The sequence below is a fragment of the Watersipora subatra genome, chromosome 9 (assembly GCF_963576615.1).
Source record: "Watersipora subatra chromosome 9, tzWatSuba1.1, whole genome shotgun sequence".
NCBI lineage: Eukaryota > Metazoa > Bryozoa > Gymnolaemata > Cheilostomatida > Watersiporidae > Watersipora > Watersipora subatra.
In genome coordinates, this window is record NC_088716.1 from 6,017,598 (window position 1) to 6,089,686 (window position 72,089).

Genomic DNA, 72,089 nt, shown 5'->3' on the forward strand with positions numbered 1-72,089 from the left:
AACCAATCAGATTTAGTGGTGATGGACAAGTAGAACAAGACGGCTACTATAATATGTATAACAGTACCCAATGACTACAATATAGCCAGCAAAAAAAGAAAAGGTAAAGAAATTTCTCCCTTTTGGGAGAGAGATTGAAAAATGCTGGGATGAATGAACAACTGTCATCCCATTAGTCATTGGGGCACTGGGCGCAATAAGATCGGCACATAAAATGTGGCTTGCCCAGATACCCACACAATCGACTCAAGTGAGTTGCTGGAAAGTGCGTTATTGGGAACAGCAAAGACTTGAGGCGAGTGCTCGAACTCCCAGCTCTCTGGTAGGAGACACGAGTTGTGGCCGGGGTGAGAAAACTATTTTTATATATATATATATTTATCATATAAATGTATATTTATATATAGACATATAGATTTATTTTCTCTCATTTCATTTATAAACTTAGTATAACTTTTGAAGTTTATAATATAAGATTTTAAAGTTTGTTACAAGTTCGTTGTTATTTCCACTTGCATTTTAAAACATAATTGGGGTATAATGTTGTGTTTGAAGTCTAAACATTAATCATTTTTCTATCACTGTTAATATTACTTAGTTTTTTTTCCAATCTTTGTTATTAATATTAGATTTTCATCAACCAGTTTTGGCAGATTTTGTTCTAATAAGATTTAGTTAACTACAAAATACTACCATATTCTGTCATATTTTTCTATTAATCTGTTGAATTGTATTCCTAGAAGTTACACATTGTGTAATTCCTCTTAAGAAAAGAACCTATTTTCTGCAAAAATTTTTGCTCTTGATATAAAGGTTGAAAGTTGCAGTTGTTTGACAAAATATGAAAACCTTTACAGTTGTTTTTATTTTCTCTAATAATTTATTTAAACTGAACAACACACTTCTCTCATGATTTGTAGTTTGAAAGTATGAATAGCAAATATTGTTATATATGTTTAATACAAATCAATTTTTCATCCAAAGATTTTTTATTTCTGGGCAATGCCGGGTAGCACAGCTAGCTATTTAATATATTGAACTGAGCTTTGTAAATGATTCACCCAACTATCTCATACAGCTCTGCTTAAAACCATCATTTTGTTTGAGTTTGAAGAATATATTTATAGGCAAATACTTGTAATACAGTCAAGAGTGGGTATATACAATCAGCCAATTACAGAGAATTGTTTTCGCTTAGCCTTCTTGGTGCCAGATAGCTTCATCATACATGTATTTGGAAAAAGCCCCAGCCTGTTTCTCCGAGCTGAATAGTATTTTCAGTGCTGACCCAGTAGTCAGGTAGTTCTCTCAGTGCTGGCTGTTGGCTAACCAGTCATGTTCTTGGCCAATCCATTCTTTCTTTTGCTACACCAGATAAGGGTAGGACATGTTTTCTCTACTTGGCTGCATCAAACTGTTTTCCTGCAAGCTGATGGGTGTTTAGCAGCTTATTGACCGAGTTATCAATCGCTTTGGTTTCTGGTAAGCTGTTGCCTACTCCTACACCATTAAACCACAAACATGCTCCATTATGTACTTTGGAGGTGCTATCTGCCGACTCGAAAGGCGGTGTTGACAAGCCACATGATTTATGTTTCCAGTCCCAGTTTTCATCCAATCATATCTCCCAGTTATGGAGGCTTAGTGTCGAGCTCAATGCCGGCTGTGATTTGGCTGCATCTGTGTTAAGGAACAGTCTGTCAAGAGCTGGTCAGCCCTTTTTTGTTGCAGGTTTTGAGGAATGTGTTTGGCTGGTCACCATCTAAATACTCTAACAAAGTGGTCGATGGTCGGATCGTTTGGTTTTTTACATGAGTGATCTGAATTATTTTGCAATAGAGCTACAGCATTTTGAGGTCCATGTTTGTCTTCCATTCTATTGTGTTTGTGTGAGTAACTTCTTTTTTGGGCAAAACCGACATCAGCGCAAACTTGGCTGATACAGCAGGCATGTATTTCTTTTTGCATTTCCCTTTCTGGTCAAGGTTGGGTGGCTTGTACAAGTCTAGGTACAATCCTTGCTTGCTGATTTTGAGCAAAGCCACTGGTACAACTTTTTGTGTCCAGTCACTATCATTACACATTTTGAGTGGCGTGAAGTCGACCTGCAAGGGTTGACCACCCCTGCTGGTAGTTTTTTCTTTTAAGGGCAGCCAATTGTAAAGTACGATGGCGGCTAACTAATTCTTAGAATCAGGGTGCCAGCTAGAGATGGTCTAACATAAGTACTTCTTACTTCATAGGCAGGCTGAATGTTGCTCTAAGAACCAGCCTGGTCTGAACAATCCACTTCTCTGATCGCCCTGTCTTTTGGTGAGGACTACACCACTTTTTCTGAGATAGCTGCAGCCATGCATGATACATAGCTACTGACTCCTCGTCCAAGTGTAGGTGGCCCTCCAAGTGCTAGGTCTGAAGCCCAACTGCTTATGCATCTCTTTTAAAGAATCTTTGAGCTTTCCTTGTTGCTAGGTGTCTATATCAATGTCATAGGAAGTCTGTAGTGGGCAAACCGGTTGGTTGCAAGTTGTAGAGTTTGTTTAGGGTTATGGTGTATGTTAAACCACAATGGCTCCATTGTGCTGAGGAGTTCAGGTTGTTGAGATTTTTCTCTTCAAAGTTTCTTTCATTGCCAAAACTAGTTTCTCCCGATGTACCTCCAGTCTTGCGGCCAGCCCCCAAGGGTTTTTGACAAATATATTATTTATTAATGCATGCCGATCAACTCTCATGGCCATAACTCTAGATTTCTCTGTGCTGGCCTAGCCGCTTTTCTGCTGGGGAGTTCCTTCTTTTTTCAATTGTAGTTGGCAGTGGTCCTGACTGGCCTTCACTTTGTATTTAAGAGTTTCATTTTCATTCTATCAGATACATGTAGTTAGTTCAAGCTCTCATGACTTGGCCAACCCTATGACTCTGGCTTGAATCTATTGGCTATGAATATTGTTCGTCTTTATTCCCTATTTACACATATTCTCCAGGGGCATAGATTATTGACGCCTAATGGTTATTTTGCCAAATCATGGTATTCTCCTGACGGATTGTACTAATGGTTTTCTATAGCCTTTACTTTGTGTCTAGCACAAATTTATTCATTTGGCCCAACTCCATGAAAGCGGCAGGTATGCCAGCTAGTCCGGCAGGCGAAGCTTTCATTTGAGCATAAACATGGTTGTTGTCTCCACTTTGGCTGAGTGTGATGCATCCTAGTTTTAATTCATTACCTGTGGACACAACACGTTTCATTGTGTGTTGGCCGAGATACAAGTTAAAAGAGTCGCAAGCTGACTCGTTTCAGGTCAACTCAAGCCAAACCAGCCGACTTCTGAGAATAAAATTTGACTAACAGGAAAAAAGCAGAGCCAAAAAGTGTAAGATGATACCTGCAAGTAAGAAAGAGAAAAAGAAAGACAAAGCCTCTTTGAGCTTTGCTATTTAGGTGTGACCGCAATATATATTTTATACAAAAACGCATATCTGTCATATATACAAGTATACACAGAACACAAGCATCTTGTTCATCAATGTTTGCACTATCACCTTGTGAAGTGGTTTTTGTCCAGTTTTAATTACTGCTTGTAAGAGCTGTAGAATATGTTATTGATTCTTGACTCAACGCCAAGGACTTGTTCAAGATTAAATTTAAAACACTGCCTTTAAAGCGGCACTAGCGGACACCACCAAAAAAACTAAAAAGCTTTGCAGGAAAAGAGGCAGGCACATATCTTTAGATGACAGAGATTCCCCTTAAAAGTGACGGCTAGATATCTTAGTGATTCTTATATGCAGTATGCCAGTATAAGTTAAAAGGTATGATACTGGTTACCTTAAAAGTGGCTGCTCGACGACCCAAAGAGTTTCGCCAAAAATCTAATCGATCAAGCAAGCTCTTCTTCCGGGAGCACAGGAAAAACCGTTCGTGTTCAAATAAGCAGCTTTGCAGTTTGAAAAGCGTGGGCATAGGTAAATGGCCAACATATGTGTCAGGAACGTCAACCCGTACATCGACTGGTTGGTTGAAGCACTCAAATAAGTTATACTGAATTCCTGTTCATGAATGTCGGCACACCTATTCAAGGTTGTCTAGTACACTAAGATTGGCAATGTCGAAGGACTTGTCACCCGGTTTTATGAGTTAGCAAATGCCGGTCAATAGCTAATGAAAGCTGTCATGCTAAGCCTGAAAGAAGCACTAAAAAGAGGCAAAGAACTGTGGTTAAGCTGCAGTTGTAATTTTTGGTGCGCTACAAGACAGGCTCAGCTTATCTTTAAAAAAACCAGCCTAATACAATCTTAGCTCACTGAAATGGATCGACAAAGTTTTTTAGAAGCTTGCCATGGATGTGAAAAACCTAGTCCACATTGTTTACTGAGACATGCCCAAACCCTTCAAAGTCAACCATCTTGGAAATGTTTTCAACTTTCTCAGTATTTATACCTGCCGCGTCATTCATTGATGGTACTCTTCCTTTTGCTAGCAGAGGCTGTATTAGATCGCAATAAATACCTACATGTAATGGTGGTTGAACAGCAGAACTTTGACACCTATTTCAAGGCCGTCAACTAAGAAACAGCATATCCACAAACTGCTGCTGGGACAAAGACCTAAGCCAACCTACACAACATATTAACAACTGGCTCAGCAAGTTGAGAGGGTCTTAGAGCACGTCAGTCAGGCCAAAGAAGGAAGCCAGCCATTGTCCTCCCCCTGATGCATTTGCAATGGAAATGTGCGCAATCGATGTTGGGAATCCATGCAAGTAAATGACAGTGGGCATAAAACTAATGGTAGCTACTAGTTGTACCCACAACTCAAATATCCAGTAAAATCATTGAAGTATTCCAAAGTTGACACAAAACTAAGAGATCTATGCTTTGCATTTAGCCTTCTCAGCCACATACACCTTGTCGCTAGAGCAAATCAGATTTCTGATGTTAAAACCTTCACCTCTGACGCAAAGTTGCTAATCATCAAGTTGGCCAAAATGTTGCTCCAATAATGTTAAAGCTAATCAGAGCTAGTCAACCAAAATGCAAAAACCCAAGCACAGTTTACCTTGAAAAAGCAGTCTGAAGCTTTTTCAAAAGTGGCCATTCTCAACTCAGTCTGAAATAATGCACTAGTAGGGTCAATGGGGATTGTTATTTACATGAGTTTCCGAGCTGAATTATTGTTCTCCTTCACATTAAAGATATATTTTAGTTAACTAAGGGGGCAGGACCTTAGGAAATTTTATTCCATGAGCTGGCCTGTGCAGTTTTTGTTAGAGACCCTTTGCATGACAATGAAACTGCTGTGAGAGACTCACTCACTTGGGCAAACAAGCGCTTGATAGATTGCTAAGGGATGTGTGGATCACCTGCAGTAAACTAGCAGCTATAAATTTGTACAGACTACAGGTAAAGCTAAATTGGAACAAACTAGCTTTATATTGGATACTGCAGCTTTTAATCTGGTTATGAGACATAAAACTGGAGTTAGTTTTTTGTGGACAACATGTGAAGACAACGTCTTTTCTTCTGGTTCAACATTGTTTTCTGAAATCCGAGCAGCCAATGATTTATATCAATTTGAAGCAAATGATTTGGATAAACAGACATTGTTACCGGTCGCAAAGCAAAATAAAATGGTGAAATCATTTTTAATATTTATTAAACAGATCTGGCTATTTGCTGCCAGGCAACCACTCAGACTTAGTGTCTATTGAAAATAGTAAGCAGCTGCAAGGAAGGCCAGTAAGGTGATTGTGTGGTGCCTCACCTTGACAGGCCAATCCCAGAGCTCTTGTAGAGAGCCAGTCAGCGCATGACAAAATGCCTATACAACAAGCAGCCATGAAGAAATCTGTGGTTCAAGGAATAGTGCCTGCACACCTGGAGGTATGGAGCGATGGAGTATCAATCAACTCAGCTGAAGTAGAAGTGGTAAGGGAGTGGTTGGTGGCTAGGCAATAAAGAGCTACATCGATTCTTAGGCACCTTTAGGGTAACACCTAAAGCATTAAAACTCTTCAAGCTCTACACGCACAGATATATTGTAAATCTGGATCATGCTATAGCTAATAACAAATAGTCATGATTTCCACTACAGCAGGAGGAGCCATCACTTAGATTTTCAATTGCCATAACTTTTTGCCAGTTGCATACACTTACCAAATGTTACGACGAACTGAGTGGCAGGAATATTATGCCGGAGAGCTGTAAGAATTCAAATGAGCAGAGGGCCCTGCTAACAAGCAAGTTAACACATGCTGGGTGTTCATCATAAATATGGATTCAGCTCGGAAGAGTGTAGGACTTCTTTGATCAAGTTTGGCTTTAGCTGTAAAGGCACTGAGGCTAGTGGTGACCAGGATATCGACCCGTTTTACTGTCAGGAATAAACAAAATTGAGGGTCATCAGGACAACCCGACTTTTCTTAGCTTTTTGGCCATAGAAGATAGCTGCTAGTCAGATGACACAGGAGATTATTGTGGTACCTGTCTTTTTACCACACCAAAAAAACAAAGGAGGTAAGCACCAGGCCTTGCAATTTTTTCTTGTTTTTCTGTTTATGTGGCTAACAGACAACTTCTCGAAATTAGAGACAAAGCATCAGAGCAAGCATTAGGCTGATGAGTATGAGCTGGCAGTTTAATAAGTAGATGGACCAGAGTGAAGGGAGTTTTTCACTGAGTAGGGTTGGTATCGCTAGACAGATGTGCATCCATAAAGGCGTACCCAGACAAATAATAACCAACTAATACATGACCAGAATAGGGAGCCTGAGCCATTTCAGGTCAAACAAAAAAAGGGACTGATTGACCCAAACCCTATTTGACTCGTCAATGAGACGTACATATTTAACACTGGAGCTCGCCGGTCTGATCAAAACATACCTAAAGCGCTCAAAAGCCAAGTCCTTCTGCACTAAAAGATGACTTCCAAAACAACTCAAAAGCTCGGAGGCTTGCTGAATTTTTAGAGGCGTTTCAGCTGGCGAGTCAATAATGAAGCAACATGGATTATAATGGTTTCTCTTTCAGCAAGAAATAAAAAACTTGGCAGCCGTTATGGATACCATCAACTAGGAAAAAGTCATTCATCTTGTGCTTCAAAGACTTGCCTAGGATTTCCTTGATGCCATCAAAAAAAGTTGAGTACAACAGCATGTGTGCTGCCTTGAGTAGCAGGGCTGACAGTACTTAGCCACTGCCCTGCTGGTGCTCCCACCAAATTTTTTTTTGGAGAACAATGCTCCTGATAGTGGTGTGTGCTGAGAGCAAGTCAGTCCCGCATTTAAGTCGACTTTGGGCTCCAGCTGGCTGAGTTCATGCTGAACAGCTAGACTTTTTTGAAGACGACCAAAGAGCTTGAAAAAAGGCTCAACTAAGTATATAAAAAGTCTCAGAAAAGGGAAAAATGCTGATCATTTTTGCACTTTGCTATATATGAGTAAAAAAATACATATTTATATGTTAAATGTACATATATTTATGAAACACAAGCTTGTCAATGACCGAGATTATTTATTTCGTCAGGAAATTATACCGAGCATGTAGAAAATTTGTTTAAAAAAAAATTTGTTCTTACCATTTGGCTACAGTTATAGTTACAATGATGTAGTATTTTTCCTGTGAAATTGAATTGTATTTTTGAACCGGACATTGTTTGATGGCTAATTACAAACTATTCTTCAAACTATATTTATATCTCCATACTTTGCGATGACTACTCTTTATCTACTTTGTTTATGTTTACTTTACTTACTCTTCTCAAGGATATTATTTATTTCAGCTTCACATCAACAAATGTATGCATGCATATACATGTATGTATGATCATGTTTATGTAGATTCATAGCTGCTTGTATATATATATATATATATATATATAAGTACAAAAATGGAAAAAGTTTTTAGCAACGGTTTGCGACTAAAAGTTTCATACTGCATGCAGTAATCATCAGATGCTAATGTCTGCTAATGTCTGCTAATGTCTGCTAATGTCACATTAGCATTTGATGATTACTGCACGCAGTATGAAACTTTTAGTCATAAACTGTTGCTAAAAACTTTTTCCATCTTTGTACTTATACAGGCTCGGTGGACAACTTTGAGCACTATATCAGTGAAGTCTCAACCATTATCTGTATATAAATATATATGTATGTATATATATATATATATCTATATATATATAATACACCTCACTCAGGTATACAGCAAGGACATTGGAATGACATTCGGTATTGAGAAATTTGGAAGGCCAATTCTTAAGAAAGACCATTCTATGCTCACAGAGTGCCTAATAATGCTAAATGGTACCATCAAAGATATAGAAGAAGGGTACAAGCACTTGGGGATTATGGAAAGCAACTTCAACCACGAAGCCAATGTACATTCCAAAGCCATTACTGAATACAAGAAACGCCTTCAGCAGGTCCTATGGAGCCAGCTCAATGCCAAGAACCAAGTCATGGCAATAAACACCTACGCACTGCCAGTAAAAAAGTATCCAGCAGACATAATAAAGTGGACTGAAGAAACCATCAAGGAAACAGATATACATGTACAACCTCGTAAACTGCTGACCATGCATGGAGCACTCCAACCAAAATCTGATACTACTAGATTGTATCTCGATAGGAAAGATGGTGGTAGGGAACTCAAAAGTGTACAGCAGACAGTCAAAGATGAAGAGCAAAGCATCAAAGCCTATGCAGCCTCCATTAGCCACTTCAGATAAGTTTCTAGCTGAATTTCAATCAGCTGCTCTTACAATGGACCTTTGCCCCGATGATGTGGAAATTGACTGGCACACAAATCCTCTTCATGTTGCTTACCAACAAAAAGTATCTAAGGTTGGTGCTCATCACCAGACATACATGTATACGTGGCTGAACAAATGAAAGCTAACGGCTATTACAGAGTCGCTAATCATGGCAGCCCAGAAACAAGTGCTCCCAACTAGGCAACCCTAAACAAAAATCTATCACACTAGAGACGATGCTAGCTACACTCTGCGCAAAGAGGCACTTGAGACCATCCAATACATCATCAATGGATGCAAGCAGCTAGCAGGAAACACATACACTCAGCAGCATAATCATGTTGCAGGTGTTGTGTATAGAAGTCTATGTGACGAGTATGGCCTTAATAAGCCAAAACACTGGTGGGAAGCTCCTGGTAAGGTCAATGGATATGACCGCACTAAGATCCTCTGGGACTTCTACATCCGGACTGACAAGCATGTCCTAGCAAACCAACCAGATATAGTGGTGGTAGACCAGGAGAACAAAAGGGCTACTATAATAGATGTAGCAGTAGCCAATGACCACAATATAGCCAGCAAAGAAAAAGAAAAGGTAGAGAACTTTCTCCCTCTTGGAGAAAAGATGGAATAATGATGGGATGTAAGAACAACTGTAATTCCAGTAGTCATTGGGGCACTGGGCGCAATAACATCGGCGCATAAAATGTGGCTTGCCCAGATACCGACAGCAATCAACTTAGGTGAGTTGCAGAAAAGTGCAATATTGGGAACAGCTAAGATCTTGAGGCGCGTGCTCAAACTCCCAGGTCTCTGGTAGGAGACACGAGTTAGAGCAGAAATTACCACCCATACGGGTTCACCGGGGTAAGGAGACAATTTATATATATATATATATATATATATATATATATATATGTATATATATACATATATGTATATATATATATACATATATGTATATATATATGTATATATATATTTATATATATGTATACATATATATGTCTTCTTTGCACATACACTCATACATGCATGTATATATATATGTGCATATACATACTCACCAGTAAATACAAATACAGATCTGTGGTCTAAACAAAGGGGGAAATAAAAGATTTAAAATGGCCAAATTCACCATGTTAATAGGTATATACTGAAGAAAATTGATTATATCCACAATTTCTTTGAAAAGTTGTTTTATCAGATTATTACTCATGTGGTTCAACACTCTATGAATATGCTGTAGCGGAGTGCTGACAAGATATTTTGTGATGTATAAAAGTTAATAATAACTGTAGATACGCTCACTGAAAAATCAGTATGATGAACTGGAGAAAGAAGTCATTATAAACAGGCAACTATTCCCAACTATTACCATCTATCACCATGCATCACCATATATCACTGTCTATTACCATGTATCACCATCTATTACCATCATAGATTGATCCAAAGTTTTCAAGAAAAATGTAAAATACATTTTAGATAATGGTCCAGTAATTTACAATAAGATTAATTTTTAGGATGGTATTGTGGCGGGGTTTAAAGAGCTCAAAAAACAAATGGACAACTTCATTGTAGAAGAGTTGCCTGAATTGGAAGTAGGAGGACAACTCCAACTGAAACAAACAGGTATGAAAGAAACCACGGTTCAAAATGAAATCTATTTTCAGTAGAGGTCCTTATTTTTAATCACTTTCCTTTCACTCATGTTTTTTTTAATCATGTCCTTCATTTTACAAATAATATTTCTATGCATTTTTTTTACTTTATCTCTTGTTGGGAACTTGTTCATATATGGTGTTGCATGTAGCTTATTTGGTGAAACTTGTTACTTTTAACCAAAATACTTGGCTTTAAAAGATCATTGTGTGAAATTACCATTTGTCTTTCTTTGTGCTGCAATGCCTAAAGCGCAGGACTTTTTATCAGGTGATCATAGAAAATGTGGACCATGCTGTTAGTACCTCAGTGTGGTGGAGTTGTTAAAGTGAAACTAAGCAAAACTTCAGCTATCTTTCATTTCAACAATTAAAAGATTACTGTTATGCACAACACTACTCTAAGTAACAGGTTATTTTATAACAGGTCAGCATAATGACTACAGCTATTTTTTCTTTTACTTTTTATCACCTGTCCTTTACAAAGAGTTTAATCCTTTCGAGATCACGCGTGCACGGCCTAGAAATCTACAGCATACCCAGCCGATTACTATAGCAAATCGAGCATTTGACATGACTACATAACAACTGCAGTAACTTACATCAAAATTGTGGTAAATACATAAATTAGCATGCATATGAAGCGGAAGTTTTTCTACAAGCTGATACCTTTTTATGTAGGTAAAAATGATGTATGTAAAATAATTTATAGATAAAATGATAGCTTGCAAATACTTTGCAGTACCAGTTCCAATTTATTGAAGCTATGAATTCTTTATTTTTATATGCCATTTTCCATTAAATTTCTCTAATTTATAAATTTGACAATGTTGCATAAATAATACTTGCACAAATTCATACGTTCACAACTATTTGAAAAAAAATTGGGCGTCAAATTGCATTGAAAGGGAAGTTTTGCGCTCTGATGCATTTTGGATGGGCCCTTTGAAATGCTCAGTGCATGACCGCAATTAGATGCAAACCATGGAGGCCTAAAAATATATCTCAAATTTCACTATAACTTACATAGTGCAAATCGGCATGGCATTATAAATGAATATGCACCAGAAAGCACAGAAATTTCTCTGTAGACCGCCATTTCTCCCTGCAAGTAGCCTGTCAATATTTCAGTCAAAATTCCGACTTGTCAAAGTTTTCTTCTTTCCATCATGAAATATTGGAAGCAAATATATCTTTATAAGCAATAACTCTGAAAAAAATCATTTATGAGAGGCATCCGCATGGACTCATGTTTTTGCGAGAGTTTGCCAAAAACTTTAGTAGTCCAAGTGTATTGAAAGTAGAGCTAAGAGCTCCAGTGCATCGTGGCCACACATCTTTAAAAAGCCAATGACGCCGAATTGATAAGCAGTGCAAAACAAGTATCTAACATGGCTGCTCAAAGTCTGCTATGACTTTTGTTCAAATTGACATGTAGCTGTAAATAAATATTCATCTGAAAGCTGAGAAATTTTTCTACAGACTGATATTTTTTTTCAATGAAACTTTTGAAGATTTTGCAACCTGAGATCTGAATACTTGCAGTTACTATGTTTCGTGTCAGACTTTTTTATGCATTTCTCAAAACTATAGATTTTTGTAACAATTTTGCATACAAATTCATTGCACATATTCATGTTTGCTTCAGAAAAATTGACTGGTTGTGCACAAAAATAATTGAGTTGTGATCCTGTTTTCACACATTGGGTGAAGCAGCAAGGCAGGAAGCAACATTTATTATGAGCAGAAACAACAAATCGTAGACTGCTAGATTGCACAACAAAAAGTGAACTGAACTCTTTGATTAGGTGGGTACCCTGAAAAGAGCAGTGGGCAACAATTACAGCATACCAATGCGCAGCACATAAAACTGATTAGATAATGACATTTCTGCAAATGTATGTACAAAAACTAGCAATACCAATCAATGGAGCCTGTGCAAATACATGTACTAAGTAAAATAAAATTTGAAAATAAATTTATTTACCATGGTAAGGATTAAAACATGTCTCGCACAAAAGCACTCCACATGCTAAGCATTTAAATTTTGAATTTTTTGCGCTGAGGGGTATTGTCATTAGCTCACTTATTGCAGTGCATAGCAGTTCTAAACTTTTCCGGCTTACTTTTCTCTCGACTAATTAGCACTTTTCGATCTGTTGGAAACGTTGAAGCGTGAGGAATAATGTTGATGATACACAATACAATGTAATCAAATGTCTGATAAATTAATTTCTGTCGAAACTCATGATCAGTCATTTTACAGCCGCTATAGATTTTTATAACTTATGACCGCATTGCATACACAAATATCTAACAAATGAAAAAGATAATTTATGTCATTTTAGAGTTTACACTCAGCATTATAATAATGTAAATTTTTATCAGATTTGTCAACTCCCCTCATTTACTTGTTGTAATTCAAAATAACAGCTCGTTTGCAAACTTTATTGGTTTATAATTTGCTTTAGTTGTATCTACGACTTCCAAGTGTTTAGGCATAGTTCAAATTACAGAAATATATTTGTAATTTCTTCTACAGCCAACCATACTTTCATCATTAGAAAAGCTTTTTGCCTCACCTTTTTAATAGCATTTCTGTTACACATTTTCAAGTTTTTAAGGAGACCTTTTCGGTTCTAACACATAAGTCGGCGAACATGAGTGTTATTTTTTTAAGCTCAACTTGTGCACATTGCCAGAAACAGCATCACAATGAGCAAATAACTTTATTCCAAATCTAAATATTTTATATGAAATATACTGCCTGAAGCTCAGCCTTTATTTTCAGGCTAGCAAGCTTTAATCTATAGACACAAATGTACCAGAGAGCAAAACAGAAGATAACAGGTCACATCTTATGTCAAAACGTTTCCTAGCTTGAACAATTTATTGTCAGAAGGGTTTAAGAGTTGTCAGTAAAATGTGAGCTGTTTAAAACCATTAAAAACCTGCTTCTTGAAATTATTTTTCTAAACGTTGGCCTAGGTTATAAATGATGGGTTGACTAGTAAGACAACAGAGTAAACTTCTTGAAAACACCCATAAGCAAATCTAAAATGAAAACTCGTCAAATATCTTTGTCATGGACAGGCTCCCAAGCATTGCAATGTTTTTGAAGGCCAATATATATATTAGTTTCGCTAACTAAAACATTCATGATGGCTGATGTTATAAAAAAGCTTTAAGTTATCAAAAATAATTACCTTTTCAGGAATTCTCCCTTTTACGCCTGCCAAGCTCTCATCAAAATGCAATTATTTGGGTTCTAAGTCAGCTCCTCCTTGAAATTCGTCATTATTCTGCATTTCAATGTTTGCCGTTGCACTCTTACTTTTGCAATCTGAGTCATTCTGTTGCTCTTTTTCGATTTTCAATAGTCTTCTTTACATTCTTCTGACCCACAATCTGTTTTTTAAACTACCAAACCAGTCGACCTCTTCCTATAAACCAACTTTTTTAGCACAGCTCGAACAATTGCATGCGTTCATGTTGAACAGCTTTCCATGAAAGATCAAATCTTTGCTATGTGTACTCTTTGCACAGGCGTGTTAGCCATTATTTTTAGCCTTCAAACTAGTAGTACAAAGTCTATCGTAATTACTCAAAAAAGTAAATTTAATTTTAAATGCAATTTTTTAATAAATAAAATAATTTAAATCAAAGGTCGATCGAAGTCTGAATTCTGTCGAGATTTTCCATATCAGTACCCTGAGACCATGCTCTTATCAGGACGAACATTGGGATAAGGGTTAATATATCAGATGCCTTCTTATTCAGAATGTTCATTAGTGTTGGCTATTAAAATACTTACTGGAAAGTTCGTCTGTTATATTGGAGTTGTATTCTTACATTCCCTTGTAAGGATATTTTCCTACTAATCTCACCCGCTTCAACAATGCATAATTTTTATTGGTCATTGTGTAATTTAAATTACACAATGACCAACAAAAATTATGCATTGCAGGTATTAAACAAAATATGGTAGCACCTCAGGGAATTGTGATCTCTATTCTCTATTTCCATATGGCGATGCTCCATCTAACAGGTAAGTTTACACCTTTTTTTGTACATATCTCATTTTAATTGTTTCAAAGTGTTTATACAAGCCTATACTTACTGATATATGGTCATTATTTAGAAGGAAATGTCGTTGTTAAAGTCTTCAAAGTAATTAATTACTTCGAAATGTTTTTATTCGATTTTTGGGAAGTTTATTATGGTCAGTTCATTATGAATTACATTTAATGTCTTCTACAAAAACTTAATGTATTCAATTTACTAAATTATTAGAGTGTTTAAAAAATGTTTGTGTAGAAAACATCAAAACAAATATAGCAAGGAATAGATAGTGTTTTACAAGGAAAATCGAGTGTAGAACAAATTATGTATTAATCAATTGAAGTCGATTAAGATATAACTTACCTATTCCAATATGTTGTTTGATGATAATGCATTTGAAAATAAAGGGTAATTTACCACTTTCATATTGAGATAAACTCCCAAACATAACAATGTCACATATGACTGGTATAAGTCAGCTTATGAAAAATCAAACATTTTTGCATTTATTTTATACTGCCAAACAGCCTATTTTGTTATTAAATATTATTTAATGTTAGATCAAGTTAACTATCCTAATTTTAGGTGAAAGGCGTGACATTGAGTTGAAGATTGTTTCAGCTGGTAACATAGTAGTTAACAGTAACCAGCACCCTGTGGTTCCTCAACCACAACAACTCCTTTCATTCGGTGCTCCTCCAAAGTCTATAACTTTACTCAAATCCTTAAAACCACCATCCTATCCTGTATCAGTATGTCAGCAAAAAGGAGTTACATATTTAGGAATGTATAATGGGACAGTGAGTAGAATTGATGGCAACTACAAGCTGCATAACCCATTCATCTCTACCCCTCGTACTGTTGAGTCCATCAGCTTCCATGAGAACAAACTATATATATTGTCTCATAGTGAGCCTCGCACAGTAAATGTCTATGATCTGTCAGGGCAATTGATCACAACCTGGCAGCATCCATTTCATGAATGGTTCTCTAGCATGCTGACTGTAACAGCAGGTGATGTAGTGATTGCTGATCCCCATAACAAGAGACTAATTATTTATTCTCTCACTGGAACAACTCTGCATAACGTAAATTGCCACCTCTTGAGTAATGCTCAAGTCTTGTTATGCACTGGACATGGTGATGATGTCATCATAGCTAACAGTGAGACAAATAAAGTCTTCAGATTCAACATCACCACGGAGAATGTCAGGTTGACTTTTACCCATCCTGATCCTACGCAAGGTCTGGTGTGCTATAGAGACTACATACTGGTAGCTGCGAGGAACAGCATTAGCATCTACACACTCAGTTATGCTACAGGTAAGTTGTATGTATGATGTCCTGGTTAGTAAAATTAGTTGAGAGTGTCATGTTAGCTTATAGAGCAATTTGCAAGTTAGTAAAATGACTTTAGCAGCAATCATTAAAAATATTGATTAGAGAAATTTTGCTGAATTGACACTAATAACCGGTTTATGAAATAATATTTAAACGGTGCGATACTTTTGTAGCAAACATCTTTTGGTCTTCACTACCATTTTAGAATCCTATATAAACATAATTTAATCCATTATGATTTCATCTCTGAATTGTGAAATTGGATTGAAATATTTATCATCGTCAAGTTAAGTTGTTCTGACAGGATCAATTATCATTGTAATGATGAGTATACCAAACTGAAGTCGGGTTATTGTATTTAATACTTGTATTAGCAAATTGCCAGATAGAGTCTAGTAGTGACTGGCACGTCATTATAAACCTTAAACCTGACAGGTTATTTTACGTGTAGGGTTGTACAAGTAAATACAGAAATGATACGACATTCTCATATTAACCTTGACAAACATGCAAATGAAAGTGTTGCCAATAGCAAAGGTCTGAAATTATGCCCGCACTACTAATATTTGGTTATTCAGAGCAGCCAGGGACCAGATAATTATCCTATTTATTCTGCTGTAGGCTGATTGCTCAAATAATGCATGCAACCAACGACTTGCTGTTACCTTCATATCAACTTTAGCATATCAAGGAAACTTGACAATAATCAATAAAACCCCATTTCATTTTTAAAATTCTAATACTTTGACCACTTATACAATGTAGCTATTTTACATTTTATACACATTTGTTCCTAAACTTTGTAGGTTACTTAATTTGTAGTGTTATATGAATATGTCTCAGCTGATTGCCGATATTGTTTGAGTAGTTGAACTAATTAATAGGAACACAATAAAGTTCTATGATAATATAAGAGTATAATGACAGCTTCTGTTGCAAAAAAATGGGTGTCGACAAAAAAAGGCAAAGCACGACCACTAGCCAACCTGTCCGAATGTCAATTTTTATAGTCTTGATAGATAGCACCGGCATTTTCATGTAGCATCGTTTCACTTATGCTGTCACCGGCCAATTGTTTGTCTTTTATCCAAAATGTGAGCAGTCTCTTCATCTCGTTGTAAAGATAGCTATGCCGTTTTAGAAACTATGGTTAGTTCTCTTGCAGGCTTAATGCCTTAAATATGATGTTTCGGTTTTCTAATGACAGCTATTGCGGATGTATTTCTGTCACATCCTCAAGCCAGCTCAATCGCGTGTACACCTTTTTCAAAGATTTTAATAATTCCACGTTTAATATCAATCGGTATCATCCGCTTTTTTGCATCATCCTTCATTGTACCGGTTGGCTTTTGGTCTATGCACAGTATCTTTAATTCAGTTAATTCTGCGCTGACAAACGCACAACTAAAAGCGCTTTGTGAAAGTATAAGCAGGGCAGTTGAATAATACAGAGTGATGGTGCTCTCATAAGACACTTCTGACATACTTGGCCTGACTCACATGCTCCTATCTCAAAAGTGGCTCATATCTTAGTCCTAAAACTTGCTTAAAAGCTGGCTCGTATCTCAAGTCTTTTGTATGTTAGGGCTCTGGTAAGTTAAAGCATGACTGTACTTAGAAGAAATGTCCTCTATTTTCTGCTTGAATTGCTAGCCTGAGTGATTGCAGCTGGCTTTAACATATACGTGTATCTGATTATGAGACATAAAGCTATGGCAAAGCGGACCCATTTTTGAACAGAATAATCTTGTTCATTTAAGTTATTTTGAGCTGCCAGTAAAAAAAAATTCAATTAAAAGTGTCGTTAGGTACTCTCTGTGTGGTAATTATCTGTACAAGTATATAATAACGGTAGATATGATGATTGTACAGTAATGTCAATTAGGATGTTCATATATTTTATCACAGGTGAGAAAGTATCAAAGATGATAGATGATGGTATTTCTACCGATAGTTGCTGTAACCGTATCTACAGCTTGAGTGTTACTGGTCAAACCTTGGTTGTACCTCACCAATCAGGTGTCGCGGGCAAGCTGCTCTTCTATAAATTGAGTGAGAAGTAAGGACCGCATTCTTATAAATGATCATATACCGTTATTCATGATCAAGTTTCGTCAAGGCAGACTATCATACAGTGAAGTTATATTAACATATTATTAAAGATTACTATTATTATTGTTGTAAAAGTTTTCTTCACAGTCGTGTGGTGGTAGGTGACTGGTTGTTGTCCATGTTGAGTCCGGGTCTTAACAAAAGGCCAAAGGATCCAACATCTTCCTCAACTCCACTAAGAGAGGACCTTCCTCAAAATGTGAGCTGTTCCTAAGATGGCCGTCTTCTGTATAGTCTCAAAAGACATGTTCACTCCCACCTCCGACAAGTATGCTACATGCCTCATTGATATTATTATTATACTACATGTATATTATTATTATTATTACTATTGTTATTATTGGTTATTAAAGATGAACTTATTCAAAGTGTTTGAGTAGATTTTTCAGAATATATCAATATTTTTTCTATGATTTGGGATGATTTTTGCTGTTTGAGATAATCTGGCAGCTAAGACCATTTCAAGATATAAACCAAGTTTATGGGTATTAGTACGCTAAAAATGTGCAAAATTACATTACTAGTTGTTATCATTACGATAGTTGGTATCAGCTATTGTGTTCAAATTTCGGCATTACGCTTCTCTATTTTATCAGTTCCTTTACATCTATAAATCTATACACCATGCACTTTCACTTGAGCATTTGAACTGCGATCAAGTTTTATTGATTTTAATCTTAAAACAATCTTGCAATCAGGTTACCTGAAACATAAAAACTCTGCAACTGACAAACAATATCGATACCTTGTGATAACATCTACTAAAATTCTGTGTCAATTCTTACTCATTCTGACCGTAAAATCAGTAAAAATCAGTAATTACCTGCTAGGTTAGGTTTTTTAATGTTGTGACTTTTTTTGTTTAATTTATAACTTTTCAAATTTTCTGTTCACACATCTGGTGATTAATAAAATTAGTTGTCTTGTAACAGAAATCGTTCTTTTTGTTAAAAACTTGCCTTTTGTAGTGGAGCTACTAAAAATGGGTCAGTGGCCTACAGAGATGTTTGTAAACTTAAAGAAGGCTCAGCTTTGCTAGCAGGTGAAATCTTAGTGTTTTTAGTTCTAACTGGTAGTTCTTGTTGTTTCTGATGCTGAACTTACTCTGCTGCCTTCCAGACGGGGTCAGGTGGTAATCGAGATTAAACTGCAAGTTTTTTTATACAACATCAGACTACAGTGCATAAGTTTGAGGTAGGATCTAAGAGATTAAGGCAAGTGACACTAGCAGCTCCCGCTCTTAAATTTCTTGCCTATGCTTAGTTTATTACGCCTGCTGATCATTTTGACAGCCATGGCAAGGTCAATCCACTATATAGCCATAATAGTTAGCATTTATGACAAGTTTTCGTGGAAGGTCAGTACTTGCCCACCATTTTTCTGTCCCTTCGAGAAAATAGAGGAAGTAAATGTAAATTTTTTCCGATAGTTAAACTAAGATTACTTATGGTCTTAAAGTATTAATTCTTGTACCAAGAGTTCTTTGATAATACATTGACCATTGTCAAGCCTGATGACAGGAATCAGTCTTTTCTAGACGTATACATATGTATTGGTGCTATTGAAAGTGTTCATGTGAGCAAATGCATGCGTGCGTGCATATGGGTGTGCGTACCGGTGTGTATGCGTGTGCATGTGTGCATGTAAATGTGAATGTGCGTGTGGGGTTGTGTGTACATGTGGGTGTGCATGTGTGCGCATTTGTGTGCGTGTGTGCGTTTGTGCACCTGCGCGTGTGTGTGTGCGTGCGTGCGTGCGTGTGTGTGTGTGTGTGTGTGCGTGAGCATTTGCTTATCTGTTTACATCGCTAAGTGTGCGTTTGTGTTTGTTTTTGGGTTCATGTGTGTGTAGAAGTGTGTATGTGTGGGTCTGTGTGTGTACGTACATGCATGTGTGCTTGTGTTTGCAGCAGTATATGCGTGCACGCATGCATGGTATACAGTAAGGTGCAAAATCTTCAAACTTTTAAGCTCTAACCTAGGATTTCCAATTATCAGTTTATGTGAAACTAAATACTGTAATATTGTGAGAAACAGCTCTACATAGTCTTGATGCCCTAAGGTTGCCTTCTCTCTAAATATATTGTATATAAAACACATACTCCTATGGCTCACCCTCATCACAAACCAATTTATTTCTCTTTCAAAGACTAGAGCTTTGATCCGTAAACCACACATCAAAGACCCCTGACCTGAAGATAAATTTGTTAGTCTCCATCTAATGGTAAAAATAACCAACCAAACATGGGAATAAAGGACAAAGTAGATTAATTACAATGTAGTTTTAATAGTACACAGCATCAGGGATAAGGAATTCTTAAGAGCTTAATAATTTATTAAGTACAAAACGGTAATTTGGCAAAGAACAAAACTACACAATAGCCCACAAATTAGTTTACATTGAAATGTAGATGCTGTGGTGCCAACACGCCCATATCCTAATGTTTTCATGGCTAGTACTTATACCATCTGGGATCATCCTGTATTTACCATACAGGAAAGTGAGATCTCTACACTTCGATATGTATGTACAAATGCCTTTGTGGAGCGCAAACTCCTTTTAAACTTTCGTGGATTTGGAACGATCCTTCCGCAAGTGCGAAATAAATGAAGAAGCTGAATGTGTCGTGCAAGTGCTGTCCGTCTTCATCCACATTCATTAAAAACTCCCTCCATCAATGTTCCGACATCGCACATGGTACCAGTATTGCAATTGTCTCAAAAGTGATTAATCATTGTGATAATGAGGAAGAAAAACATATACATAAATGCACGCATTTACATACCTAGAAACGCTACATACCCCTGGTGACATGTGTACACATATGAAAACATGCATGCAGCTGCTTGCGCTCATGCAGACCTCACACTACATGCACACACCATTTAATTATCAATAAAAGTTTTTTTCTTGTAACATAGCTTGTTTCTTAACTTGAGAACAAGCATCCACATTAGCATTACTAGCCTTGGGTAAGCAACCTACAGAGACATTGGCAACTTCGGAGAAATCACGTCTTTGCTATTACCACTCTATAAAATGTCTCCATATAATATAAAAAAGTTATTTTGTAAACTGAAACAGAATGTGTAGAAATCACTACAGGTTGTTTATTGAAATCGGAAAGCTGTAGAACAAACAATTAGAAAGCAGCAACTTTCAAAATTTGCACAGTTGCTCTTTAGAGAAAACTCACAAATAAAGCATCAAGGATTTTAGATATTCAGCAGCTATACAGAAGTGTCAGAAACAGTGAATTTGTCAAAAACCTTTGCTATCAAATACAGATCTAACAAACAATTAAAGTGATTGACATATTATAGAGAAAAAGCTAAACTTTAAATGGCAAACGGCTAGTATCAAATTTAATCATGGAAGTACTCGTCTCGGATTTTAATAATAGAAAAATTTTAAATGACCAGCCTCTTAAAATATAGATCTTGTATAACAAGATGCCCTAAACACATCGCATTGGTGTATAAACAATATGCCGCCGGGTAAAAACTGTAATTTCATAAAATTCGGTCACAGACTTTGATATAACCAAAGTCGGCAGCTTTAAAGCAGAAATTTGATAAATACTGAGTTGTTCGTAGGCTTACAACACCGACCAGTATTAATTCTTTAAACTTTGGCCATCCTTGTCAATGCTTGTCAGAACCGTAGTCAATTTACCCAACAATCTGACAATTTAAAACTTTTAAGAGAGGCGTTCTAACATGTTCATAATACAATGTCATTTGATAAACACTTGCTGAAAATCTGGCAAAATTCACTAAACCAAAACCAATAACCAAAACCATCAAATAAAAATATAAATAGGAGAGGCATTTCCTATGTATGCGCTGGCAAACAAAAACAGCTACATATCAGCTGCAGCTTTTTCATATATAGCGGCAATCGACATAAGTCAGTTTTAAAAAACATTCTAATAGATATGGCCTTGTCTTTAGATACAGTAGGTGCTCAAACTTTTAGGTTCTGGTGGCAGGCACAGGCTTTGTGAACATTACCACCGCTGCGGGTTAATCAGGTAATTGAGGATTTGCTTCAAGATTCTAGCCTTTCGCAATTGCGCTCCCTTTTAAAACTCACCAATGACTTTGTCGGTGTTTGAAAAAAAGCAACTTATATTTGCAGGTCTTATAGACCTAATGCTCTAATGACTACTGTAATTACAGTTTTTCTGTATTGTCATTTGCTGCCTTTTTACCACTACTGTAATATCTGGCTGGTTGGTCATAAAATGTTTATCTATCCATCTGTAGAAGACTCAGAAGAGATTACCATGGTATTTTCATGAGATTAGTAGCTTCCCACTTGTGTTGTTTTGTATTGACACCACACTTTTTGCAAAACATTTTGTACAGTGCACATACATAATTACTAAGCTGTTATGCGTACGTATTCCATTATTTTATTACTACCAGAATTATTTGGGCCAAACCCCTTTGCCTTCTGGCCTGGCAGTATATTACTTCATCAAAGCCTCTAGTTTGTTGCGCAGTTGACTTTTGTCACAATCATGTTTGGCTATTATTGGTCTCGTCTAAAAAAGCAATCTCAAAGAATTTAATTTTCCAAAAAGACCTCTGGAGCTTTGCCTTAATATGTCATCGTGAGCTACCTTAATTCCAAGCATTTTTCTCTCTCAAACACCACTCTGATGGCTTAAGGTTGGAAAAGTAAATAATTCACCAGAAGGCTCGTAACATATTGCTCAAGTAGACTATTAGCTGTGTGATTGACCGCGACAATAGACTGATATGATGTCATTTTGCGATGAGCAGGCAACATAACTGTTGCTAGCGATATGTGACAGACCTTCAACAAGTAGAACTTTGACACCGATTATTGGAACTATTAGCATTTTGTTTGGCTGTCTGTTGACGGCATCGGATCCAAATTCAACAGTTATGAACATTGTTGTCAATTCATATTCGCATACATGGCAAAGAACTATGCACGTGATGAATAGTATAATCAGAAAAATAAAAGATTACAAAATGACCCGCGATATCACCAATGCATTTTCGTAATTTCTAATTGGCTGTTGGTTAACCATGACCTACTGCTAATCCCTCATTGTGTGTACACCTTATCATTGGGGATGACCTAAAAGTAGCTGATTTTTGTTGACAATCGTGCAAGTAAGCGCTGATTTGAATGATAGTGTGTACGGGTCTTGAGCTTCTGTCCGACATGGAGTGCTACACTTTCATATGAAGTGACTTCATCTAGTTACAGATTTAGCTGAAGCAACAGGCTTGCTTGAATCACATGATCACCCTTATTTAAAATAGTTACATTTTCAAGACAATATTTTGCCTGCATCATTTCCAATGCTAGGTCTTTGATTGCTTCCAAAAATTAATATGAAGAGATTTTTATGAGACAAGAACTTTTATTGGCTTGTTATTTGCTTCCTGGAATAAATCGGCTAGAAGTCTTAGCAGTGCCGTACATGTTCCAACTTTTCAACTTCTGGTTTTCATGTGGGATCATTGCAATGTTGGTTACTCATGCAAATTCACAAGTTTTACTTGTACATTATCTATGCCACTGATCTGAACTGTGCTAAACTGTCAAACGGCAGTCTGCCGATGCTTTGTTAATAATTACAAAAAAACTAGAAAACCAACAATCATGTAGAGGGTGTTTGTTCCTTAGCATTCGTTTCTTGCAGCGTTATATAAGAACGAGTCTCTGCTTTAGGATTACGGTGGCATTTCTACTGCCTAGATGCTTGTTCAACCCCTTATACTTATTTTGCCATTGCCTGAAATTCTGTTTTTATATTGCTGATACAGCCAAGCACCACTTTTGAGCAAAATATTGAGAGATTTTTAATGCATTTTATTTTTTAGTTCTTTGTGCAGTGGTTGAGTTGTCTGACAAAGAGAGTGTATTGTAGCCCTAGTTTCAGAATTGTGACTGCTATTTGACAGAGTAAAACTTTCGTAATGGCTAAAACAAGATGATTGTGAATAAAATTATGAATGAGCCTTCATGCCCTCCAAAGATAAATATCATATTGTACACATGTAACTTAGATGAACACATGTAATGAACTTAGATTAGCCAATCAAAGGACAAATAACCTGTTTAAAGGAATGATTTGAAAAGTGAAGAACATTAATTCAATTTTATGAGCTATCACAGCTAATTCTTTTTTGAGATTGAAAAGTATTACAAGCATACTGTTGTGGCAAAAATGACATTGAAACAAATGTTGATTTCAAATATTGTTGAACATTTATCTGCACAAATAAAACACATAATTGTCTTTTGTATAAAACTTTACTACAGCATTTGTTTTAAAACAGACACAAACTTATTGGAAAACAATGTTAGCGGCTTCCCTGGCTTGATTACAGGGGAACATCTTGTCCATACATTGTTCATGAAGCAGTTTAAACTCATTACCCCTCTTGAAGAAGTTACCGATCATTCAGGAAGGAATTAGCTTTCTAGTAACTATAGTCTCTTTTTAACTAGAAATGTCAACTGATAAAATTTTTGTTGCAAAATCCAGGCTTACAGCTACAATGAGCGATGCATGTAAATGCATGTTTAATTTAATTATGACTCTTATTCCTATTTTAATTCTGTCAGTTCATTGGGAAGCTACTAGCATGGGGTAGTTAGTAGACATAGATCATGGTTTGTTGTGACTACTGTAGAGGCTGTACATTGTGACTTGTACCTGACCTCTGCATGATTCATCATGCATTTCTTATGATTAATAGTTAATAAGTTAATTTATTATCAATGGCCCATCAATTCAGTTTTAGAAAGATTTTAGCGTCATCATTTACAGACACAGCCAACAAAATACATCACCTGCTTTTAGATAGATTACCTATTATGGCGATATATCAACACTACAAAATTATGCCTTGTATTGTATCATAGATTGATCATCAATAATATATTAAAGTGTACTGTGTTTAAAGTATAATCAGAAAATTTGTAAGGCAATATAGTTCATCAAAATTTAGGATAGCAATAGAGCTTTCGCAGCTCTTAAAAAATGATTTTTGCTTATAGTTTTGTGTTCATGTTGAAAGAAAGAATAGCATTGTCTATGTCAAATACCTGTTTGTTTATGACTGCTTTTTATCTGAGCCATTTTCCACCAAAAATCTAATCATAGAACAGTTAAAACTGAATGGCAGCCATTTCATCCCAAACAAAATAAATAAATATAGCCAACCCAATTTTTTACAAATCGTCACTGCATTACTTTTGCTACTCAAGTTATTCATTATTTGATTTGATGTGAACTGGTACAAACAATAAGTTATTCATATCCTCAATTAATCTGTTGTGTTCGTTATCATTATATTTGCATATTGGGAAACATAATGTTATGATGTGCTGAGAGTAAGCTTTGTTGCAATTATAACTCTTATATAATTAGCTAAGTCATTTACCTTCTTAAACTTTTCAACATTTGTTAGAATGTAAATACCCCAGCATGCACAATTATATTTAAACTGCACAAAATAAGACATAGTTTATCCTTTGCAAGATCTTTCTGCAATCGTTAACTGTCTAGAAATTATCTGCAATGCATCAGCATTTAAAAAGTACCAGAAAGCATTCGCATTCTCATCCTCATAATCATTTTCAATAAGTGAATAAATTGGCAATCTCTCAAACTGCAATCTCAGATTGCACCAGCATCACAGTGCACCAGCAAACTTTCAGACATTAACCATTTGAACGCTGAACGTCCTTGTAAATGTCTGTCACTAATCTTTGGCAAGTTGTTCAACAATCTAAAGATTGTAAAATTTCAATAAATATTTCTAAATTTGCTCATAATACACTAATTTTTAGTAAAACACAAGTACAAAAAAACAGGCAACAAACAAAAAAAACTGCATTTTATAGAAAAAAATTGTAGTTCACCATTATTTGGGCTGGAACCATAAAACTGAATAAAATTTTTAAAACTAGTAAGTCGTAAACATATTTACATTAGCATCACATCTTTTGAGCACACGCTCATCACCATTTCATGAGTCAGAATAAATGGGAAACTAAAAGTTAGTATCAATAAATTCTTTGTTTGCATCACAATAATCCATGACCTACGAGTTGTATCAATTGTTTGCGATATATTTCCAATAAAAATTGTTATTGCGGACAAAGAAGTAAATATAGATATTTTAAAAATGTTACAAATTGAAGTGAAAGTTCGATGCTAATGCCCTGTGCAAGAATTGATTGCTTTTTGCTGCTATTTAGAAACAGTTTTTGTAAACTGACCCTTGTGAATGCTGGTATTCCGGCCGCTAGTGTTTCTGACACACCCTATGCAATGGCGGAATAACGGCTGTTAGGGTTCAAATGGTTAATAAACAATCTAAAGTGATTACTACAATTACTTCTCACTAGACCGAATAACATTTACATACTAGCTGAAACCTAGCAGAACCAGTTTAGCACCAGAAGTAACAAAGAACTATCAGTTTGGAAATACAGACATTAAGATTTCAGCTACTAGCAAAGCCAGGCCTTATGTGAGGCCACAACCCTCTCTGTAGGTCGCTGATCCTTATTCAGTGGCTCTACTATGATAGGCAAGTTCTTAACATGCAAAGTAAGTTGGGCTACTAAAAAAAGCCTCCCTTAGGATAGCAGGGTTAGAATAATGCAATATACGTGACCTCTTATCGACATGGCGTCCTGAGCATTTAGCAGACGAGCACCTGCATTGGACCCGGAGCTGCTAACTCTACTTTCGATAGCCTCAGGCAAAAATTTTTGCAAACCTTTGAAAACATATAAATCCGTGCAAATGCTTTTTGTAAATAATTTTCACAGAGTTCTTGCTTCTAAAAATGTATTTGCCTTCAATATTTTGTGGTAGAAACATGAGAATTTCAACAAATCAGAATCTTGACTGAAATATTCACAGGCGATTTGCTAAGAAGAAATTGCTGCTTGTAAACAGATTTCTAAGCTTTCCCATGCATATTCATTTATAGCTCCATGCCGTATTGCATGTAAGCTATCACGAAGTTTAAGCGACAATGCCAGGCCCCCATTTTTCACTGGCCACCATGTTTCATTCGTGTCAAGCACTAAGCATTTCGAGTGACGTGCCCCCGTGCATCGGAGCTCATAACTCCCCTTTCCATGCACTTCGACGACCAATCTCTTTTTTAAATTTTTCTGCACCTATAAATCCATGCAAGTATTATTTATAAAACATTTTCAATTACATTTATCAATTAGATTAATAGAATGGAAAATAGCATATTAAAATTAAAAATTCAAAGCTTCAAGAAAATAAGACTTGTACTGCAAATTATTTGCAAACTTGCTACATAAAAAATTTATAGCCTGTACAAAACTTATCAGCTTTCTTACGCATGTTAATTCATGTATCTACCACAATTTTTGATGTAAGTTACTGCAGTTTTCACGAAGTCATGTCGAAGGCTCAAATTACCCTAGTCATTGGCCTCGGTACACTGTGGATTTTGGGCCGTAATGGCTCGGTAGCAATAGGGTTAATGCCCACATAACAATTACGTCAGGCCAATAGTAAAAATCGTAACTTCAGGATCACTGTTTGCCCTGTAAACAGTGCTATTCTCTTGAAATTTCGCTATTTTTTACGCCCATTATATTGACCAGTGTCCAATGTTCTAAAGGAATGACGGTTACCATACTCATTTACTCTGCCAGATCTCTTCTGTTAAGCTACAATTTCTTCTGTTCTGGAGTGTGTGAGTAATCATCTCTGATTAGATGACTAGAGTTAATATTGTAGACAATTTTTCTTTATTGTTAACTGCAAGGTTAGTTCTCTCTCATCAAAATAATTTTGTTCTCTAAAGTAGGATACTTCAATAATGTTCTCTCTGTCATCTGGCAAAAAACCATCTGTATACAAACTTTTGAGAAACGTTGTTTGATTTTATACTAATCACTTTATTAATCAAGTGTGTAACCAGAGAGTGTGATTAAACATTTTCACTTATAAATATTGTACCTATCTAATTAAAAATCTAAATAAAGAACAAGTGTAACTAATTTCAAAAAACCATAAAAAACCATGGTCATTCCTGAAATCAAATATATGACTTTTTCATGATATTGATTTTTACAAGTATCAAAAAAGGCGTCAGAATACACAGATAGTTTCAGTTCATGATGGTATAAAAATGATGCAAAAGGTTTGTCTGTAACTAAGGCAACTGTGAAACACAATTGTAGAAATGAACAAAATTTAATTTAATTAAAATAATGTAACCTGTATAGTTTAATAATCAGCATGTAAAGTTGATATTAGATAAAATATGATGACAATAATGATACTGTTATTATAACTTCACTGTAGAGTAGTCAGTCTTGATGAAACCTGATCATGAATATTAATATATGATGATTAGTAAGATTTGTGGTCCTTATTTCTCTCTTAGTGCATAGAATAGCAGCTCGCTAGCAAGCCACTGAGGTACAACTAAGGTGTTACCGGCGACACTCAAGCTATAGATTTCGTTGCCAAAGAGACCATGGGTAACAATACCATCACCTTTCATTTCTTATACTGTCTCTTCTGTGATAAAAGTATCACAACCATTACATTAACCTTTATTATATACATGTAATAATAATTACAACCAAGAGAGAACATAACACCATTTTTATTTAAAGTTGAATTTAGCAGCTTTCTACTGAGATAAGATATGGCTATATATAGTGATGCCTTTGAACATCTAAACAAAATGTTTTATATGTACAAGGGATTTATCAATCATTATAGTTAATAGGAACCAGAAATGACCACAAAATAGAGTTTCAAACTATATTTTGCAAACACTTCAGATCAAACATCATCTTTGATTAAAAGTTTAACAAAGCCAGTTTGAGTAAAAACGATCATAATATTTAGCTAAAATATTTAATTTAGAGTATTTATTTACCTAAAAACACTGTTGATTGGCTCTCTTTTCAATCTCTCAAATGATAAATAAGATGCAAGGTAAAATTTCCTTTAGTGTAAGAGGAAAGAGCAAACCACCACCCCCGACAGTTCCAATATCAAAACCTCATGTGAGCTTTGAGTCTTTTCCGAATCACGTTGCCAGCAACTATGGGTAACTACTCACAGCGTAACAATATGAGTTCACCAATTATTTCTAGCAAATCACAACTTTTCCAAATTAGCCCCAAAGTTTTTATCACTTGCTTGGTGCGTGCAAAGTTTCTTTTAGGCACCACTGTTATGTCTTTTAACTTATAAATAAGTTAACAGAATAGCATAAAAACTGTGTGTTAGAAGTTGTGTTTCCTTAATACCCAGCTAGCTTTGACAATATATAGCTTTCTATCAGCACATGTTCAGACATTGCATTCTTTCTTGCTAATTGTCTCTTAAATGCCTACTTGTGTGACATTGTTTTCATTTCATTTGAAATAATATTGTTGTCAGATACGTTACATTGGTTTGCGTGTAGGTTACAGACTGTGGCTATGTGACATATGATATATGAGCTGGCTTTTAATGAAGGGTATGTGCCCGTAACCATGGGCATTGGTGAACATAATGATTATCAGGGATAGTTTCTTCTCAGACAAGGCATGCAGCGCAAGTAATTTAACGAATACAGCTATTTATTGCAATCATTCGAACTCGTGCCTGTATGCTAATTCATCAATTTCACTGATAATTTTAATAGGTCTAAGGCCATAACTAGCTAGTGGTTGTTTAGTATTATATTCTAGGAGAAGACTGTAGTTGATCACACAATTGAGTGAAATATGTTACCTAAAGGCCCTCCTAGTAGTTCTACTTAAGTGTCACTGTTACTTGTGTTCATGTGTTACATGTGAGTTGCATCTTACCATTGAATAGGTTAACTTTTTACATACAATGAGCCACGGAGTGTGGTTCAGTACAGCGGTTGTGTATGGTAAAGAGCAACAGGGTGCGGCTTTAGTAAGCTGCCTGCAAAACTTCTCTGATTAGGGAGTAGGTAGTTGATTAGCCTATCACATCTGTATTTACGCGAGTAGAGCAAATAATACGCCTGTTTTGAGCAAATATATATGCTCACAGCCCACTCTGAGCATAGTTCCGCTTTGCAAAAAACATTGTTTTTTATCACAAGTTCTCCTTTGCAATGACCAGTTTATTTACACATTTTACTGTTATGGCGTTTTTACAAAATGTAGATCAATGGGCTTTAGGTGGTTGTCTCTTGAGAAATAGTACTACTAGTACTCTCAGAGTTACTTTATTCTTGTGATTATTTTTCGTATTTTGCAGTCAGCTATCATAATTTTGATAACTCGTCCAACTTGGAACCAGTTCTTGGTAGTTAGTGAAAATTTTAAAAAGAATGCCTGAGCTCATTCTGCAATATGTTATAGCCTTGCCAAGGCAGCCTCTACAATTTTTATGTTGAATAGTTGGTATTTAAGCATTTTTATACATAGTTTGGTTTAAAAGTTTTGTCAACTTATATGTGCCCTCGCAAAATATTAGGTTTTACTGAACATTAATTTAACTCCTCATAAAATATTATTTGTTAGTAAAAACATTAAAAGGTTATAGATGTTGTTCCCAAAAGTTAGTCAGGTAACTGTCTCACCTAGAGATAAAACAACTTGTCAAATGCTACCTTAGCATTTTTAGCACTCAATTTATCAATCACACATGCGTAAAATTATGATCTCGACACAGGAAAACTAATAATTCGTTAAATAATGGCACGTGTTTGCCATGTTGCAGAATTGACATGACATCGGTTTTGAACCTCACTGCTAATTTATTATAGACAAATGTACGAGAAGTGGTAATTGGTCAGATTAGACATACCAGAGAGTTTATATCTGATGAGCATGGATATATGTCAATTATTTCTCTCAATCTTCTCCCTGGACATATTATGACTCTACTCCTGATTGATAGGTGAGCTGTTGATATCTATATTGTGTCTTGCTCATTTGCTCTTTCTCCTTTAGTCCAGTAGTTGTTGTAGTTCTGTCTCAGCTATTAGCAACCATTATACTTGTTCATTAACATCCTCTAATTAAGGTCTTTCTTATCATCTAGTACATTTTTCGCCTTTTTTGTTTACAATTTAATGGTTTTGTTTCCTACTCTTTAGCTCTTTTACCACTTTTTCTCACCACCTGCCAAATTTTTCTCGCTACTAACAAACAACATATTTGTTTTTGTACTTTGTATTTGCATCTTGTATTTTCCCTTTATTTCTAAACATTCAGGTTTTTTTCTTTATATTGCATAGATTAGGGTATAATAAGCTGACCATTGCTTTATGGATTGTTTCTATATAACTTTATTGTATCTCACCTATTCACTTCATGTAGTATCTAATTCATGTCAATTCAATTTATTGATTCTGTTTAGGATTAATTGAGATTGCTGATAAAACTTGCCTCTCCATCACTAACTTTTCTGTATCTTGGAGATTTTAGTTACATATGGGTCTGGCGAAAGCCAAGTAATGTGTTAATCTTAGACAGTTACTGCCTGTTTCTTTTTTACCACCACAAGCACCCCAGAGCAGTATTTTGTTTTTGGAATGTGAGAGATAATTGTTTTTTTACATTTTTGCTTACTGTGTTATAAGTAAGAACAGTGATCATGCTATTTTTGCTAAAATGGATATCCATATGTCAGTCGTCTTCCCTCCGCAGAGTGGTTTTGTTTGTGATAAAATGTTATAATTAGAGGAATTACTTGTTCTTTAAATGTTGTTTCAGAAAATAATTCCTGCTACCTGTCCTAACATTGTATCATTAAAAATGTCATTATTAATATCTCAAAATTATGTGGAAATAGCGAAATGAATGGCATAAAAACATCAACTCGTGTGAGCTAAAATATCGCTATCTAATTTTCAGACAGTTCTATAGATTTGAGGCAGCATGGGCTAGTTCTCTACACAATTCTACTCCACTGAATAGGGTTGCTCCATCCAACGAGAAGGTCTATGCTACAATTACTATGTACATAAAGACGGAAGTGAACTGATCAAGTTTGGTTAACACTCCGGGTTGAAGTTTAGAATCTAAGTCTGAACAATATATCAACTAGTGTGTCACCTTGGTGCACCAACCATATAAACTGCTCTGTTTATACTCAACATGTTCTAGAGTCGGCTTCAGTTGGACACTTTTTATAACTTAAGCTCAACATTCTATGTTGGTTCACTGCAATCAACTTGAAATACTTTTAGGTTTTGTGAAGGTTCAAACACTCTGGACGATTTCATGGCGTGTGTCACGAGGAGCGCAGAGATATTGCTGGCGTGTGCCTAAACACACTTGAGCAATTCACTAGCAAACAATAACGTGGGCATGCTCACAGAATGCCGATAAAATTCTGTGTCAGTATTTTAGTCTGAATCGTTAATAAGTTTAGGTAAGGCAATATGGTGCCGTCTTGGCAACAGCGTAAAGAACTTTTGCTTTTATTATTAAGCCTATCTCACTTTCACGGATTTTACACTACAAAAAAACATTGGAGAAAACGATTCTTGTCTTTTTAACAATGATAATTTAATTTTTTGATGTATAGTTTATTTTATAGTAGTTTTTCATATTTAATATGTTAAATATTTACCGTTCTCAGGGAGGTCGACCTGCACAACGATGAACTCCAAATGTTAGTTTTCCACTGTTTTTTTTTGTAATTGCTGTGTGTTGTGTCATACAGGATTAGCAGTGCTTTTAGTGAACTTAGGAACAATTCACTCTGCATTCTGATGATGTTTCAATAGTAACAAAACAGCAAAATGTTGCTCCTGCTCATTGGGGAAATTCAACAAGTAATAATTACCTGCACTAAACAAGCATTCTGGAAAAAACCAACTGATTAAAATGCACCTCACTGTAGATAAGGTTGTGAAAGATAATGTTGAGCGTTATCGTTCTATGTGAGCTCGCTGAGCAAGTTCTTGTGCATATTAGCCCGACACAGCACGACATCGTGCTGAACATCGCCTAGTGTGTTTTCATCTTTAGAATCCGATGTGAGCTTTTTTGCTAAAGGGGATAATAGAGGTTTTATCCAACTTAGCTAAGAACATCCAACCATGAAGTCAAGTTTTTGAAATTCTGTTAGTCATTATAACATTGTACCTTAACATTTGCTGTTTCTGTGCACCAGTGTAAATTATTGAACTGCATTCACACACAAAAAATAACATTTTAGATTTTATCGAACCGCACTGTCCAATTAGCTTGTTGTTTCACAGCTGTCACACAGGTGATCGTCATTCATAACGAGCTTTTTTGATTAGCTGCTTTTGCTCAAAAATGAGCCAATGATGTAAGTTGGATTGTAATTCTCATAAAACCTTCGAAAGTAAAATAATAAAGCAATGAATCAACAGTTAATTGGTTGACTAGATAATCTTAATCAAACTCGTATCTTCTAATCTATGATAACTGTGATTAATGCACTTACACTACATGGTTGTTTTCATTTTCATCTGCTCCTTTGTGTCATTGATTAGTAAGCGATAATGTTCACCTTTGCCAACATATTAGTCGTTGTGTCATCACACTCCATTTGCCCTTTTTGTTGATTTTCAAAAGCCATTTCGCTATCATCGGTGATATTTTGTAAAGGAGCAAATATTGAGCAATTGGAACAAACATAAAGGAAGCACTTAGCCTAATCGTGTCATATAAGCTAGCTATAGTCGTTTCTTTAACAAATATAAACAAGCTTCTTATTTTAAGTCATTTGTTTTGGTGAAACTAATTGATGGACCAACTATTTCTTTTTTACACAAACTTCCTTTTGACTAACGAACTATGATTAGTGCAAGAGAATCCATTGATTTGAGGCTGATGACTTTACTGGTCTATACACTCACCTAGTTTTTTATTTTTTCTCATTGCTCTTTATAAGAGAGAGATTTTTGTCCTTCCATTCAATTTTCCATCCTATGTTCTTGATTAAGATTTAACAACCAAATAAGTACTTCCTAGATATTTTGTTCCGTGGGTATTTAATTTGAGGTTACTCACTACTGGCTAGTTAAGTCGTCGTGTTAGTAAAAATCTGCCAAATTTATTTTATATTTTGTTCCTCTTGTTTTTTATTTTGTACATAGTATTTTTATATGGTGTCATGAGATTGTTGAAGATGTTTTCCAAATGCTTAAAATATTCTAAAATTCAAACTTAGAGCTTCAAATGTTGTCTCCCTTACCATAAATGTTTCAATATCATAAGAAAATTTGATATACCACTCACTTATCCGGTATGACTGCATCATGCAGTGCAAATAGGTATGTATTATATCTGAATGCTACTTCTCACTTTCCATCTACCTGAACAACATACGCTCTCCCTCAATTCAGCTTGCCTGATGTCTAGTCTTACGATTTCCTTTATCCTCTTACTTCTGCAATGTTTTTACCTGCCTGAGCTGTTTGCTAAATGCTTCTTATCTACTTGCTTTCCTTGCTAATTTGTGCCATGTCCATAGTTTTATTTAGTTTTTCCTAATTTTGCAGGCTAATTGGATATATACTAGATAGTATGCTAGTCTAGCTAAGTCAATTTTAACGTGATGAAAAATCTGGTCAAAATGTTGAAATGGGGTGATTGCACCACGTAACACCATATTCCACCAGGAATGTGCTGCACCAAAATTCTACCACTATCAACGTGGTGGTCAATTTAGGGTGAAACATGTTTGTTGATGAATGGTAAAAAGCAATCACCTTTGAATGTATGACATCATAATTCTTTATTCAGTTTGTCCTTTCTTTATATTTCTTCACGCTGAAATGTCAGTCATATCTTGTATATATTACCACCAATGACTTGATCCAGGATAATCCATATCGCTAAGTACTCACAAGCTGTCTTAGTTTCCTTTCATTGCTTTGTTCCCTTTCACTGCTTACAGTTCAGTGTTGAGTGGGTGGGCTAGTCTGCACTGCTTTGTTAATCTCAAGCTCTCACTTCCTCTTTAATAGGAGTAGTTCATTGCAGCGAGCTTTCAATGTTGCTGTCACATTCACTCTGAGCAAGTGTCCTTTAGTAGAAAGTTTATATGGCTTATATCATTGTTTTACATACAACTTGTACTTTGTAGAACTTACTGTAATCTTTTTACTATTGGGCAGTGGTTTAGATGAAAATCAGCAATGCCTTACGCTTGTATTAACTGGTACGAGTGATTCTTCTCTGCTGAAAGACAGAATTTAAGAATAAAATGTAACAGCTAAAGCGCATTAGCATCCAATTTTGTTGAATATCAATTTCTATTCTGTATGATTATATATTGCCCTCCTATGTGAGTTTTTAATCTGTTTTCTGTATTGAGGTGAATCCATCATTCTCAATAACTCCTAAAAAATCTGAATTTATAAAACTTTTTGCTTGAAATATTTGGTTTTGCCTGGAGGCCTTTGGTATTGAAAATATGCTCGAAATAAAATTAATGATGCTGCCAATTTGGTTTTCACCTTTATTATTTTGCGATATATAAAAGGGCTGCTCGGCTCTTAAAATATTTTTTATTAAAATCATCATTCTATGTAGGAATATGTTCTGGCCAAGAATGATTAGGACTCCTAAAAGAGGATTGCTTTGCATTTTATATTATTTATCAAGACTGGCTTAAGGAGACTTATATACCACTTATTCTAAACAGAAATAGGTTATTACACTCATATGACTATTATACAGTTAGTACTGTATTACTCATAAGTAGCAACTTTGTTTCATTCTTGTAGCACGAGGTTCAAGTCATTCAAAGCTCTAGCCAGGCAGGATCTGACAGAGATCCTGAGCACATGACTAAACTGAGTTCCATTCATGAGCTGACTTTTAAAGACTCCAACCTAAATTCCAGCTCTGGTAGGAATTAGAAATTTGTGTGCTTTTTAGATATATTAATTACTTTTGACACTCAGTAGAAATGACTAATTTTAATTAAGTTCATCATACCTGAGTCTGAGAGAAGTACCAAAGCATACTCACCATAAGATCAAGTATTTGAGTAACTTTCAGTAAATAACCTCCATGAAGTTATTGATAAAAAAATAAAATAAATAACAAAATTAACTCAACTAAATATCATCGGAAATGCATAATTTTCAACAGTATCGTAACTATTCTGCCCTAATTTGGCAAAACCTATTATCTCATCAAATTTTCTCTATTTTCACAGCCTGCTAACATTGATTATAATTTTTTCGCTTATTGCTAAAGATTCTACCTCTAGCTAGCTGACAATTACCCAGACAAAGTTTGACCGGCTTTATCTCATTGCCCTGTCCGCTAATCCATTGTGAGTTGTTATGCCTGCTAATATTTCCACACCATTGTTAAATAATACTCTGGCAAAAGACATTATCAGCTGGTAATAGGTTTTGCCTGCACATTTTGAAAACAATGAGCATTGCTTCGTGCAGGGCAATATCTTCAATTGTTACAATCTTTCTGATGAACTTAGCAATTGAATCTTCAGCTGGTGCCAGCCAGATGGTGCCATATTTACTTATATCTGCAGCTGGTGCCATCTAGCTGCAGATATAAGTAAAACTATTTACACTCAGTTTGTCATTACATCTTGACATGATCTCGAAGCGTCATGTCTTCACCTTGCGCTACTCATAAGTCCAAACGTAGGCGCTCTTTAGAGGACAAACTAAAGCATGAAGTGGAGAAGCACAAAATGAGATTTCCATGCAGCTGCTCTAAGCGCTGTAGCGAAAGAGTAGATTCTAGATCAAGAGTGAAAATCTATACAGATTTTTGGAAGCTCGGCTACTTGGAGAGAAAAAACTTCATACATCACAGTGTAGAAAGACTGGAGGCTAATACCAAGACACTATCATCAAGGAACCGGTCGGTGAGTTCAGAAACTTTTCACTTTTAAAAAGATAGCATTAATAGTGTAAATATTTTATATTTTGCAATGAAAACTGCACAGGCTTGTGTCCAGTGTCACAGCGGTGAAAAATATTGAAAAGGAAACATGTAATAGTCTTCAACATCTTGCTGCGAATCCTAGTGTTTTAGCGATTCCAAGCGTTTTACTTAACTAAAGATTGTTCAATTGTGACATGATATACTGTCTTTTAGTAATAGTTTTTCTTTTGATTGTTTGTTTTGTTGTCAGGCATATTACATCTACCGTCTCGCTGATGAAAAGGGATGTCAGCAAATTGTCTGTAAAGAGTTCTATCTTGCAACGATTGGATACAGCAAAACTTCTAGTGTAGTGTCTTATGCTAAAGCCGGAGCAACATCCAGCGTCTCACCTCTCCCAGATTCTCGAGGAGGGAAGCGACATGGAGCTGACGAAGATCTACATCAAGTGATTGACAATCACATAAAAAGCTACAACCCATGCATATCTCACTACAGGAGGGAGCATGCCCCACATCGGCTCTATCTTCCCCACGAAATTTCTATTAGAGATATGCACTCAGATTATAACTCAAAGCACCAAGACCGGCCCATCCATTATTCGACATACCAGCGGCGCATACAAGCTCTTAACATCAGCTTCAGCAAACTGGGAGAAGAGCAGTGCGAGCAGTGTGCTGAACTAGACAATATGCCACACGAGAAAGAAAATGATCTCTGTGTTGACTCTTGTACCACATGCTGGAAGAAGGAGGAACATCTTGCTCGTGCTCGGGAAGCGAAACATGAATACGAAAATGACGGCAGCGCAGTAGAATCTACAAAAATAGTTCGATCGATTGATTTGCAGAAAGTTATAATGCTTCCTCGGCTGCCAGGATTTAAGTCAGCATGCTTCACTAGACGCTTAGTCACCTTCCATCATACTTTCGCACCGATTGGCAAATACACCACAACTATGAAGCCCATCTCTGTGGTGTGGCACGAGGCTATATCCGGAAGAAAGTGTGAGGATATCGCATCCGCTGTAATATCTGCTGTGCACCAAGACCGTGATCAGCAAGAATTGATCTACTTCATGGACAACTGCTGCGGCCAAAATAAAAATTACACGCTGTTCACGTCATTGATCAAACTGGTAAACAGTCAGAATATTTCTGCACAGACAATAACTCTAAAATATCTAGAAGCTGGCCATACATTTATGTCTGCTGACAGTTGCCACGCTCGAGTAGAACGCCAAATGAAAAAAATGGTTAATGTTTGTGATATGGATGATTTTGTAAAATGCGTGGAAGCCGCTGGGTGCAAGGTAATTAGAATGGCAGCTACTGATTTCAAAAAGCACCAGGGACATCAAAGCACCGTCAAACTCCGGCAGCAAAACCGCCCCATGATAGCTGAGATTCGACAACTCCAGATTCGCCGAGGTAGCACAATTTTGTACTACAAGAAGCTGCATACAGACAACGAATGGTCTGACTTTGACTACATGAAATCAAAATATGATATAACAACTACGGTGGACAGCAACCTGACTCCTAGAGGTGTCTCACAGTCTAAAAAGACTGACATCATAACTAATCTATGTAAATATATGCCGAGCTCTCGCCAAACTTTTTGGACAACCATCCCCACAAGCGGTGCCGCGGATTTAATTGATAATCTTGATTAATTTTGCCTGAACATGATGTAGAACTGTAATATTCTTTTAACCATATATTTTGTCCGCGTGTGTCAAACTTACTCAATTTTTCTTCTTTTATTGTAATCTTAATCGGTGGAAGGATATTAAAACTTGTTAAAATTAAATACATAACTCTCTAAACAGCTTTCTAGAAACTGAAATTTCATATCATCTAGCATTGATAAACAGCAAAGTTTGATGTTTTATCAGCCATAGCAATGACAGTAGTTTCTTCTACATTACCTTGCACAAAGCACTGCTAATTGTTTTCAAAATGTGCAGGCAAAACCTATTACCAGCTGATAATGCCTTTTGCCAGAGTATTATTTAACAATGGTGTGGAAATATTAGCAGGCATAACAACTCACAATGGATTAGCGGACAGGGCAATGAGATAAAGCCGGTCAAACTTTGTCTAGGTAATTGTCAGCTAGCTAGAGGTAGAATATTTAGCAATAAGCAAAAAAATTATAATCAATGTTAACAGGCTGTGAAAATATAGAAAAATTGATGAGATAATAGGTTTTGCCAAATTAGGGCAGTATTCTCTAACCATTTTGCCACCCAGTTGTCATATTGAACTTGACATTATCTTTGGTATTTATTATTTAATTAGGCATTTCTTTCCTTTAAACAAAATATCTATTAAATTAAAATTACTTCTCTATGTGATGGAGGTCGCAGTGCCCTAACGCAGTTTCAAGAATATAAAAATGGGTTAGTTGTCTCGGATGGTGCTCTTTGTCGAAAATGATTCTGATTTTGTGAACACCATTAAACAAAAGGTTTGACAATTTGGAAAAACTGTAGTATCCCTTATACTATAGTTAAGCTTTCAGGTCATAACACCGGAAAAAAAATTATGCATGGGTGAACCTTGAATCTTAAAGTTTTACAGTGGCTTGCCAAACTAAAATACCTGAGCATATAGGTCGACAAGCACTGAAGTTCCAATGTTGAAGTTCAGTAGACTAAAACCTTCAGTTTTAATATAATTTGAAAAATCAACTTACTCATTGATTAGTCAAGAGCACTGGCATATGAGTAAAGTTTAATGATTTAATAATCAGAAAACTTGAGGTTTTGCTCTTTTGGTAGGTTAGAAAAAGTAGGATATTTAAAAAATAAGTCTGAGCTGTTTTTTTTTCCGTTGTCACTTTCTTAATTCAACCTATTTATTTGGTTTTCAGTACACCTGGATCAAGCCTTAATAAAGATATTTGTGAAAAAAGTTGAATTTGAAATTTGAAAGATTTGGTTATGTAAAAAATGAAGTTTCGTTGGTTAGGGTGTGTGAATTTTTAGTTACAAGCAAAACTATAAACAGATTCACTTGCCAATCATGAACGTTTGTAATGAAAATTATGATGATTTTATGAAGGTATGGTTAGTTTTACTGATGCAAATCATGTTATAATATGTGTCAGAGCTGAATTCAAACTTGTTTCTCATCATTTCAGGTTTTTGCATCGATACATTGAACGGTATCTTCAAATACAATGTTAGATTTGTAAGACCATCTATATCCTTTAAATGAATTAAAATTTTGTCAAAAGGGACTATTACCTTTTTCATGCAATTAAAATGAGCAGTTTAATTGTTGCAGCTTTTGCGCTATGCTAACAGGTTAATTGAACTTAGAACAAAAGTTCGGCTTAGATAGGCCAGAATTTTTATTGATTTCGCTGCTACTGTGATCTTAGAAAAAAAGCTTTTCAATATTTTTCAATTGTGTTTCCCACATTATAACAAGTGAGAACAAGGAACCAAAATGATTTTGTAGTAGATATGGTTGTAATTTCATTGCAAAGCCATGTTCTAATATCATACATTAGTTTTAATGTTTGTGCAGTATTCATATGAGACCTCAATGTGGATGATGAGTTATACCATAATGGTACATAAATGAGTCGATTCAGTAATGTCAAAATGTATATTATTTATATTAATAACGTTATTATTTCCTTCCTGAGTCATGACTAATAAATTGTTTTTATGGAAAATATATTTTTGGGTAAAAATATGATTGAGACATAGTACAACGATTTTTAATTTTTTTAGCGTTCAACTGCTAGCAAATTAAAACTATGCATCACAAAACAATGTAGTTATAACATATATAGAAAGCTTTTTAAGTGAGAGGATGGAAGAAAGTTATATGAATAATGTACATAATAAGATGGTATAAACATACATTATGTGTGCATTTAAATGTCTCGTTTGTTCAAAAGTAAACCTTGACAATCAGGTATGTCAAAATCTTAACAATCACCGCAGGCGTATGCATAAAAACTGCTAGCTTAAAAATAATTCAAATTTTCTCAATCATCAATACAAATTGTTGGTGTCTGTTTTTCGTTTTGCACAGTTGCTGTCTAGTATAATGCACTAAAATAATATGTCAGTGTAACACATGTAGGCAGGAAATGAAAAACTCTGCAGTTTGTACACTAAAAAGTATATGTCAATATATCCAATACAAGTACACTGAAACCTCGGTTCTCCTACAAAATCAGTTCCAAAAATGAAGGTTGATCGAAAACCGAGTTGTTTGAGTTCTGAAACAATTTTTCTTGTTAGAATGAATGTGTGTAAGTTTTAGTCTGTTCCAAGTCAATTTAACAAGTCTGGTAAAGTATTTTTTAACATTTTACACCATAAACTGTACTGTATGCTGCATACTATAAATAAAAACAGGTAGACATAGATCATGTTAAACTTTAATCAAATATTTTCAATTAATGATGATAAAAAAAGGAAGCAAAAGGAAACATGTTGTAGGTTTCGTTCTTAACACATCAAAAACATTAAAGGTTACGGTACAATACCGAAAATTGCAAAAATTGCTAATAAAACAGCAAAAAGCTCCACAAATCAGTTACTTAAAAAATTGTGTAAAAAAATAGAAGCAGCAATGGCATGTTTACTTCACATCTTTGAAGAAAATTCTTTCTGCTAAGCAATATAGATTAACTCGACTGGAGGGGCTGTGTCACTAGAAATTTTAATTCGTAGAAGCAACGTCCTCGCAGATGGTTACTTTTCTTGAAGAATTAATGACGCACAACTTCTCCCTTTTGTGAGAACCTCCCAAAAGTGGCTCATAATAGCGTCGTTAGAACGTATAAACATGCTGTTTCTGGAGCTGTTCTGAACATTTAATTTAAATGTGCATGTTCCAGTTTGGTTGAGAATCAAGTTTATGGCCGAGATCCGAGACGAACAAATATCAAATTATCTGGTCGAAAACCGGGTTGGTCGAGAACCAAAGCATTTGGGAACCAGTGTTTCACTGTAATTGTTTAAAAATACAGATACTGTTTAGTCACAGTAACCTTTGTAAATTCAGATAACGGGTATTATAGTTTCGGTACTACAATTTTTAAATACTCACTACTAAAAAAGCTCTGCGACATACCAAAAACTTAAGCATTAAACAAATTTTAATTTAAAAAGTTATAAAAAATCTGATGATGCAATATTTGATTTAAAACTGTGATTAGGCGATCATCTACAAAAACCTTCTTCTAACCTGCACAATCAGTATATTGAAAAATAGTCGGGGTGTTTCCAGGACATTTGTATCCTTGAACCGACAAGAGAGAGTGAAACTGTAAGATTTCCAGGATACAGTTCAGAGAAGGTGACACTCAGTCTTCGAAGGTTGTTGTTGTGAGTAACAGTTTTGGTGATTCCAGTATTACTTGCTGTTATTTTGTATCTGAAATATTTCAAATATATTTTGTTTTCATGTCATGAATCAACCGCTTAGCTAGTTAAATACAGCTGCCAAAAATTTTTTTTACTTTAATGCAGGCCAATTACAATAAATTTTAGTGTGCTGGTAAAATCTTATTGAGCAAATTTTGTTGTTAAGTTTCATAAACAAGGCAATCTCAGCTTTCTTATTGACTAGAAATGCTATACCTACCAACTGCTCTTGAAATCAAAATGTGGTTATGTTTTATATAATTTTTTACAACTATTACAACAAGTCTTGAGTTGGAAATTTAATGATACTAACAGATCTTTCTTGTTGATCAAGTGATACACAGAGACTACGCGACAGTAAGTTAAATTTTATACCCTAGATATGTCATAATCTAAGGTTTAAATGCATGTTGGAAAGTTTGTGGTACTAATTTGATCATCTTTGTGTATAATCTTTTCTAGCTCACCCAGGTTGTGGGAGACCTCCTATCAAAAGCTGAGTCCATGGTTTAAAAGATATCGTAACTGATTTGTCAGTTACTTCTTCGGCTTTCATATCGACATGCGCATTGCTGCTAAGTTGGGGAAGCTTTACAAAGTTACATAATGTGAGACATTCATATGTTACTATGGTAGCAACAAAGGTTCAACAATGTTAATTTCTGCCTATCTCTACCAATTATGGTTATACATTATTTGTAAGATTTGATATGGCTACACCTTAATTATTTTGCAAAAGCTCTAGAAACATTTTTTAATTAATAACTCTCAAACCCTGAAAAATATTTTTCTATGATGACTTCTGAAATTTATTTTAAATGAGGACTAGAAGTTCCAGTCATACAGCCTGACCTGATAATGGAATAAGTGATAATGGAAAAAAGAAAGGGTAGTGCTGATTGTTGAAAAGGTATTGTCAGCAAGAATTGACAGAGTATAGTGTAAATGTTTTTCATTACATACAGTACATCTGAGCTGTGATATGTGGTTGCCAAGTCCGACCAGAAAGCTGTCATGCCGTTCTTAAAAATCAGGACAATCTAGAAATCGAAAATGAAGAATGTGATAAAGGGGGCAGCATTGGGAGCAGCAATATCGTTTTGTGCAACATTTTCATGGTCAATGATGTCCATAAAATCATGATTATCAACTGGAAACAAAAGGGCTGCCAAGTCCATATCATTTACATCGACTACAACATTTACTAAAAATTATTTGAATCAGATGAGTTGTTGTTATTAATTTGAGTAGGGTGCTGTTGAACATTAGCATTTAATGTTGATAGTACTGTGGGAACCTTTTATTTATTCTCCTATTGAACCCCATAATTGAAAGACACAGGGGCGGCTACTGCGTCGGCAACGACATGGTGTTCTGGAAAGTTGTATGTCCCTGGTAGTTGTCAAGTTGTTTTGAAATTTAATTCAAAAAGTCAGTTATGCAAAACAAAGGTAGGAAAAAATCACACCTAATCTACTACTATCTCCAACCTAGGTTTTACAACAATAAAATAAACATTGATTAAAGCTGTAGGCCTAACCTACTGTAATGTATGTAATTTAACTACAGCAATAAGGATATATGTTTATTATAACTCTGAAAAGCAATATTAGAAATGAAATGGCAAGCTGCTGTGTAATATACAAAGTTTGAAATTTGGTTGTGTTGAATGTAAAATGGTTTTGATAGTGATCTTTAACAGAAAGCAAGTATGAGCATTGATGCGTATGGATGTTTTCTGCAAACTGGAGCAAAATAAAAAGAGATTTTGTCATAAAGGGGCATTGTAGTTTGGCTTTAGCTCGTACATAAGAGGTAAAGAATTTCGACTAACGGTTTAAATAATTTAATGAAATCTTTGATGATTGGACAAAAAAAAACATAGGCTGATAAACTGTGTACCACAATTTCGTACCTGTAAATTAGTCTACGCCTCGAATGGTCTACGTTTATTTCAGAAACCTTTGGATAAATTGGAATAATTATTCTTATAATTAAATCTAACAATAGTTTTGTAAAATCAAATAATTATTCTTGTAATTAAATATTTGTGCAGTGTATTAAAAAAGGAAAAATATTAGAAACCTTCGGCAATTAAACAATGCCATAGAATGGTGAAGTGAGCACATTTTTCTTGTGAAATGCCCACAGCTTAATAGTTCTACTATCTGTCACATGGCTTTATTGACATATTGTTGGCCAGTCTTAATTATGGTTAAAAAAGCTTTTCAAGAGTTTTATTGCAATTTTAGGCCAAATTATTCTGTCTATTTGTGTATAATCCAATCAGATGTGTAGGGTTTAGTATATTGTCTACAAAAAATAAAGATTTGGTAACTTATTTAAATAGGTTTACATGTGTTTACTGTAGCATGTCTTTATCAGCGTTTTGTTGGCTGGTCCTAATTTTCATTATAAAAGGCTTTTCAAGTTTTAATGGCGATTTTAGGACAAATTAATCTGTCTTGTTATGTATTATCCAATGTGATGGGTAAGTTTTAAGATATTGTCTACACTTTGCAAAGACTTGGTAACATTTTTAAATAGGTTTATATGCATTTTGTATCTTTATTATACTTAAACGACTCCACTAAGAAATGGTTAAATTTGTTGATGAGATTTCGGTACAAGGGTTTGCAACGGTGTTGATGAATAATTTTCGTGAGCTGTGTGCGCATATGCGTTTATCATATATGTTCGCAACCATCGCTTCGCTCGTGTTTAGTCATGAGATATGTTTTAACGCTCACTTCCTTTTGCTGTTTCAAACATTTTCTTCATTTTTCAGTTCATAGACTTGTTCTTCACAATTAGAAATGTATTTCGATACAGCACCCAAAGTGCTGTGCAACATGTACTAGCTAAATGAAGTTTATAAATGAAACTTGCTTGTAACAACAAAGTTTAGTTTACCAACTAATTCATTGCTTAAAATATCAGGCCAAAAGCTTAATATATTAAAATATTTATGTGTAAATACTTCACTCACACATTCGGCCATTTCAACAACTGGTTGGGTGTCATTGTATACTTAAAATAGTGTTTTTGGGGTGTACTCACCATAACCATAGACCTGTAAATGTCTAAGTTCTATCCAGGTGTTTGGTGTGCTAAAGATACTGAACTGTCTTGTAAGAGGATTGATGGGATCTCTGTCACACGGCCGGATGTACTCATCACCTAATGCTGAGTCACTATGCATGCAGATATTCCAGCGATTAAAATGGTTAATTTTGGGGCTAGAGCTTGTACTGGATGGACTAGTGAGAAAATAGAAGTTTTCCGATCAACCTGCTAAAAATGTGAAATAAACATATCAAATTATTAAAAGACATAAACAAATGTAAGTTACATAAAAACATATACGAGCCTAATGGCTAGTAGTTGAATGAGATTACAGGATTTTTGAAGGTATAAAGTCTTTAATATTTTCACACAGCTACAGATGCTGGAGTTTGGCCGTTAATTCAATTTTTCTGTTTCATCTAATTTTTAAGAGCACTGGTAGACTGATATTTATGCTAAACTAAAACCATCATTTGTGTAAATGACTCGTTAAATGAATCACATAATTGATTTGTTAATTAGATGGAAAGAAAAATGTTAGCTTTTTAGATAAATATTTTATCATATAAATACGGAGCTTACTGCTTTATTTCTTGTTTTAAAAAAGATTTTTGCTACAAAAAATTGATTGTGAACACTGTTGTAATTTCGTTTTGCAGCAAAGGCTTCAAAAATATTGATCAAAAGCTGGTCAGTGACCGTTTCACTACATTAATAAGTAAAAATATGTGAGTTTTTGAAAGAGATCTTGGAGACTATCAATCTTCAAAAACAATATTGTAGAGCTAAATATCGCAGCAAGAATCATGCCTACTTTAACCTTTTCTAAATGCTCTAAATAGAAGTTGTACTCCCAAAATAAAAATTATGCATAAATACTTACAACAAGGGCCCTCGTCTCTGTTTCCATTTTTGCAAAAAACCTTAACTTCTCTAAAAAGGATTTTTCTTCCAAAATGGACTTTCCACCAGCCATTTGTACTCCTTTGAGTTAAAGAATATGTAGTTAGATCACCGTCAACTGCATTATATGCTGGTTTGGAGTCAACAGAGGAAGATTGAGAGCATTCTCTACCTCTGGAGTAGCTGTAATCTAAACACAAGTGTTATACAACAACGTTATGCTTACATTAGGAATGATACTAATGTCTGACAACTCATTATAGTTAATTGTTGTTTGTTGCTTTATTGTCTATTGTTTTAAATTTAGGCTTTATAGACTGAATTGAATTTTGTCTAAGAATGATATTTAGATATTAAAATGTCATTCTGTTTCCTCATATGAGCAGCAATACCTTTACAAACAAAATTGTATCCAAAGTCGTTTAGTATGAGAAAAGATAAAAATCAAAGAGTATAAAATTTTATACATATTTTTAACAAAGAGAAGAGATACATAGTTTTGGATATCTGATTTTAAATCATTTTATTGATTCTACTATATAAACGACAATCGTTGTCTGTCTATCTGTCTATCTGTCTATCTGTCTATCTGTCTATCTGTCTATCAGTCTATCTGTCTATCTGTCTATCTGTCTATCTGTCTATCTGTTTATCTGTCTATCGGTCTATCTGTCTATCTGTCTATCTGTCTATCTGTCTATCTGTCTATCTGTCTATCTGTCTATCTGTCTATCTGTCTATCTGTCTATCTGTCTATCTGTCTATCTGTCTATCTGTCTATCTGTCTATCTGTCTATCTGTCTATCTGTCTATCTGTCTATCTGTCTATCTGTCTATCTGTCTATCTGTCTATCTGTCTATCTGTCTATCTGTCTATCTGTCTATCTGTCTATCTGTCTATCTGTCTATCTGTCTATCTGTCTATCTGTCTATCTGTCTATCTGTCTATCTGTCTATCTGTCTATCTGTCTATCCGTCTATTTATCTATCTGTCTATCTGTTGGGCCACTTTATAGAGTACCGTAATTTTCGAACTATTAGCCGCCACTTTTTTCTGATGGTTTGTGAGCTATGCGGCTTATATAAGGGCGCGTCTATTCTGTGTTTTTTTCTTTCACCGCTAGGGCGCATTAATGGGAATATCCGGTTAGTACATGCCTCTATTATAGTACGTAACCTACTATTCATCATAGGGATGTACGATAAATACTGATATGCTATTAGTATGAGTTGTCTTCTCGATATATTGAGTTACCGGCAACTCCCAAATATGAGTAGTATAATATAATTATATGGCGGTATTTTCTTTTTCGATTCGATCGTACGGAGCAAACTTAATTAAAATGAGTAAGTAGTAAAAATAATTTAGTAGTAAATATTAGTGGTGAATTAAATAAAATTTAGTATTCTTTAAATAATTTAATGAGTTGTAAATTACATCTAATTAATATTTACTGCCAACGTGTACCGGGAAGGTCGTGTGAACATTTCGTCAATAACATTGATATATGGGCTGCAACCACGTCAACATGAACTAAGCTATAGTTAGAAAGCGGAGGTAGTCTAGAATCTTGATATTTTACCAAACGACATCATCAGTCTAACTCAACATCTTCTCTACTATTGCGTCTCAGGCTAGAACTTCCAGGTTTAAGGAAAGATCCAATAAGATTGTTACACGCTGGCAGAGCGTTTCTAACTAACCTGAGGTGGGAGATTCGGAGGACAAAAAGGTATTCTTTTGGAGTTCGAACTTCCAATGCGGTAGACGCACTGGGATCGAGATTAACTCAATAACGCTATTTGAATAATAGGAAAGTTGAACTCAAGGTAATTTGTATTATTACATTGATTGCATTTATCAGTAATGTGATTGATTGACATAGCTACGCTAGGTTTGATATAGTGTTGTTATAGCATTGCCTTAGTTATAAAAGCAGTAAAAGGAGCTATAACAATATCATAGATTTTGCCAACATGTTAACAAAACACTGCTATTCAAAAAATTCATTGTATCTATACTCTGTGCATTGATAAAGCGATGTGAGGCTACGAAGCGATATCATACTATGTTCCTTATTCTTACAAAATCAATACTTTCACCACCATCAGAGTCAGTGCTGCTATTGCTATTTTATTGCTATTGCTAATTATGCATAATCACAAAGATCTGAATCGGCTATAAAAACATCAACATAAGTAATTTTTTGTATTAAACTGTAATTAAACTGTTTGCTTTTAAGTCGGAATTTCTCAACCAAAATAATAAAATTAAATTTTAGGCTAATTTTATAGATAAATCTTCGAACAACACTGTCACTACTATAGAAGCCTAAAGATCGTTGGTTATGTTATCAACGGATAATAAAATTCAGCTATTAGCAATTGCTGGGAAAGTCGCAAATATTCGTCTACGGCGGTCAACCATAGAAAACGCATAAATGAGTCTACTTCAGTGAAAGGGTAAAACGTTGGATTTGCCACTGTTTGTGATAGTAAATATGTACATTTCCTTTCACAGCTGAGTTACTTTTACTTATTTTCCAGCTACAAGTACTGCAGAATTCCAGCTACTACACAACTTGCACGGGTACAGCTACTGCTTTTTACCTACTAAAATACTACAGCGAAAAGGTAAGTACTTCTTATTCAATGTTGTATTGTCTATGAATTGCCACACATCCATTACTTGAAAATGTTGGATTTGCCACTGTTCGTGATAGTAAACATGTTAATTACCTTCCGCAGCTGACTTAATTTTACTCTTTTTTCAGCTAGGAGTACTACAGCTAGTAGAGAACTTGCACGAGCACTCCGAGCGTTGCGATAGGCGACGGTAAGAAAAAAGCGAGCAGCATATATTACAAAAAAAGCACACCATCTTATTCACTTTTAGAAACGCTTGAAGCAGTACAATGCCTTCTAAAGTGCCTACCGCTCAAACGCAAGAACAGATTGATTCCCGTAGAGAAAGAGACCGAGTTCGCAAAGCAGCAGCTAGATGAACAGAAACTGCAGAGCAAACACAGCTACGCCTACAACAAGACATGATGGCTACTGCATATGCTAGAAGTGCAGAAACTGCAGAGCAAACACAGCTATGCCTACAACGAGACAGAATAGCTACTGCATCTAGTAGAAGTGCAGAAACTGCAGAGAAAACACAGCTACGCTTACAACAAGACAGAATAGCTACTGCATCTGCTAAAAGTGCAGAAACTGCAGAGCAAACATAGCTACGCCTACAACAAAACAGAATAGCAGCTGCTAGAAGAGCAGAAACCGCTGAACAAACACAGGTACATTGAGAGCAGGCCAGAATAGATGCTGCAGTTGCTAGAAGTGCAGAGACTGCTGAGCCGACCCCGCAGCGACTCCCACGGCAAGATTCACTAACTACAGCAGCTGATTGGCCGCCACAACCTACCAGGCGCCGTGCATGGGCAGAAAACTTTGCACTTGACTACAATCCTGCAACGCAGTATAGGGCCCATCATAAATTTTTTATGGGATGAATGTCTAAAAATTGTTCCAGATGTAATGCCTTACGTTGGAAAGACGAGAGGCCAGGCATTTGTTGCAACAATGGGAAAACTCGCCTATGACCACTCTCTGAGGATATTCCACCTGTATTGACTCACCTATTCCAAGGCGCAAATCCTGATTCTGAAATTTTTTTGGGGAATATACGAAAATATAACAGCTGTTTTCCAATGACATCATTTGGAGCTAAAACCATTGATGAGCCTGGATTTGACCAAAATTTCAAGGTTCAGGGTCAAGTCTACCATTTGATTGGATCCTTGCTTCCGATACCGGGTGAGCAACCACAATTCTTGCAAATCTATTTTATGGGTGACCAGCAAGCAGAGGCAGAACGTCGGCGGGGTATTGTTGAAGGAGTGCGAATAAACGTAATCCGTGAGCTGCAGGATGTTTTAAATGAGCAAAATAGATATGTGCGTAATTTAAAAACTGTTCGGGAGAGGCTGCCTGAAAACACGGATGACTTGCAAATTGTCATTCATGCTAACAAACACCCTGTTGGAGAGCATGAAAGGAGATTCAATGCTCCTGTCATAGATGAAGTCACCATTCAAATAGTTGGACAGCAGTTTGAAAGGCGGGATATTGTTCTGCAGTTACGTAGCGATGAACTGCAGAGAATATCTGAGACGCACAAAGCAAATCACGCCCTGCAGTATCCACTCATTTTCTGGCGAGGTGACGATGGCTACAACTTTCAGCCGCGACAGACTGACATTCGCACAGGAGAGCCAGGTACACGAAAGGTTTCTGCTATGGATTTTTATGCTAGCAGACTGATGGTTCGTGATGGTAGCTTCAACTACATCCACAGGTGCCGAAAGATGTTTTTGCAGTTTGCAGTTGATATGTACGCTAAAATGGAAACTGAAAGACTTAGCTTTATCCGCCACCATCAGACACGGCTAAGAGCTGATGACTACATCCATCTGCGTGATGCAGTGGCTGATGATCGCAATGCAAATCAACTAGGTAACATGGTGATTTTACCATCATATTTTACTGGTGGCCCGCGCTACATGCATGAGCGTACACAGGATGCCATGACATATGTGCAACATTACGGCAGACCAGGCCTCTTCATCACATTTACCTGCGGCAGCAAATGGGATGATATTTCCAATAAATTGCTGCCTGGTCAGCAAAGTTATGACAGACACGATGTGGTTGCAAGAGTGTTTCACCTAAGACTAAAACAACTAATGGATTACATCACCACTGGTGCAATATTTGGCGCTGTGCAATGCCATATGTACACCCTTGAATGGCAAAAGCGTGGACTCCCTCATGGACACATTCTAATTTGGTTATGCGATCGCATCAGGCCAGAACAGGTTGATTGTGTCATTTCTGCAGAAATACCAAATCGAGTGGAAGACCCTGAGCTATTCGAAATTTTCACCAAGCACATGGTACATGGTACATGGTCCATGTGGCCAGCTAAACCCCGGTTCATCCTGCATGAAAGATGGCACATGTACCAAGAAGTACCATAAGGCTCTCATTAAAGACACAGTTACTGACATAGATGGGTATCCATTGTATCGTCGTCGTTCCGCTGATGACGGAGGTTTCACCAAACAACACACATTGCGAGCTGTTGGAGAGGCCTATGACATAACTTTGGACAATAGATGGATAGTGCCTTACTGCCCTTTGCTGTCCAAAGTATTCAATGCACACATCAATGTCGAATTTTGCAACTCAGTGAAGTCTATCAAATAAATTTGCAAATATGTCAATAAGGGTAGTGATCAAGCAGTGTTCGGCTTGGAAAGAGATGGAACACAGGTTGATGAAGTAGCTCGCTATAAGAGTGGACGGTACATCAGTGCAAATGAAGCGAGGTGGCGCATCTTCATTCTCCCTATTCGTGCACGACACCCGACTGTCCAGCATCTAAGTGTCCATCATGAGAATGGCCAGAGAGTGTATTCCACTGAAGCAAATCTTCAGCAACTACTTCAAGAACCACGTGACACTACCCTTATCGCCTTTTTCAAGCTTTAAACGCTTGATGATTTTGCCAAGACGCTTCTCTACTGCCAATTTCTAGCCTATTACACCTTTGACGCATCCACAAAATGCTGGAAGAGGCGAGTTCATGGAGCTGCTGTGCCTGATCATCCTGGCATATATCAAACTGATGCCCTAGCACGGTTATACACTCTTCACCCCAACAATCGTGAATGTTTCTTTCTTCGAATCATGCTGCATCACAAGGTTGGCCCAATGTCCTTTCAGCATTTAACAACTGTTGAAGGTCATGTCTGTGCCACTTTTCATGGAGCATGCAGGCGTTTAGGGCTATTGGAAGAGGGAGAGTCCTAGAGGGAGGCCTTGGAAGAAGCTGCAACTGTACGGTCACCTGCCCAACTGTGCAAGGTGTTTGCTATTATGTTGAGCACTTGCCAGCTTTCTCACCCTTTTCAGCTGTGGCAAGAGTTTAAGGAACATTTGGCTGAAGACATCCTGTTTCATGAGCGACAACTGCTTCCGGATCAACAACTGCAGTTCACAGATAGAATGTTCAATATTGCTCTTATATTTATTGAGGACCAAGTGCTCGAGGTCACAAACAACAACCTCTCAGTTTATTTACTTCCCAGGCCTGTTAGAGTGGAGCAACCTGTTGTTTGCAGGGAAATATTACGCGAAACAGCATATGACCGTGAAGAACTTCGACGCCATGTTGAAACCAATGAACCGCTGCTGTTGGAAGAGCAAAGAGCTGCATATAACACAGTTTTGGAGACAATTGAAAAAAAAAAACAGTGGCGGCATGGTGTTTCTTCACGCACCAGGTGCGACCGGCAAAACCTTTGTCACTAATCTTATATTGACGAAAGTACGAGAGTCTGGAAAAATTGCTTTAGCTGTAGCTTCATCTGGCATTGCAGCCACCTTACTCCGTAGTAGCTGCACTGCGCATTCAGCACTGAAACTGCCTCTTAATTTGGCCAGAACTGAGAATCCTGTGCAATATCAAAAAGAACAGCGGAACTGCCCAACCTCTGCAACCATGCGTTCTTATTGTGTGGGATGAGAGCACAATGTCGCACAACCTTGCATATGAAGCTCGAAACCTTACCCTAAAGGACTTGCGTGAAAATAATAGACTTTTTGGTGAGGTAACTCTTTTACTTTCTGGAGATTTTTGCCAAACATTGCTTGTCATACAAAGAGGCACACCCACTGATGAGATAAATGCATGTATCAAATCATCATTTTTGTGGCCGTCTGTTGTGCGGCTGCATTTGACACGAAACATGCGTTCCGCTATTCTTGGCGATGAAACAAGTGCACATTTCGCTGCTGGACTGCTGCATATTGGCGAAGGGCGTTTGCCAGTCAGTGCTGAGGATGGTTTTGTGTCACTTGATGGCTACGGCACTTTTGTGGATTCAACCGAGGAACTTCGGGAGAGCGTTTACCCTAGTCTGCAACAAAGATTCCAATATGTTGATTGGTTATTTGAGCGAGCTATTATTTGCCCCCGGAATGATGCAGCGGCTGCCTAAACTTACAGCCGTTAGCCCAACTACCTGGCAATTCTAAAACCTTCGCTTCTGTTGATACGTCGTTGACTGATGACGCTGCTGTAGAATATCCTGTGAAATTCCTAAATTTACTGGACTTGCCCGGACTTCCTGCTCATAAGTTGCAGCTAAAGATAGGAAAACCGATCATGTTTCTTCGCAACCTCAATCCTCCAAAGTAATGTAATGGCACTCGGCTAATTGTTACGCAAAATGTTTTCGCACGTAATTCAGGTTAAAATCATTTCAGCATCTGGTAGAGGAGAATACGTTTTTATTCCAAGGATCCCAATTATTCCAACCAATTTACCATTTAAATTTAAAAGGATTCAGTTCACCATCAGAGTCTGCTTTGCTATGACCATCAACAAGTCGCAAGGTCAGTTCCTCAAAGTAGCTGGTATCGATTTACCGTCCCCTTGCTTTAGCCATGGCCAGCTGTATGTTGCCTGCTCAAGAGTAGGCACAAGCCGAGAACTGTATGTTCATAAACCCGACAGAAAAACAAAAAATGTTGTTCATCCACAAGTGTTGCGTTGATTAACATTGTCTTATTGTTATGTCATGCTTGCATTAAATTAACATTATGTTATTATTGTGTCATGCTATGTTCTTCATGTACTGCTATAACTACTTATTATCCACATGCAGCATTTTCTAGCATATTTTTCAGTATGTATATATTTTCATGCATTTGTTTTGCTTATTGTGTCTCATAAAAAGGCTATCATGTTGGCGTTATGTTTTATTATTGTAAGGTGCTAATGCTGTATCTGCCTTGACATCGTACTGTCTGTCCTGTTATACATGTAAATTTAACTGATAAATTTTATTAACACAACCACAATACTGCAGCACTGTTTGTGTATACCATATCAAAACACACGCTAAAGACGATGAACTGGTGAGCCATGATTAGTGTTAGAAGTCTACATTTGATGTAGAACTGTAGAAGTCCTGTATAGTGCATGTATATGTCTCCCGTCAATAAATTCTGGCAATAGCTCAGCAGTGCAATAGCAACATATTTTGTAGAATTTCTTAAAACATGAACAATTTTTCAATATTGCCAGCTTAAACAATTTCAGTTTGCCTAGCAATGTCAATTTCATTATCAGTTGTGTGTACAAAATTAGGACAACTCCGATTTGAGTGGTTCGAGACTGATGCATTGTAAACTAGCTGTAGAACACATTGCATATTTCCATTTGTCTCTTCAACATTATTGACATGTACGTCCGCATATGTGTATGCAGTCTGATCAGCACAAAAATTTCAGTAGTTTGCGTACTTGGAGTTGTTTTACAGTATGAAAGACAACTCTCAACAAAACTATTCCTTCACGTAAATCTGTTCCCAAACACGAGTAATGCAGCTAGTATTTATATAAATATAAATATCACATATATGATGGCCCAAGTGTTCACAACTTGGGCCATCATTTATAATTGAAAACTGATGTTGCAAAATGTGGTAATATTATAATTCTACATACATACCTGTGCACACACACCCGTGCGCACACACACACACACACACACACACACACACACGCACGCACGCACGCACGCACGCACGCACGCACGCACGCACGCACGCACACATACACACTCATGTGCACACACACACATGCACACACACGTGCACACCCACGTGCACACACACACACCCGTGCACACACGTACGCACGCAAGCATGCACACACAGGCGCACGAACACGCACACGCGCGCACCTACGCACCAATGTTCAATATGTTGACAATAACTTACATGTGTTCAAATTAAATGAGTATTTCTTATTCATTGTTGATTATCTTAAAATGTGATATTGCAACCATTGTCTATTACCAAATATGTCGTTACATTGTTTACTTTAAAAAAATTTTAAATAACATATTTATATAATATATATATATGTTATTTAAAACATTTATATATATATAAATCTGAAGCACAGTTGTATATATATATATATATATATATATGTATATATATATATATATATATATATATATACATAACTGCGCTATCTTATATACAGGACAGATAGCGCAGTTAGTAAGGTATCGGCACAGTGCTCAATAGATCCTATGATCATTCAAACCCCAACAGCAGCACCTTTCTGGTGGTCCTTAGACAAGACCCTTGCTTGTATAACGTCTACAACCTCTATGATGAGCGCAATAACCAAAGCCATGCCGGCTCAGACTTCGCCCGGTTGAACAAGGTCCGCGCTGCCTGTAGCTGAAACAGGACAAGGCAGTGAAAAATGGGCAACAGGTTCAAAACGGATGAAATGGAGTCGAAATATGTATATATTGATGTGTATTCAAATAATATAAAAAATTATGATATATATATTGATATATATTTATGAACATTTAAATAATATATGATATATATAAATGTATATCATATATATATATATATATCATATGTAATAAATATTTATAAAGATATATATATATATATAGATATGTATATATATACAAATTATATATAATCTATGTATACAGATAATGGTTGAGACTTCACTGATATAGTGCTCAAAGTTGTCCACTGAGCCTGTATAAGTGCAAAGATGGAAAAAGTTTTTAGCAACAGTTTATTACTTAAAGTTTCATGATGCAAAATGATGTTAAGTTTACCCCAATCGTCAGATAAAAAATTGCATGACACAAACACAAAACCAAGAATATACTAAGAACACCAAAATGAAGAGTTACCTGTATAAGTGCAAAGATGGAAAAAGTTTTTAGCAACATTTTATGACTAAAAGTTTCATACTACATGCAGTAGTCATCAGATGCTAATGTGAAGTGCTTGTGTATAATACTTGGTCAAATCAAGTATAAAAGCCTAACTATTAAATTGGTTAATTGGTGAGCTTAGCCTTAGATAAGTAAAACTCGGTGACGTGTCTACAGGATGTTACTATATCACTTCTCTGATTCAGGGTAGCCATGTGAGGTTGGAAAATTATAAAGTACTTCTCAGTTAAGCATAGATTGCACTTAGAAATACCCTTCTGACAGGCCTTAGCTCTTGTTATTACTTTCCAATTAGTATTGATTGGAAAGTAATAACAAGAGCTAAGGCCTGTCCAAATGGTGTTTCTAAGGGCAATCTATGCTTAACTGAGAAGCACTTTATAATTTTCCAACCTCACATGGCTACCCTGAATTAGAGAAGTGATGTAGTAACATTCTGTAGACACGTCACCGAGTTTTACTTATCTAAGGCTAAGCTCACCAATTAACCAATTTAATAGTTAGGCTTTTATACTTGATTTGACCAAGTATTATACACAAGCACTTCACATTAGCATCTGATGACTACTGCATGTAGTATGAAACTTTTAGTCATAAAATGTTGCTAAAAACTTTTTCCATCTTTGCACTTATACAGGTAACTCTTCATTTTGGTGTTCTTAGTATATTCTTGGTTTTGTGTTTGTGTCATGCAATTTTTTATCTGACGATTGGGGTAAACTTAACATCATTTTGCATCATGAAACTTTAAGTAATAAACTGTTGCTAAAAACTTTTTTCCATCTTTGCACTTAATATATGTATATATATTTTTCAAAGTATGTCTGTCTGTCTTTCTGGCTATAGATCTTGAAATCTTGATATTGAAAATCCGCACTCCTATGGATCGATACTCATGATGAATGCAGCGGCAAATTCCTAATCTGAACGTTCCACCAGTGAGCTAGAATGCCATAGTAATCATATATTTTCATATAACGAATACACTGTGCGCAAGGCTAAAATACTTTAGCCATGTTTCTACGAATTACGATACTTTCGATCAGAATTCTTTTGAGACTCAATTATATGCAACGCGATGCCTAATCGTCTTTTATCATTATTGCTATCATATCACGATATCAAAAATAATTTAATTTAAACTTATAATTTTGTGACTTTTGTACTGATTATATAAGTTACCAAAATATATGTGTTGCATCAAAATTCTGTCATTTAAGTACTGGCAATGTATTCTACCTCTACATATAGTTTGCCACAATTTTATTCAAGCTCCTCAAAATACTTTTTTCCCTGCCAGTGAAGCTGCGATCGCTATGAAGCCAAAACCGTTGTCTACAATTTACTTTACTCTTTTAATAGTATTTCATTCACCACTACCATAGTCAATGCTGCTGCTTTAATTATCTGTGTTACCAAAAAAATGTAAATATTAATTGGCTATTATTTCATCCACATAAGTAACTATTTTCATTATAACTAAAAAGGTACTTACCCAAAAAAAACCTCATTTTTAAGTTGGAAATTCTTAAACAAAAATTTTAAATTGCCTCGTTGTTTTAGTCTACTTTTATAGATAAAATTTCGAAAACTACTGTCAATACCATGAAAGTCCAAAAATTGTTAGTTATTTTGTCAACAAATAATGAAGTTAAGCTACTATGCAACTGCTAAGAAATTCACAAAAAAACGCATACAACATGCGGCTTTAAATTTCGTATTTGTTAAATTTTAAATTAGTTCTTTTGGTTCGAATTAAAAGAAAATTGTTCGTATGAACATTTTTCAACTTGTTATTTAAGGTTGTTTTAATAAAGATATAGTATATTGAAAAGTGCTACATGTATTTCCTCAACAGACAAATATTACGTTCATTAAACATGTGTTTTAAAATTTTTCCAGTCAGTGCTTGATTTGTGTATTAGCTTACACATCTTTCTTTTTTTAACCTAATCAATTATTATTTTGTAATTAATTGTACATTTCATAAGAAACATTTGTAAAATTGCTGTAAGATTATATGTTTGATTATCTGTAAGATTTACTGTAAGATTTATAGTATACGATTTATAGTGTAAGATTACAAGTATTAGTTATTCCTTGCTGTCTTATAGTTACATTTTCTTACTTTTACAAATGTAGGCTATATATATATATATATATATATATATATATATATATATATATATATATATATATATATATATATATATGTAGATTCACATTCTCTTATTACATTTATAAACTTCTTATAACTTTTGAAGTTGTTAATGTAGGTTTGGAATTTTTTTTCATTTTCATTATTAACTACATTTGCATTTTTTAAACATAATCTTAAGTATTGTGTTTGAAGTTAAAACATTATTCATTTTCCAACACTGTTATTATTATACTGTCAGATTACATTCATGAACTTATTTTTGAAATTTTATATCATAAGTTTTAAATTTCCTCTCATCATTGTTATTAATTCAACTAGCATTTTTAAAACCTTTTTTAATTATTGTATTTAAAGTTTAAACACTGTTCATTTTTCAACACTGGTATTATTATACTGTAAGATTACAATTATAAACATAGTTTTGAAGTTTATAATATATATTGTACATTTTTTCCATCATTGTTATTGATTCAACTAACATTTCTTAAACATTATTTGAGTATTGTGTTTGAAGTTCAAACATTATTCATTTTTCAACACTGGTATTATCTATTGGTTGCAAATGTTTATTATTAATACTAATTTTTTATTCAACCATTTTTAACAGACATTGTTCTAATAAGATTTAAACTACAAAAAGCTACCATATTCTGTCAATTTTTTAACCATCTGTTGAATACATGTGTTCTCAAAAGTTGCAGATTGCCTAATACCTCTGAAAAAAGAACCTGCAATGATTCATCAGAGGAAAGAGATGAAAGGCCTAAAAAAACAGGAAAGTCGCTGCTAAAGCTTTAGAACAGCAAAGAAACGAACACTTAAAAAAGGCTAGAAAAAGGAGAGCACAATTTTGAGCATCACAGACTAAAAAACAACGTGCTCACAGACAATCATGTGATCGATAGAGTATTGCAACTATAAGGTCTTTAGAGACTGAAAAACTATGTGCACAAAGACAAGCGTATGATCGAGAGAGGATTGCCACTGTAAGATCTTTGGAGACTGATGAACAACGTGAGCGAAGACTAGTGTGTAATTGAGAGAGGATTGATACAAGAAGATTTACATCTTGCCAAGAGAAGTTTAATACTGCATTTTTGTATTACTGCTCCTTAAACTATGGGAGTGATTGTTCTTGTTTGATAGGAACTATGGATATAATTTGTCACCATTGTCAAGCACTCAAGTGGAAGGACCAAGTTCCAGAGTATGTGTATGCTGCCCTATTGGAAAAGTAAAAATACCAGTCATTACTGCACCCCTAGAACCATTGCAAAACTTAATGATTGGAGACAGTGGATATTCTCACCACTTTACATTTAATATTTGAAAATATAAATATTTTTTCCAGATGACCTATTTTGAAGCTTCAAGAGAAATTTGTGAGCAAGGCTTTATTCCAATTTTAAAGTGCATGGACCAATTTATCCTTTGCACGGATCACTTTTGCCAGCTAAACACAAAAGAAAAAAGTGTTTGCACATTTCTTCATGGGCAATTCTAATGACAAAGTAAATAAAAAATGTCAAAATGTCTCAGGTGTCAGGCGTAGCATTATCTACGAATTGCAAGACTTTTTTTACTGCTACAACAAATACGTTTCAGAATTTAAAACATCCTTGGTGAATCTAACAAATGGAAGTTTGAAAATTGTAATTTGTGCAGATAGGAGGCCAGAGGGAGAAAATGAACAAAGATATCATGCATTCAAATTAGATGAACCAGCGATTGTTATTGTAGGACAGGACTTTGATGAGAAACATATCGTGTTGCACAAGCGACAATCAGAACTTACAAGAGTTTCTGAAACACATGTATCCTACGATGTGCTACAGTACCCAATCCTTGATCATCGAAAATCTATCACCAAATCTTATTTGTGCTACAATGCTTGCCGGAGTAGTGATAGGTGAAAAAGCTTTTATTTCCAGAATGCCACTGATTCCGACGAATGTGCCGTTTCAAATTAAACATATTAAATTTTCTGTTCAACTGTAATTTGCTTTGACTATTAAATAATCCTAAGATCAAACACTCGAAACTGTTGGCATTCACCTCCTAGCACCTTGCTTTTCATATGGACAGTTGTATGTTGCACTATCCTGAGTAGGCAGTAAAATGGCCTATATTTTCACTCGCCATTCGGTCAGACCAAGAAAACTGTTTATCCTCAAGCGTTCCTCAAGCGATGCACTGGCAGAATGCTGACAAATTTTCAAGAATATTTTCCGCAGAAACAGTAACCTTTCATTGTTATTGTTCATGAGTTTTTGATTTTTCCATTTTGTGTATCAGATTTCATATTATATGCAATATGATTCATATTTTTTGTTATCATTGTAGTAGAACAAACTGCACTTAATCATTGCTTGCTAATTATTTTGCGGTTAAACACCTTTACTGGCGTCTTAATTATTCTGTAAATTTTTTGAATTGGCACAAACTGCTTTGCTCATAGAATGTTTTAGAGAGCTTGTATTTTCATTGTCATGTAATAAACTTTGTGTACAACAGTAAAATTATTGAGAAATTAAATATTGTGTACATGTTTGGTGGTTCATATGCCTACTAGGAAACCCGCCACCATAAAAAATTGGTAATGCTCTATTTGTCTACCTCTTGAGTGGTGTAGAAATGACTTGAGCCAAAAAAAAATTGAAATTTTTCTAGTTCCTGAGCAACGCCGGGTAGTAAAGCTAGTATATATATAAAAATATATATATATACATGTATATGTAAATAATGTATATATATATATTTATATATCTATATGTATATATATATATATATATATGTATACATGTATATATAAATAATATAAAATAATTCACTTATATTAATATTTTATACATATTATATGTAATATGTAAACATAATATTATATTATAAACATAGTTTATTTATTCTGTTATATTTTACCGTTTATATATATATATATATATATATATATATATATAACATAAAAAATATTAGCAGTAAAGTAAAATTTTAGTAAAAGCACCACAAATCTGTTTTGCGCATTCCATTATTCAAGCAGGATATGACTAAAATGAAACGCTCTACAAAACTGCTATTAATGGGCTCGAGGTTTTAATCATGGGAATTAGTACAACCGATAATACCAATCCTAGAGTCTGCAATTAGAAAACAACTTATTATTTTTATTCAATCTGGTCAAGTGTGGTTGGCATATTATTAGGTATTTTTCTGAGCCAGTAATTTTCATATTATATCGGGGTCTGTACAGCGTGCTCTTTCTTTGTCTCTTAAATTTTTTGAATTTTTTTATGTTGGTGTAACATGGTAGTTTGCTGTTTTATTTAATTTTATTCAATGTTCTTTTTCTATGAAATTATTTGATTCAAAGTTGAAGGAGACATCTACGATCATTTTTTTAGAATTTAATTGGGACAGTCACTCGTTATGGGATACACACATCGATAAGCTAAATAAGCAGATAGAATCTATGTCAGGTCTGATTAGTAAATGTTCTATGTTTTTACCCAAAGTATTATGAAACTAATGTAAAACACATTTATTAACTCCAAAATTAGTTACTGTCTTGAGTCCTGGAAAATGCTTAATTTTGTTATTTAAAAAAAAATACTAACATTACAAAAATTTCTAATGGGCATAATATTAATTAACAGCTTGTGGTGTCTCCTTGCACACCACAAATCCATTTTCTCTGTATAATTCAATTCTGCAAGTCAAGTCTCCGGATTTTTGACTCAGTAAGTTTCCACTAATTCCCAAATCTGTGCTCTATTATAGCTACTCATAACTATTCTCATGATAACTCATGGCTAATAACGCAAAATATTTTATTAAATTCTTTCTTCGACCAAGCCGTGTCGTTGTGAAATACAATAATTTTTTTCGCATGTAGTAGGATAATCTTTTCATCATCTGTGGCTTCTGTTATGTTGCTCGCAAAGTCTAAAACACTTTTAAATAGTTTACCTTTCATTGAAAGGTAAAATTTCCATAATTCCAAATTAATAATTGCCAGAAGTTATTTTGGATACTGATTACATTTTAGGATTTTAGTGTAGAGTTGTCCTTTTGAACGCTTTTGCACCTGCTTTTAGCTAGCATATATATATTTCTCAAAGTAGGTTTTAAGTCGTATGTCTGTCTGCTTTCCGGGTTTTTAGCTATTAAAACCTTAGAATAAAGAATCTGTACTAACAAAGACTTGATATTGGACCCTATGGTTCAGCAGTCTGACACCCTGCCAAAAGGTCACAAAGATTGAGTTGCTTGCTAGCCGATATTTTTATTATATCCATTATATATGTAGGCCTAAACATAATTATATACATAAATATAAACAAATATATTTAAATTTTACGGATTACATAAATCCATAACTGATGACCAATTCAATAGATATATTACTACATATAGTCTATTTGGTGGGAAAAAGATCTTAAGAATGAAAAATTACTTATGTATTTCACATTCTAACAGTACAAATATTTTAAGCACAAGCGGTTAAATCAGCTGATAAATTTCCCAGTGCCATTTTAAACAGCAATCTCCATTTTTCACATGTCATGTTTTATCTATATTGAGAAGATTATTATTAATTTCCTGCTGTCATAAGCTATAATAGCTAAAAATACCGGCCAAAACTTATTTAAATGCTTCCTAGTTTATCAGTGAAAGCAGTTCCTACCTTAGCAAAAGTCTGTAAAGAATTTTATGTAGAAATGTTATAAGAGCCAAAATTTAAATGATTTAAGTAACTGCTTTATAGTCTTTATTTGGCAGTAACAATTTGTAGAGGATGTGCATTTCTTACAGAGATTTTTAAGAGCAAACTTTTAAAACTACTAAAATATTTATTCATAGCGGATTAATTTATTAATGGTTTTGAAAAGTAATCAAATATGCTTTATCTTATAATTTACTATTACCGATTTTTACTTATTGTTGTTTGTAAGAATATTTGATTCTGCTTACTTTAGTTCTGTCCAATTAAATAATCTTTATCAGTGCTGTTTAAGGTGCTGCAACACATGATTAATCACATATTTATCAAGATTCTTATTTACCTCTAACCCCTACCTCTGCAAGAGCCAGACCATATACATGAGTGTTTAGTATAGCAACATGTTGTCCTTCTATTGGTGGATCAAAGTTGTGAGTAGCAACATCAGGATAAGCAGGCTCTTGATAAGCAACTCTTATCCAGTCAACTGATGATAGGGAAGGGTCTGATGGCTGAGGGTTGTTAGATATCAGAATACTCACTTATTTCAACCTACCACCTGTAATACGCAACTCTACTTGGCAAGATTGAGATTACACATTTCAATCTATCACTTATTCATGAAGTCTTTTGCGTTATTGTGTGATGCCAAAAGCATGACTAGTCATCTAGATATAACTTAAAGATTAATATTATGACTAAAACTCGTGTTTAGTAACTAAATTGATGAAAATCGATACTACGATAAAATATTTTGCGTATAATATTGAAACACTGTATAATAAGATTTGTCTACGATAATAGAAAAAAGTGTGACTCTAGTCAATGATTTTATACACATTTTTTTTGTTTTAAAACAATGGCGCTTGTCGAAGCAGAAAGATTTGCATTGGTAATTTCACAATCTAATCTTTGTAAACTTAAAGACTTATGAAATATATTACATTTCTGGAAACCACTGGTATCAAATAGTTTTTCATTTACATACACACAACAACCTCTAGATATTGACTGACCAGCGAATGATACATATGTAAAACTTGATATACTAAAATACGGCTAATGAGTCGTATTTCAAGAAGTAAAATATTTTATTAAAAGTTACAATTCATTTAACAAAAATAAACAAATGAATAAAAATAATGCAAGACTGTTAAAGCAATGTTTATCAGCAGTATTTTCACCATTAATTTTATTTGCAAAAAACTTTTTATGTCAAAATATGACACAAAAATATTTTTCAAACGTGCGTAGCCGAATCACTACTAGAAAAATCTTTTCAATTTATAATTTTGAAATTTGATATAGTATTTAACATAGGGAAACTGTTTTCAAACTTATAACTTTCTCTTCAAAATGAGAAGTTTAAGAAGCAAGCTCGAAGCTTTAAATGTATTATACATTTGATTAAAGTACCTTTCTTCCTGTTCGATTCAATAATAAGTTTAATCAACTACATGTATTTTCAAATAGGGCCATGGAAGGTTTACATAATTTAAAAATTTGATATCAACCAAGCCATAAATTGAGTTTCTTTTACATAAGGTAAAATATGTCTGACCTAAAAGTTTCAGGAATGAAGTTGTATACACTTGCATATTTTCACATTAAAAAACTAATTGTACTAATTGTTGTAAATAACTTTGCCATGTTTTCAAACCCTTTCAGGTTGCAACAAGCATACAGGTACATATTCTGTTGATGTCAGTCAGGTTTTTCGGCGATTTTCTGGAAAATTATTGGTCGGGTCTAATCAATTGAGCAGCATATTTGCATTAATTTTTGTGTGATTTTAAAGAAAACTAATAGTCTGATAGTTTACTTAATAAGTATTGATTTTGGAAATGCAGTTCTAAAAACCACCAGTTTTCAAATGGCGCAAAAATTTCCATGAAGGTAGAGAAAGCACTGAAGTTGATGCAAGGTCAGGAAGATCAGCCTTGGCAAAAACTTGCTTGTCAATCAACAATGTAAGATCTGTAGTCACATCAGATTTTTATTTGACAACCATTAGATATTTATTTAGAGAGGCTGGACTTGGTTTTAGAACTCTCCAAACTGTTTTAACTAATTATTTGAACATAATAAGAGTCGCAGAAAAGATCGTGCCACGCTTGCTAACTAACGACCAAAGGGATCTCAGGCTGCACATTTGCACCAGTTTTAAGGAAGCTTTAAAAATGGTCAAAACATTTTTTAGGGTAATAGCTGAGGATGAGCTTTAGGTGTATGCTTACGACCCTTAAGCTAATTTTAAAAATGACCGGTATCAGACTCCAAGCTCTCTAATACCAAAAAACCAAACATGTCTCGGTCAGGTGCAAAGACAATTCTGATTCCAATTTTTATATTCATTGAGTAGTACACCATGAGTACTTAGCACACGGTACTACCATGACTCAGTATGTTTATATTGATGTGTTCAGGTGTCTTAGGTAAATACTGTAGTTAAGCGCAAAATACCTAAAATCTAGTACACTGGTTTACCGATGGTGCATCATGACAACGCACTCAACAACACGGCATTTCCTGTCAAACAGTATTGCAGTAAAACTGAAATGACTGTTATACCGCATATTCTATGTTCACCAGATGGATTTTCGTCTGACTTTTAGCTGTTTTCTAGTTAAACCTTACTATGAGAAGAACCAGATGTGGCAGTGTACAATTGATTCAATATGCAAAATACAATAGAGTTAACCAGCATCGATGCTGCCAGCTTTCAACACTGCATGGCATCATGACAGAGGAGGTGGTACAAGTGTATCGATAGCAAAGGGAATTAGTTTAGAGGGGACTAACTCAAAAGGTAAATTGAAGCAACAAGTTTTAAGCTAAAGCTACAATATTTAAAATTTGAATCATACCTCAAAAGTATGTCATTTTTATAAAAGCAATATATTTTTTGTAATTAAAAAACCACACTAGAAACAGTGATAATGATTTGAACCTATACACTACATAAATGAAAATAGATTCCCATTTTTCTATTGAGGTTTCAAACTTCTCTAACATTAAAACTGTTTCTACACATAACAATGTCAAATTACTTTGATATTTTTTAGATGGAAAATAACATTTTTCCACCTTACACAATTTAAATAGTTTCAAAACCAATACATATCTTATTTAAATTGATCTTCGATTGATTATATTTAGAAAACATGTTCAGTACCCTCGAAGGAGGTTGTTATTTTTTACACTTAAATGTAACTAACAAAATTTAGATTTTGATTGAAATACTGAAAGCCAATCCGTCATTTATAATTCTCATGTTGTTAAATAAAAATCTGCTTTACCAAGGTTGAGATAAAAATCTAAAAATTATTGTAAGCTTTAATTTTAAAAAACAGCTCAGCGCTAATAATGTAAAACAACATGCATTTGCAAAATCATCATAATTTCTTCCAGCGATGTATATTGGAACCAAATCAGGAAAACTTAATTTAACATTAATATAAGGTGGTAAGGAATAGCTTTTATTAACTGTTAACTGCAGATTACATTGCTGAAATAGAAGCAAACAAACCATCTGAAAGTTGCCAGGATTTTCTGAAGCATTAAAAGAAAACAATAATTATCAATCGATAACACTTAATGGTCATATTAATCAATTTTATTGTTTATTGCAATAAAAGTTGTGTCCCTCCATATGCTTGTTTAATGGAACACTGAATAGGTTAGAAAAAGTCTCATCTCATAAAATACTCAAACTCAGATATTTCATATAGCTATGACTTTGGCTGATAGCAAGGAGAATACGGGCATACAATGCTATTAAAGAATAATTGCACATATAGTTATTACAGCTGACAAACTCTCATGGCCTACCGAACTACCAGTGCACTAGTATTAGCAGTTGTTGCATGTAAAATTTGATCAGCATGTTTAGCAGGACAGAAAGAATCAAAGACAACCAGTTTTACATACTTAATTGCAGCTTATATTTTTGAAAAACTACTCTATTGAGAATCTGGAAACTGGTAAACACTGACGTTGTAACAACTGTATCACCAGTTTTTTGCTATTAACATTTAGAATGACTATTTACTATAATAAGAGCCAATTATGCTCATCCACTCATTTGTGCAAAGCAGCCCTAAAGTCGTTACAAAAAAACGTACTGCTAGGATATTGAACTTTGGTACTCGTACTCCTGCAATAATGCACTCACCACTGTATCAGGCAGCAACCAACTTTTTACATCTCACAATAATTGTGCACATATCTATTACACTTGAGAGTCTTATTTCTCGGGACTCAAGGAGTCGTGGGAGATAAAGTATTTCAGGAAGCTGGGTTCTGCATGGTTGCTCCTCTATATAATTAAATAATATCACATCATGTCGGTTAAAAACAGCTTAAAATTTAATTTGAATTTGTGCGCTTTTGAGAAATACTGGCAGACATAAATAAATTTTATAATTTTTAAGTGGACTTTCCCTTCACATTAGAAAACCGGGTTGTCGACATCTCAGGAAAAACAAGAATGTGTTTTTTCAGTAATTGTTCGACAGAGCCAAAAACATTTAAAAGATTAAAAAAGAAAAACATTCTTTGAATTACCGCAGTTTATATTTAATGACTATTTTTAGGCTTCCTTTTTGAAAGCTAAAATAGTTTCATTTACAGTCATTTTAATAAACAATATGATATTCGCATGGGTTTCAGAGGGTACTCGTAATAAAAATATCTAGAAAAATTTTTTGCCAAAAACATGTTTACTTCCACATGTATTTACCTTATTTTGTTACTAATAAAAGCTGGAAAATACTCAATATACCTACTAAACTGAGGTCTGTTATACAGCTTGATGCTGCCAAAACCGTATTTAGCACCCAAGTTCACTGTCCACCAGTTGACTGATTTATTAGCTGTTGTATGAGAGAAGACTGAAGTGTTACCACTGACTGCATTGCCAGCTGGGTAAACCTCATCACGTTTATATTCACCACTCTGACTGGCTAGTTTATTAAGGGCTAGATTTATTTCTCCTGAAATACAAATAAATTAAAATGATATAATGCATTTCAGTTTGAGTGGTGGTTTAAATTAATAAAATAATATCTGGTATGCGGAACCCATATTTACTTATGAAATAATGCCACACTCTTTGTAAATCAAGAGTTAATTTATCTCAGTAAAAGCAACAACTTATCTCTATACTAACAGTAAGCTGTGATTGCAAGCAATGTAACATCTAAACAAAATAAAATTACGGAAACTTGTTCAACGCGAAGCAAATAGTTAACTGCCTATACATTTCAAGTAGCTATATAAAAACATTATTCAAGTTGCTCCTGAGGTTGAATATTTTTGTAAATATTATACCATTGCAGCATTATAGCATAGCAAGTTAATAATGTATATTTGTTCAAAGCAAGAATTGCTTTCAAACTCGCATACCCATGTTAGCCTAAAACCTATAGTTATATGTAAGACTAACTCGCACTCTCTCTCAGCAAACATGCAACCAATACACTGTAAATAGAAGTCATGGGATGTTACAAACTTACTTTTTACAGGAGGAATATGTACAGCCAGCAGTAAAGTGAGCTCTAACAAGAACAACATATCAGAGCTATTCATTCTAACCTGTAATTCATAGCACGTTGTAGCTAGGACTGAGGTAGTGAACTAACTTCCTCCTTACCTAAATATAACTTACATAACAATCTAAGGCATCGAGAGCTCAATTTTCTTAGAAAAAACGAAACAACTTTATTTTTTGTTTATGACTATTAAGCTAGAGCTCAGTCAAACCTGTCGGTGCCTGTCAATGGTAATCATCCGATGAACATAAGCAAATAAGCTAAATTGAAATATGTGGCCACACAGTAATTTTTTTAGCTATTGCATCCTTAGCACACATCCCAACAATTTTATGGAAAAACTATGACTATTTGTTTCCAAACTATCATGATACTAGCTAACAAATCAGTGGAATATCAGCATGCCATGCAATTGCTTACTGAGTTATTATAAACAACTGCTAAATTGTTAGTTATGAACAAGTGTAAAATCAAGTAATTTTTAAAGTTGCTAATGAACCGCCCGAACCTTGTGACCAAATACCTCCTCTAACAATCTCTTTACAAATATCTCTTCAACGCTTTTCTAGATAGTAGAAGCTTATTTAAATATTTATAACTGTTTGATAATCATATTCTTTGTGTGATTTTAAAAACTGTTGTGAATTATTTTTAATGGTTTTTTAAGAATTTGTAATGTTAAAACTTGCCACTGAGTGATTTGTGACACTGCTTCAGTAGTTAATACAGTAAGCCAGTAGCACAGTTGCCAGCACTATTTGTAACACATGCCATCTAGAACAGAAAACATATGACACATCATTTAAAATTAAAAGTAGTGAATTTAGTTTGAGAAACTATCAACTGCAATGCTGGTACATAATTGGCATTAACAAAAAGAAACCCAAGAAATAGAATCAAAAGCTGGAAGTTTTGTATGATATCGACCATGCCAAATGACATCATTACATTGGTACAGGAACTTGGTAGATGTTTTCTGATATATTATAATTGAATACATTGTTTTCTTTTATTGACACATTTTGAAAGGTAATTCAATTTGTATTAAAAAGCCAATATTGTGAAAGTGTAAGATACCTGTATCTTGACTATGACCTAGTTTCATCTTGCCTCTGCCTAGCTGCGGTTTCTACATACCGATGTCAGAACAACTCTCATGTCAGAGCTACATATCTTTTATACATTAAGTTGTTATTTTAGTATACACAAAAGATAAGAACGTAACATTTTTTTATAACAGTTCATCATTTGACATCTGACAATTACTACAAGACCAACATATTTTCCTGCCAAGACTGTCTGTGTCACCATTCGTGTCAGCCTCCATAAACATTCCAACTACGCTAATTATCTGTCCGCATCCGCTTGCTTATCTTTGTCTGTGCGCCTGGAACAAAATGAATTGTGTAAATAATATTCTGCAACCTTTTCGTATCTTGTGTTTGACTCATGCCACACATATTTTATGCAAGTCATTCTCTCCTATATAAGGGAACCCCATCTTGTTTGTGAGGAGTCTTTAGTTCAACATACATACATACTATGATATATTCTCAATACGTAATATAGATCGTTAAATATACTGTTCTTAAATACAACCACTGTCTCGTTATCGCAGTATTAAATCTTGTGGTAGAAAAACAGTTCTACAAACATTGGCTTAAACAGAAGAAGCCCCCTAAGGGTAACATTGCTAAGAAAGACATTAGCAACGGGTTATCACACTGGTGTCAGAAGTTTTTGCGTGCGATGGGAGACAGTGAGGAAAACTCATTGGTGAGTCTTCAAGATCCAATGGAGCGGGTCGACCAGAGGTTTGCGCAAATGGGTGATGTCGTGGACCGGCAGCAGGATGCACTAGACGCTGTGGACAGGAAAACTGACAGTATTGAGCGTATGATTCGAACGTTGACAGAGAGGATGTCAGAGATAGCTGACAGAGGACCGGCAATGAGGGGAGAGAGTCGTTTCCTTCCAGCGGAAGATCCAGAGGTAAGTTTTGGTGGCAACCTATTAGATCGCAATGGCTATGAGGTAGGGCAATCTCGTAGGAGCGACTGGGTGAGGTTTGGCTTAAGTTTTACTGGGAAAAGTGAAGAAGATTTTGATAGTTTCTCAACGCAATTTGAAACGTGTTGTTTATTGAATGAGGTGCCCAAGTCTTCTTATGTGCTGGTTTTACAGCTATATTTTAAAGATCTTGCTGCGGCATATTTAAAGGAAATTGTTAGGGCAGAAGGCAGTTCGGTAACTTATGAAAAAGTAAAAAGGCTCATGAAAACTAAGTTGAATGCATGCAAAGGCGATGAGCAAGTAGCGTTGGAAGTCTCAGCAGTGAGACAGGGAAGCACGGAAAGCGTGCGCAAGTATTATGAACGCTTCAGAAAAATTGTTGCGAGTGGAAGCGCTGGGGAAGACAGCCCTTATATTTTGCTTCACTTCAGAGCGGGTTTGCATTCAGCTATTAGAGACAAAATAATGGGCATACCATGCAAAAACTTATCAGATATTTTGAGAGCTGCAATTGGTGTAGAAACTGCGCTACTAGCAGATAAAAATATTTCTGATGTTTCTGACGTTTCCGCAAATTACCAGAGTGGCAGGCCTCACCCAGTTCAAAACAAACGGTTTGACATGACAGTTAGAAAATGTTTTTTGTGTATGTCCGACAAACATCTAGCTAGATTTTGTGACAAGAAGGCTGTGAGTAGTAGGGAAGGTCAGCAAGGCCAGGCAAGGCCAGGGCAGGGTAGGTTTCAGTTGTACCAACAACCCAGACCAAACTTTGACAATAGCAGCAATAGAGGCCAGCATAGAGTAAATAGCCAGCAAAATGAGATGCCGAAATGGTTCAAGGATTGGCTAGCGAGTCAAAAATCTCCAGTTACTGAGCAACCTGTCACAAATCCCCCGCGAGCAGCATATGCTTCGGCCGAAGTGCCCCTTGCAAATTCTACGAGACAGCCAGCTAGTGTAGCGCTCAACCAGGCACGAGATAATACAACTGTGGTATTTGACAACATGGCTTTTGAATATGTTGAGGCACCAGTTGCACAGGAAGTTAAAGCAAAAGTAATGGGTCCAATAATTTACCGTGTAGCTACAATAGTACCCGCGGTTGTTTTTGAAGTAGCACAGGTTTCGCAGGTAAATGTTGAGACAACTAAGGTAGTTCCTACTGTGCCTAGCGAATGGGTAAGCAGGGAACAAGCTTACAAATTGATTTCACTTGATGTAGCTGAAACTGAGCAAGTGATGACTAACCTTAAGGGTAGTGCAGGTGAAGTGAGTGCAAGCGGTTTGCAGAGGCAATTGAATAGCGATAGTAAGGCTAATTATCACCCTTCTAGACCGCCTAGTGTAACTAGAAGGAATGTTGGTAGTGGACTTGGAATGTCATATGCCATGAGTTTCTTGTTTACATTCCTTGCGCTCTTGACTATGTGCCAAGCTCAGTCCCCAATGCTTTGCCGGACTGGGCATACTGTAGCAAAATTTCATTTACCGAAATTGCTTCCTTGCATACTGCCAGACACCACTGCCTCACACGACCCCTACGATTTGACATTAACGTTATATAAGCCCAATTTGGTCCAATACAAAAGCGGAGC

General features: G+C 35.3%; 3 protein-coding genes across 7 annotated transcripts in view; 2 read left to right on the forward strand and 1 right to left on the reverse strand.

Moving 5' to 3' along the window:
• Window positions 1–10,283: 10,283 nt before the first annotated feature.
• LOC137404543 (uncharacterized) lies at window positions 10,284–18,261 on the forward strand. Its single transcript, XM_068090765.1, has 3 exons — window positions 10,284–10,387; window positions 15,064–15,801; window positions 17,728–18,261. Exons 1-3 carry the CDS (start codon window positions 10,318–10,320, stop codon window positions 17,880–17,882), a joined length of 963 nt encoding a protein of 320 aa, XP_067946866.1. The 5' UTR covers window positions 10,284–10,317; the 3' UTR covers window positions 17,883–18,261.
• Window positions 18,262–52,791: 34,530 nt separating this feature from the next.
• LOC137404730 (uncharacterized) lies at window positions 52,792–53,259 on the forward strand. The gene has a single exon (XM_068090962.1). It carries the CDS (start codon window positions 52,792–52,794, stop codon window positions 53,257–53,259), a length of 468 nt encoding a protein of 155 aa, XP_067947063.1.
• A 16,378-nt stretch (window positions 53,260–69,637) lies between these two features.
• LOC137403853 (uncharacterized) overlaps window positions 69,638–72,089 on the reverse strand; it is an 8,855-nt gene continuing 6,403 nt past the window's right edge. For 2 of the 5 annotated variants that reach the window (XR_010979626.1, XR_010979625.1), the window contains exons 5-6: window positions 71,743–71,962; window positions 69,638–69,865 (exon numbers count right to left, since the gene is read on the reverse strand). Coding sequence is in view for 3 of the 5 variants with exons in the window: in XM_068089937.1 (XP_067946038.1) it covers window positions 71,341–71,431 (91 nt within the window). In the remaining 2 variants the exon portion in view is untranslated. Of the gene's footprint in view, window positions 69,866–71,245; window positions 71,432–71,742; window positions 71,963–72,089 lie in introns of those variants that run through there. The other 3 variants (XM_068089938.1, XM_068089936.1, XM_068089937.1) reach the window with 2 other exon arrangements.

Coding starts and splice junctions, on each gene's coding strand:
- LOC137404730 (XM_068090962.1), top strand. CDS start 52,792: ATGTCGCACAACCTTGCATATGAAGCTCGAAACCTTACCCTAAAGGAC.
- LOC137404543 (XM_068090765.1), top strand. CDS start 10,318: ATGGACAACTTCATTGTAGAAGAGTTGCCTGAATTGGAAGTAGGAGGA. Junction 10,388..15,063: donor ACTCCAACTGAAACAAACAG/GTATGAAAGAAA, acceptor TCCTAATTTTAG/GTGAAAGGCGTGACATTGAG. Junction 15,802..17,727: donor CACACTCAGTTATGCTACAG/GTAAGTTGTATG, acceptor ATTTTATCACAG/GTGAGAAAGTATCAAAGATG.